Source organism: Rattus norvegicus, chromosome X (genome assembly GCF_021556685.1).
Source record: "Rattus norvegicus strain SHRSP/BbbUtx chromosome X, alternate assembly SHRSP_T2T, whole genome shotgun sequence".
Taxonomy (NCBI): domain Eukaryota; kingdom Metazoa; phylum Chordata; class Mammalia; order Rodentia; family Muridae; genus Rattus; species Rattus norvegicus.
Window position 1 is genome coordinate 67,519,242 of NC_141554.1, and position 72,089 is coordinate 67,591,330.

At 40.6% G+C, this 72,089-nt stretch overlaps 1 protein-coding gene, 1 long non-coding RNA gene and 1 pseudogene across 2 annotated transcripts in view; all 3 read left to right on the plus strand.

The window, feature by feature from the left end:
* Positions 1-206, plus strand: part of LOC147998244 (uncharacterized) — a 690-nt gene extending 484 nt beyond the window's left edge. The window contains exon 2 of the long non-coding RNA XR_015646560.1: positions 1-206. This exon is cut by the window's left edge and continues 166 nt beyond it. This is a non-coding gene — a long non-coding RNA (uncharacterized LOC147998244).
* Positions 207-18,565: 18,359 nt separating this feature from the next.
* Positions 18,566-19,883, plus strand: Qtrt2-ps1 (queuine tRNA-ribosyltransferase accessory subunit 2, pseudogene 1; annotated as a pseudogene).
* A 26,201-nt stretch (positions 19,884-46,084) lies between these two features.
* Positions 46,085-48,567, plus strand: Gspt2 (G1 to S phase transition 2). Its single transcript, NM_001109319.2, is given in 1 exon segment — positions 46,085-48,567. A coding segment is annotated over 1 exon segment (1,899 nt). The 5' UTR covers positions 46,085-46,264; the 3' UTR covers positions 48,164-48,567.
* Positions 48,568-72,089: the final 23,522 nt, after the last annotated feature.

Genomic DNA, 72,089 nt, shown 5'->3' on the forward strand with positions numbered 1-72,089 from the left:
CAGAACCAGAGCCGAGCAGTTCAGACAGCTCCACTGAGTCAAGCAGCGATGAGGAGAGCCAATAGACTCAGCCTCCTCAGCAAGCCACCAAAGACTAGAAATCCATTCACAGGTCTGGCAGCTGAACGGTGTGAAACTGTGTAGATAGACCAGTTACTACGCAGTGCTTTGACACTGGTGAAAATAAAATCAATCTGATATGAAAACTATGTGTCCCTGAGAATCTCTCCTGGAGCAAGGAAGGGAGGAATGGGAGGGAAAGGGGGCTGGGGAAGGAGGAGGGAATGGGATGGCAAAAGGAAGAAACAGGGATATACAAGAAGCAGGAAGTAGGGGTTGGGGATTTGGCTCAGTGGTAGAACGCTTACCTAGAAAGCGCAAGGTCCTGGGTTTGGTCCCCAGCCCCGGGGGGAGGGGGGGAAGAAGCAGGAAGTACTGGGTCCTCCAGGGCTGGGAGCCAGACAAGGAAGTCCAATGTCCAGCAGACAGTGGAGGATTAAGACTGAGGTACCATGGAGCACTGAAGACAGTCTTTCTCTGGATGCTTTATCTCACGGGCCAAGGATGAAAAGGGTTGGACATTTCTTGGGTGGGGAGGTTGCCCTTATGTGAATATGCAGGTGCATGTGTCCATGTCCACTCATGGATAGGTCAGAGCCAATTCAGCCAGGCAATCTCTGGGATTTGCCTGCCTCTAGTCCACAATGCTAGGTTACTGGCATGCTGCTTGAGGGTGCTGGGGACTTAAATTCAGATCCTTATGTATGTAGAGCAAACACTCTTACCCCCCAAGCCATTTTCTCAGCCCTCAGTGTTGAGTGTTTCTCTGTGTGCTTTGGCAGGAACACTGCTTCAGGATATGGACTGTAGAACCTACAGAATGAAAGACGTGGGGTCATCGGTATCATCCCCACAAATAGCATGTCACATTTAGGACACCTACCTCCTAGTGGTGTTTCTTATACCCCACCCTATATTAAGCAATTTAAGACTTTCAGAATGGCCAAACACCCTAATAACTCATAACAGTAGTGGCTGCATATGTACCTAGACTAGCATGCATGAAAGCCTAGGTTTGAACCCCAGCACTGAATAAACTGGTTGCATGTCTAGACTCCCAGAAATACACTTGGAAAGTAGAAACAACAGAACCAAAACAAGTTCCAGGCCAGCCTGGATACATGAAAACGTGTCTAAATAAATAAAGCATTCAATAGCACCCCCAAGGAAAATGATAGTGTTCAGAAGCCAAAAAAAAAAAATGTGGCCCTGCTAGCCCCAAACCTTTAAAACTTTGGACTTTGGGGGCAGAGTTAGACTATGCATTGGTCAGCCTCCAATGCTTTCAATAAAGCAAGGAGCATGATCTACTCTCTATAGGGAACTTTAAAATACTATACCTGCCCTTTCAAATGTCTTTACCCTTTATTTTTTATTTTTTTCATGACTGGAGTTTGTGTGATCTTAGGAAAGGAAACAACAATATGTTAATGCTTATAAAATGTGTAGTGTTTGATGCATTTTGTCACATGTAGATACTGAGGAAACATTACCTAAAGAATAAGAGTGACTTCCGGTTTTTAGCTGGAGCCCCAACCTCACTGATTTCGGCCCACAGTTCCCTGCTCCTGAACCCCTTGGAGAGAGAGCTCACTGCCTGGACAGGTGGGCACTCCTGAGACTGCAGAGCGGGAGAGACCACCAATACTGCCCACCCTTGCTCACATCCCTGGCCCAAGAGGAAACTGTATACGACCTCTGGGAACCAGAAGATAGGGGAACTCGTGCAGCAGGTCCCCTGAGGTCCAGACACCGCCCAGACCTGAAGGGACCAGGTGGAAAGCTCCCTGCACCCAAATCCCGTGGGAGGGAGAGCAAAACCTTCAGAGGGGCAGACATGCCTGGGAAGCCAGAAGAGACTACATTCTGTCCACATTTCTGACTCCAGAGGAAAACACCTAACGCCATCTGGGTCCCCGGTGTACATACCCGGGAAAAGATGGTGCAGGCCCTCCTGGTTGCTGCCCTCATGGAGAGCTCAAAAGCAGCCCCCCAGGAGCCACATCAGCCACGGGACCACAGGTAAGACCAACTTTTCTGCTCCAAGTGACCTACCTGGTGGACTCAGGACACACGCCCACAGGAACAGCTGAAGACCAGTAGACAGGAAGGACTACACGCCCAAAAGCAAGAACACTCTGTTCCTATAACTGACTGAAAGAAAACAGGAAAACAGGTCTACAGCACTCCTGACACACAGGCCTATAGGACGGTCTAGCCTCTGTCAGAAATAGCAGAACAAGGTAACACCAGAGACAATCTGATGGCGAGAGGCAAGCGCAGGAACCCAAGAAAGAGAAACCAAGACTACTTGGCATCATCAGAGCCCAATTCTTCCACCAAAGCAAACACTGAATATCCAAAAACATCAGAAAAGCAAGATCTAGATTTAAAATCACATTTGATAATGATGGTGGAGGACTTCAAGAAAGACATAAAGCACTCCCTTAGAGAAACATAGGAAAACATAAATAAACAATTAGAAGCCTATAGAGAGGAATCACAAAAATCCCTGAAAGAATTCCAGGAAAACACAATCAAACAGGTGAAGGAATTAAAAATGGAAATAGAAGCAATAAAGAAAGCACAAAGGGAGACAACCCTGGATATAGAAAACCAAAGGAAGAGACAAAGAGCCATAGATACAAGTATCACAAACAGAATACAAGATACCAAAATGTTACCCAAATAGAACACTTGATTTTTAATCTAACATTATTCTTTTCACTCAGTACAAGCCCTCTGAGACTCACTTAAGCTGTACATAATAGTTGTGGGGAGAGGATATGTATTTTGTTTTTGAGTAGTAGTAGTTGTACAAGGTATCCGTGTATCATAGCTTAATCACTTTTTTATTTGTTTGAGATGGAGTCCTCTTATATAGCCCAGGACAGTCATAACTACGGTCACTTGTTCTTTGACAAAGAAGCTAAAACCATCCAATGGAAGAAAGATATCATTTTCAACAAATGGTGCTGGTTCAACTGGAGGTCAGCATGGAGAAGAATGCAAATCGACTCATTCTTGTCGCCCTGTACAAAGCTTAAGTCCAAGTGGATCAAGGACCTCCACATCAAACCAGATATACTCTAACTAATAGAAGAAAAAGTGGGAAAAATGTAGGCACTGGACAAAACACCAATGGCTTAAGCTCTAAGATCAAGAATCGACAAATGGGAGCTCATAAAACTGCAAAGCTTCTGTAAGGCAAAGGACACTGTGGTTAGGACAAAATGGCAACCAACAGATTGGGAAAAGACCTTTACCAATCCCACAACTGATAGAGGTCTTATATCCAAAATATATAAAGAACTCAAGAAGTTAGACCGCAGGGAGACAAATAACCCTATTAAAAAATGGAGTTCAGAACTAAACAAAGAATTCACAGCTGAGGAATGCTGAATGGCTGAGAAACACCTAAAGAAATGTTCAACATCCTTAGCCATCAGGGAAATGCAAATCAAAACAACCCTGAGATTCCACCTCATACCAGTGAGAATGGCTAAGATCAAAAACTCAGGTGACAGAAAATGCTGGCGAGGATGTGGAGAAAGAGCAACACTCCTCCTTTGTTGGTGGGATTCAGACTGGTACAACTATTCTGGAAATCAGTCTGGAGGTTCCTCAGAAAATTGGACATTGAACTGCCTGAGGATCCAGCTATACCTCTCTTGGGCATATATCCACAAGATGTCCCAACATATAACAAAGTCACATGCTCCTCTATGTTCATAGCAGCCTTGTTTATAATAGTCAGAAGCTGGAAAGAACACAGATGCCCTTCAACAGAGGAATGGTACATCTACACAATGGAGTACTACTCAGCTATCAAAAACAATAACTTCATGAAATTCATATGCAAATGGAATCAACTAGAAAATATCATCCTGAGTGAGGTAACCCAATCACAGAAAAACACACATGGTATGCACTCATTTTAAGTGGATATTAGCCCAAATGCTCAAATTACCCAAGATGCAATGCACAGACTACATGAAACTCAAGAGGGATGACCAACATGCGGATGCTTCACTCCTTCTTTATAAGGGGAACAAAAATATCCATAGGAGGGAATAGGGAGGCAAAGTTTAGAGCAGAGGCTGAAGTAATGGCCATTCAGAGTTTGCCTCACATGTGGCCTATATATATATATATATATATATATATATATATATATATATATATATATATATATACAGCCACCAAACTAGATAAGATGGATGAAGCTAAGAAGTACATGCTGACAGGAACTGGATATAGATCTCTCTCCTGAGAGACACAGCCAGAACATGTCAAATACAGAGGCAAATGCTAGCAGCAAACCACTGAACTGAGAATGGGACCTCATTTGGAGGAATTAGAGAAAGGTCTGAAAGAGCTGAAGGGGCTTACAACCCCATAAGAACAACAGTGCTAACCAACCAGAACTTCCAGGGACTAAACCACTAACCAAAGAGTATGCATGGGCTCATCCTGGGCTCCAACTCCATAGATAGCAGTGAATAGCCTTGTTGGGGCACCAGTGGAAGGGGTAGCCCTTGGTCCTGCCAAGATTGGACTCCAGTGTAGGGGATTGTTGGGGGGCGGTAATGGGAGGTGGATAGGGAGAACACCCATATAGAAGGGGAGGAAGAGGGGTTTGGGAACTGATGGATAGGATACTGGGAAAGGGAATAACATTTGAAGTGTAAATAAAAAATACCCAATTTCATAAAATTGGGAAAAAAAAGAAATGTGGTTCAATTACACAATGGAACACTAATCAGCTATTAAGAATGAGGACATCCTGAGTTTTGCAGGCAAATGGATGGAACTAGAAAATATCATCGTGAGTGAGATAACCCAGATCCAAAAGGACATACACGGTATGTTTTCACTAAACAGTAGATATTAGCCCCCTAAAAAAAGTATAGAATACCCAAGATACAGTCCACAGAATTCCAAAAGGTCAACAAGCTGAAGGGCGCAAGTGAGGATACCTCAGTCCCACTTAGAAGGGTGAAGAAAGCAACCACAAGGGGGAATGGATGGAGGGACAGGGGAGAGAAATGGGATGGGGTGGGTGGAGAGGGGAATATTATTGATAAGGTATTGGGGGTGGGGGAGGACTGAAGTCCTGAGGGTCAGAAAAAAGAATAGAAACAGGTCACCTCGGGAGGAGGGAGGTTGGGAGGAACCTCTAGAATGTACCAGAGACTTGGGTAGTGAGAGACTCTCAGAATTCAAAGGGGGGGGGACCCTAGATGAAATGCCCTACAGTAGGGAGAGGGAACTTATTGAACTCACCTCCAGCAGAAAGAAAGGGCACCAAGTGAGGGATGGGGTTGCTATCCCACAGTCAAAACTCTGACACATAATTCTTCCTGTGTGAAAGAACTGCAGGGATGGAAATGGAGAAGAGCCTGAGGAAAAGAAGTTCCAGGGACAGGCCCAAAGTGGGATCCAGCTCAAGAGGAGGCCCCAAGGCCTGACACCTTTACTGAGGCTATGGGGCACTCACAAAAAGAGACTTATCATGGCTGTCCTCTGAGAGACCCAACAAGCAGCTGAGTCAGATGCAGATATGTACACCCAGCCTATGGACAGAAGCTGCTGACCCCTCTGGTTGAATTAGGGAAAAGCTGGAGGAAGCTGAGGAGGAGGGTGACCCTGTAGAAGGATCAGCAGTCTCAATTAACCTGGACCCCTGAGATCTCTCAGACACTGGATCACCAACCAGGCAGCATACACCAGCTGAAATGAGGCCCCTAACACATATACAGCAGAGGACTCCCACGTCTGGGTTCAGTCAGGGAAGATGCATGTAACCCTCAAGAGACTGGAGGCCCCGGGGAGGGGGAAGGTCTGGTGAGGTGGAGGTGGGGCGTGGGGGCATCTTCCTGGAGCTGGGGGAAGCTGGGGGAAGGAGGAGGTATGGGATGTGGATCAATCAGAAAGTGGACCAGGAGGGGGATAAAATCCGAACTGTCAAACAGATTATATAAAATTTAAAAAATGAAGAATTCCATATATCTTTTGGAAAACAATGACAGATGTGAGAAAACAATTTATTACTGAAATTTGATTAACAAAAATAAACAGCAGTATACTTAACTTTTGTGAAATATATTTCAACACACACACACACACACACACACACACACACACACACACACACACACACACAAATAGCACATACACACAAATAGCTGAAGGCACTCCACTCCAGTCATACCTCAGTTGCCAGCAAGGGATTGTGACTAAGCACATCTTAGGCATGACCACCGCTCACTTCTTTTGTAATTCTTTAAATCACAGACTCCTCCCCATCAGTGACCTTTTAGTTATTTTTACCCAGCATAGAGACATAGGTCAACTACCTGTGCTTTCCAGCAAAAGCCTGTAGCTACTTGCCAGAGATCATGACGTCCTCCCAGCCTATCTCCCTCTCTTTAGGACTGACCAGATCATAGACCCTTGCTACTGGAGAGCCTTTACCATGTCCATGAGGCACAGAGAGACCTAGGTAAGCTACTCACACTTCTTAGCAATTCCCTGTTCTAGCCAACCCCTGGCTACTTGCACCAGACCTGCTCTCCAGGCCACTCTGGCATGCACATCCTATACTTTAGCCCAGCCTGGTGAGCCTTCCTGATGCTGCACTCTCCCCAGTCATGATAACTAACTCTGGTCTCCGAACAGGAGCCCCAGCCAAAGTGGTGAGCCTAACCTGTGTCTTTACTAACATGCTGTTCATATGTGAAATATCAGGTACACAGCCAACAAAGATAGTCCACATACCCAGATCTCATTCCACAAAAAAAAGTATGAAGGTTCGAGCAGTATGCACCCTACAAAACAATCCAACAGTCCTATACAATTTGTGTGCAGTGGGAATTACCTAGATGAACCCTAGGACAGAGAACCTAGAAGAATAGCAATAAACTTCAATGATTTGAGGAATTTAGGAAAGACACAAATAGCACAATCAACTCAAAAAGAATAAATGGCTGAGTGAAGTCCAAGAAAACATAAGCACAAGCCTGACTGAAAGGATGAGGATAATTCAGAGGAAAGCATTATAAGTAGAATGGATCAAGTAGAAGATAGAATATCAGAACTTGAAGATAAGGTCGAGGAATAAGTCACACAAGCAATGAATGCAAACCGCACCCCCACCCTGCCGCCAAAACAAAACAAAACAAAACACCCACAGGAAAAGGACTATAGGATGCAATGAAAATACCAAACCACAGAGGTTCAACAAAGAAATCAACAGACTCATAACAAATAGATTGAAAAAGTAACCAAAAGCCTTCTGACTGAAAAATGGATGAATTCACAGAAGAATTCTATAAGACTTTCAATTTTTCTTAAGTTACTAAAAAATAAGAACAGAATAACTCTAAAGTCCAAACAATGTTCTCTCTCTCTCTCTCTCTCTCTCTCTCTCTCTCTCTCTCTCTCTCTCTCTCTCTGTACCACAACAAATAAACAACTACAGGCTAATAAGGCTATTACTGCTTATGAATATAAATTCAAAGTACCTTAAGAAAATATTTGCAAAGCACATACAAAGATACATTAAAGTTTATCCACCGTTCCTGGTTGCTGCGACCGTGGAGAGTTCATAAGCAACACCCCATGAGCAAACTTGAGCCTCAGGACCACAGGTAAGACCAACTTTTCTGCTGCAAGTGACCTGCCTGGTGAACTCCAGACACACAGAGACAAAATTCCTCTAGGACCAGACACTTCCGGTGGTTAGCGGGGGTCCCAAACCGCCGGATCCCTGCCCGCAGCAGCTCTCTGCTCCCAAACCCTGTGGGAGAGAGACCTCACCGCCTGGTCAGGTGGGCACTCCTGAGGCTGCAGATCGGAAGAGACCACCAACACTGCCCACCCCTGCCCACATCTCTGGCCCAAGAGGAAACTGTATACGGCCTCTGGGTTCCCGTAGAGGAGGGCCCAGGAGCAGCAGGTCCACTGCGTCTGAGACACTGCCGGAACCTGAAGGGACTGACCGGATAAACAGTTCTCTGCACCCAAATCCCGTGGGAGGGAGAGCTAAACCTTCAGAGAGGCAGACACGCCTGGGAAACCAGAAGAGACTGCACTCTGCACACATTACTGATTCCAGAGGAAAACACCAAACGCCATCTGGAACCCTGGTGCACGGAAGCTCCCGGAAAGGGCGGCACATATCTTCCTGGTTGCTGCTGCCACGGAGAGCTCATAAGCAACACCCCATGAGCAAACTTGAGCCTCTGGACCACAGGTAAGACCAACTTTTCTGCTGCAAGTGACCTGCCTGGTGAACTCAAGACACAGGCCCACAGGAACAGCTGAAGACCTGTAGATAGGAAAAACTACACGCCTGAAAGCAGAACACTCTGTCCCCATAACTGGCTGAAAGAAAACAGGAAAACAGGTCTACAGCACGCCTGACACACAGGCTTATAGGACAGTCTAACCACTGTCAGAAATAGCAGAACAAATTAACACTAGAGATAATCTGATGGCGAGAGGCAAGCACAGGAACCCAAGCAACAGAAACCAAGACTACATGGCATCATCGGAGCCGAATTCTCCCACCAAAGCAAACACAGAAGATCCAAACACACCAGAAAGGGGTTGGGGATTTAGCTCAGTGGTAGAGCGCTTGCCTAGGAAGCGCAAGGCCCTGGGTTCGGTCCCCAGCTCCGAAAAAAAAAAAAGAACCAAAAAAAAAAAAAGTACAATTAAATCTATACCAAACACACCAGAAAAGCAAGATCTAGTTTCAAAATCACATTTGATCATGATGCTGGAGGACTTCAAGAAAGATGTGAAAAACTCCCTTAGAGAACAAGTAGAAGCCTACAGAGAGGAATCGCAAAAATCCCTAAAAGAATTCCAGGAAAACATAAATAAACAAGGAGAAGCCCCATAGAGAGGAGTCACAAAAATCCCTGAAAGAATTCCAGGAAAACACAATCAAACAGTTGAAGGAATTAAAAATGGAAATAGAAGCAATCAAGAAAGAACACATGGAAACAACCCTGGATATAGAAAACCAAAAGAAGAGACAAGGAGCTGTAGATACGAGCTTCACCAACAGAATACAAGAGATGGAAGAGAGAATCTCAGGAGCAGAAGATTCCATAGAAATCATCAACTCAACTGTCAAAGATACTGTAAAATGGAAAAGGCTACTGGTCCAAAACATACAGGAAATCCAGGACTCAATGAGAAGATCAAACCTAAGGATAATAGGTATAGAAGAGAGTGAAGACTCCCAGCACATAGGACCATTAAATATATTCAACAAAATCATAGAAGAAAACTTCCCTAACTTAAACAAAGAGATACCCATAAGCATACAAGAAGCCTACAGAACTCCAAATAGATTGGACCAGAAAAGAAACTCCTCCCGTCACATAATAGTCAAAACGCCAAATGCACAAAACACAGAAATAATTTTAAAAGCAGTAAGGGAAAAAGGTCAAGTAACATATAAAGGCAGACCTATCAGAATTAAACCAGACTTCTCACCAAAGACTATGAAAGCCAGAAGATCCCAGACAGATGTCTTACAGACCATAAGAGAACACAAATGCCAGCACAGGTTACTGTATCCAGCAAAACTCTCAATTAACATAGATGGAGAAACCAAGATATTCCATGACAAAACCAAATTTACACAATATCTTTCTACAAATCCAGCCCTACAAAGGATAAGAAATGGTAAAGCCCAACATAAGGAGGCAACGACACCCTAGAAAAGGCAAAAAACTAATCGTCTTGGCAACAAAACAATGAGAAGAAAGGCACACAAACATAATCTCACCTCCAAATACGAAAATAACAGGAAGCAACAATCACTATTCCTTAATATCTCTCAACATCAATGGACTCAATTCCTCAATAAAAAGACACAGATTAACAAACTGGATGCGCAATGAGGACCCAGCATTTTGCTGCCTACAGGAAACACACCTCAGAGACAAAGACAGACACTACCTCAGAGTAAAAGGCTGGAAAACAACTTTCCAAGCAAATGGTCTGAAGAAACAAGCTGGAGTAGCCATTCTAATATCAAATAAAATCAATTTTAAACCAAAAGTCATCAAAAATATAAGGAAGGACATTTCATATTCATCAAAGGAAAAATCCACCAAGATGAACTCTTAATCCTAAATATCTATGGTCCAAATACAAGAGCACCTACATACACAAAAGAAACCTTACTAAAGCTCAAACAACACATTGCACCTCACACAATAATAGTAGGAGATTTCAACACCCCACTCTCATCAATGGACAGATCATAGAAACAGAAATTAAGCAGAGACATAAACAGACGAATAGAAGTTATGAACCAAATGGACTAAACAGATATTTATAGATCATTCTATCCTAAAACAAAAGGATATACCTTCTTCTCACCACCTCATGGTACATGCCCCAAAATTGACATATAATCGGGCAAAAAACAGGCCTCAATAGATACAGAAAGATAGAAATAATCCCATGTGTACTATCAGACCACAACGGGCTAAAGCTCGTCTTCAATAACAATAAGGAAAGAACGTCAACATATATGTGGAAGTTGAACAATGCTCTACTCAATGACAACTTGGTCAAGGAAGAAATAAAGAAAGAAATTAAAGACTTCTTAGAATTTAATGAAAATGAAGGTACAACATATCCAAACTTATGGGACACAATGAAAGCTGTGCTAAGAGGAAAACTCATAGTTCTGAGTGCCTGCAGAAAGAAACAGGAGAGAGCATATATCAGCAGCTTGAGAGCACGCCTAAAAGCTCTAGAACAAAAAGAAGCGAATACACCCAAGAGGAGTAGAAGGCAGCAAATAATCAAACTCAGAGCTGAAATCAACCAAGTACAAACAAGAAGGACTATACAAAGAATCAACAGAACCAAAAGCTGGTTCTTTGAGAAAATCTACAAGGTAGATAAACCCTTAGCCAGACTAACCAGAGGACACAGAGAGTGTGTCCAAATTAACAAAATCAGAAATGAAAAGGGAGACATAACAACAGAATCAAAGGAAATTCAAAAAATCATCAGATCCTACTACAAAAACCTATAATCAACAAAACCTGAAAATCTGGAGGAAATGGACAATTTCCTTGACAGATACCAGTTAGCGAAGTTAAATCAGGAACAGATAAACCAGGTAAACAACCTCATAACTCCTAAAGAAATAGAAGCAGTCATTAAAGGTCTCCCAACCAAAAAGAGCCCAGGTCCAGATGGGTTCAAGGAAGAATTCTATCAGACCTTCATAGAAGACCTCATACCAATACTGTCCAAACTATTCCACAAAATGGAAACAGACGGAGCACTACTAAAATCTTTCTATGAAGCCACAATTACTCTTATACCTAAACCACACAAAGACCCAACAAAGAAAAAGAACGTCAGACCAATTTCCCTTATGAATATCGATGCAAAAATACTCAATAAAATTCTTGAAACCGAATCCAAACAAGAACACATCAAAAAATCATCCATCGTGATCAAGTAGGCTTCATGCCAGGTACGCAGGGATGGTTTAATATACGGAAAACCATCAATGTACTCTACTATATAAACAAACTGAAAGATTAAAAACCACATGATCATTTCATTAGATGCTGAGAAAGCACTTGACAAAACTCATCACCCCTTCATGATAAAAGCCCTAGAAAGAACAGGAATTCAAGCCCATCCCTAAACATAGTAAAAGCATATAGAGCAAACCAGTTGCTAACATTAAACTAAATGGAGAGAAACTTGAAGCAATCCCAGTAAAATGAGGGACTAGCAAGGCTGTCCACTCTCTCCCTACTTATTCAATATAGTTCTCGAAGTCCTAGCCAGAGCAATCAGACAACAAAAGGAGATCAAAGGGATACAGATCAGAAAGGAAGAAGTCAAAATATCACTATTTGCAGATGCTATGATAGTATATTTAAGTGATCTCAAAAGTTCCACCAGAGAACTACTAAAGCTGATAAACAACTTAAGCAAAGTGGCTGGGTATAAAATTAACTCAAATAAATCAGTAGCCTTCCTCTACACAAAAGAGAAACAAGCCAAGAAAAAAATTAGGGAAATGACACCCTTCATATACTCACAAATAATATAAAATACCTCACTGTGACTTTAACCAAGCAAGTTAAAGATCTGTATGATAAGAACTTCAAGCCTCTGAAGAAAGAAATTGAAGAAGACCTCAGATGATGGAAAGATCTCCCATGCTCAAGGATTGGCAGGATTAATACAGTAAAAATGGCCATCTTACCAAAAGCAATCTACAGATTCGGTGCAATCCCCATCAAAATTCCAATCCAATTCTTCAGAGAGTTAGACAGAACAATGTGTAAATTCATCTGGAATAACAAAAAACCCAGGATAGCTAAAACTATCCTCAACAATAAAAGGACTTGCGGGGGAATCACTAGCCTTGAACTCAAGCAGTATTACAGAGCAATAGTGATAAAAACTGCATGGTATTGGTACAGAGACAGGCAAATTGACCAGTGGAATAGAAGTGATGAACCAGAAATAAACCCACACACTTATCTATGGTCAATTGATTTTTGACAAAGGAGCCAAAACCATCCAATGGAAAAAAGAGCATTTTCAGAAAATGGTGCTCTTTCAACTCAAATTCAGCATGTAGAAGAATGCAGATCGATCCATTCTCATCACCCTGTACAAAGTGTAAGTCCAAGTGGATCAAGGACCTCCAAATCAAACCAGATACACTCAAACTAATAGAAGAAAAAGTGGGGAAGCATCTCAAACACATGGGCACTGGAGGAAATTTCCTGAACAAAACACCAATGGCTTACGCTCTAATATCAAGAATCGACAAATGGGATCTCATAAAACTGCAAAGCTTCTGTAAGGCAAAGGACACTGTGGTTAGGACAAAATGGCAACCAACAGATTGGGAAAAGATCTTTACCAATCCTACAACTGATAGAGGGCTTATATCCAAAATAAACAAAAACTCACAAAGTTAGACTGCAGGGAGACAAATAACCCTATTTAAAAATGGAGTTCAGAGCTAAACAAAGAATTCACAGCTGAGGAATGCCGAATGGCTGAGAAGCGCCCAAAGAAATGTTCAACATCTTTAGTCATAAAGGAAATGCAAATCAAAACAACCCTGAGATTCCACCTCACACCAGTCAGAGTGGCTAAGACCAAAAAGTCAGGTGACAGCAAATGCTGGCGAGGGTGTGGAGAAAGAGGAACACTCCTCCATTGTTGGTGGGATTGCAGACTGGTACAACCATTCTGGAAATCAGTCTGGAGGTTCCTCAGAAAATTGGAGATTGCACTTCCTGAGGACCCAGCTATACCTCTCTTGGGCATATACCCAAAAGATGCCCCAACATATAACAAAGACACGTGCTCCACTATGTTCATAGCATCCTTATTTATAATAGCCAGAATCTGGAAAGAACCCAGATGCCCTTCAACAGAGGAATGGATACAGAAAATGTGATACATCTACACAATGGAGTACTACTCAGCTATCAAAAACAATGACTTTATGAAATTCATAGGCAAATGGATGGAACTGGAAAATATCATCCTGAGTGAGGTAACCCAATCACAGAAAAACACACACGGTATGCACTCATTGATAAGTGGCTATTAGCCCAAATACTTGAATTACCCTGGATGCACAGAACATATGAAACTCAAGAGGGATGACTAAAATGCAAAGGCTTCACTCCTTCTTTAAAAGGTAAACAAGAACACCCTTGGGAGGGTATAGGGAGGTAATGTTTAGAACAGAGACTGAAGGACCATCCATTCAGAGCCTGCCCCACTTGTCGCCCATACATGTATAGTCACCAAACTCGATAAGATGGATGAAGCAAAGAAGTGCAGGCAGACAGGAGCCGGATGTAGATCTCTCCTGAGATCTACATTTGCAGAATACAGCAAATACAGAGGCGAATGCCAGCAGCAAACCACTGAACTGAGAATAGAACCCCCGTTGAAGGAATCAGAGAAAGAACTGGAAGAGCTTGAAGGGGCTGGAGACCCCATATGTACTACAATGCCAAGCAACCAGAGCTTCCAGGGACTAAGCCACTACCAAAAGACTATACATGGACTGATCCTGGGTTCTGACTGAATGGGTAGCAATGAATAGCTTAGTAAGGGCACCAGTGGAAGGGAAAGCCCTTGGTCCTGCCAAGGCTGGACACCCAGTGAATGTGATTCTTGTGGGGAGGGCGATAATGGAGGGAGGATGGGGAGGGGAACACACATATATAAGGAGAGGGGTGTGGTTAGGGAGAATGTTTGCCTGGAAACCGGGAAAGGGAATAACAATCGAAACGTAAATAAAAAATACCGAATTTAACAAAGATGGAAAAAATTATAAATAAAAATTTTATAATTAAAAATAAAAGAAAAAATGACTTGCCTTTCTACATAACAGCAAAAAACACACCGAGAAAGAGACTGTGGATACATTTCTATTCACAATACCTCCTCAAAGAAAATAAAATATTGTGAGATAAATGTAACCAAGGAGGTAAAAGAATTCTACAATAAAAACTTTAAATCTCTGAAGAAAGAGATTGAGAATGCTAAAAATTGGAAAGACCTCATGTGCTTATGGATTGGCAGAATTAATACTGGGAACATTTGCCATTCTATAAAAAGCCATTAAGAAATTCAATGCAATTACAGTAAAAGAAAATCCTATCATCTAGCTATATCACATTTTGACTGTCTTAGTTAGGGTCTTATTGCTGTGAACAGACACCATGACCAATGCAAATTTTATAAAGGACAGCATTTAATTGGGACTGGCTTACAGGTTCAGAGGTTCAGTCCATTATCATCAAGGCGGGAGCATGGCAGCATCCAGGCAGGCATGGTGTAAGGAGGAGCTGAGAGTTCTACAGTGTCATCTGAAGGAAGCCAGGAACAGAATGAGCATCCTCAGGCAGCTAGAAGGAGGTTCTCCAAGCCCACCACCACAGCGACACACTTCCTCCAACAAGGCCACACCTTCTAATAGTGCCACTCCCTGGGCCAAGCATATGCAAATCATCCAATCCCACTCCCTGGCCTCCATAGGCTTGTTTAAACACATGAGTCTATGGAGGCCATACCTAAACTCAGCATAATAAAGTATATTTAGTTCAACTTCCAATGTCCCCATAGTCTTATATAGCAGTATCAACAATGTTAAATGTTCAAAGTCCAAAGTCTCTTCTGAGATCCATCCAATCACTTAACTGTAATCCCTGAATTAAGACAGGCGGCCAGCTGGGCAAACTCCAAACTCTGTCATCTCCATATCTGATGTCAAAGGGGTCTTCAGATCTTCAACTCCTTTTCCATGTTTGTTGAATACAACAAACTTCTTTCTCCTGAACTGGTTTTACTCCCTGTTAGCAGCTTTTCTCAGCAGATAGCCTGTTGCTCTGGTATCTTTAACGTCTTTGGGTCTCCAAGGCAGCTTCAATGTTACAGCTTGTTTCAGTGTCTGGGATCCACATATGATCCTCCAAAGAGCTGGCTTCACTTTTTCAGCTCTGCCCTGTGTAACACTCAGGTTGAGCCACTCCACTGCCTCAGCTGTTCTTGATGATCATCCCATAGTACTGGCATCTCCAATACACTGGGGTCTTCCACTGCAATTAGGCTTTACTAGTAGCATCTCACAGGATCTCTTCATACTGCCAAGCCTCAACTCCTTTGCATGACCCCTTCAGTCCTGGGCCATCAATTGCAGCTGAGGGTGCACCTTCACCAATGACCTTCCATGGCCTCTCAAGGTGACCAGCCTCAGCTAAACTTCATGACCCCTTCATGCCTTCAAAAACAGTACAACTTGGGTGACTCTTACACATTACCAAGTACAGCTGCAGCATGAGGTACAACCTTGACTATTTCTGGAAACACAGCTCTCAAAAAGTACCTCCCAGAAGATTTCACCTCAGTGATGCTGATCTCTTTCTTAGCTCCAGTTAACCAGCATCAATTGTCCCAGGAGTCTCTCCTCTTGAATATAAAGCCAGAGACACATGGCTGAAGCTGCTGAGTTCGGCTGCTTGCAGGAGCTGAAAAATGACCTCCTTGTTCTATTACATTATCACTAGCTTCCTCTTTTCCAACTCTTTCACTGCCTAAGCTTGGCTGTCCTGGATCTTGCTCTGCAGATTGACCTTGAATTTAGCTGGATGGGTTTTTGTCCCAAGGTCATTACCTCCTTAATTCAATTGAATATTCTTGAACACAGGATTCAGCTCCATTTCACTTCCGGGTTCCTTTAATATTCGAACCACATATTTTCTATTTTCCTTTCTCAACTTCCCTTTTTTCATTAAAATGTTCTTCATGAGACTTAAACAGAGAATAAAATCTATGATGGATGTTTCTGAGACTTCTGAAGAAATAAAGTTTCAAAGTTTCATAGATTTGAAAAACAAAGTTATAAAATCAAAGTTTTGAGAAATACATCTGGTGGGGGTTGGGGATTTAGCTCAGTGGTAGAGCGCTTGCCTAGCAAACGCAAGGCCCTGGGTTCGGTCCCCAGCTCCGAAAAAAAAAAAAAAGAAAAAAAAAGAGAAATACATCTGGTGGTCAGGATGCCTATGACAAACTTGTGACCTTTCTGAGAGACACATCTGATGTCAGGATGTGCAGTGATCTGATAAAGTTTTGGTGATCAAGATTCTGACTAAACTAATTAAGATAAAACAAAAACAACTGTTCTCAGAAAGACCCCCTACCTCTTCCTGTAGTAAATTCCGAGAACAACTGCAAGATGTCATCCTGACCCTGCCTGACCACCCAGTTCACCCTCCCACCCCCAAGAGACGTGCCAACTTAGCCCTTTCCCAGGGATTCTCCAAGGCCAGGTATAGGGCTGAATAAGGAAAGTAACCAACTGAGCCAAGAACAGCCCCTTGAGCAGGTCAGCCAATACCCGACAAGATCCTTTGTCCTGTGAGAATGGGCCAGCTAACCCTGTTGCTGAAGTCTGCCCTCTGTAACGAATGAAAGTTGTGTGCTTTTTGGGTTTTTCCGGGTTGCCTCTCCCTACGTGGATGAGCAACCCCACATATGTGGATTAAAAACCTTATACCTCTATGCTATTGCAGCGGTCACGTTGTCAGTCTGTGCTGTGAGTTTTGCTCCTGAGGTAAGGCCACTATGGGATCTTACAACACTTCCCTTGTCAAGGCAATTAATCTGAGTTTTTTCACCTTAGCCTCAGGCAGACTCTTCAGACAAGGGCAAAAAGCAGTCACATTCTTCACCAAAATACCACAAAAGCAGTCTTTACAGCACGTACTAAAATTCTTCTCTGAAACCTCTTGGGCCAGGCCAGCACAATTCAAATCATTCTCAGTAACAAAGACTTCCACATTCCTATTAAGATAGCCCATTAAGCCCCATTTAAAGCATTCCACTGCTTTCCAAATCTAAAGTCCCCAAATCCACATTCTTCCAAATAAAAGCATGGTCAGGCCTATTACAGCAATACCTCAGTCCCTGGTACCAACTTCTGTCTTAGTTAGGGTCTTCTTGCTGTGAACAGACACCATGACCAATGCAAGTTTTATAAAGGACAGCATTTAGTTGGGGCTGGCTTACAGGTTCAGAGGTTCAGTCCATTATTATCAAGGCGGGAACATGGCAGCATCCAGGCAGGCATGATGCAGGAGGAGTTGAGAGTTCTACATCTTCATCTGAAGGAAGCCAGGAACAGACTGAGCACCCTAAGGCAGCTAGGAGGAGGGTCTCCAAGCCCACCCCCACAGTGACACACTTCCTCCAACAAGGCCATACCTTTAATAGTGCCACTCCCTGGGCCAAGCATATGCAAACCATCACATTAACATACACCTAGAGGACTCTTATTATGAAGACACTTGATCATCCACATTCACTGGTGCTCCATCCATAATGGCCAGAAGAAAACAAAAACAAGCCTAGCTGCACACCAGCTGATAAATGAATAATGAAATTGTGGTCCATTTAATATTGAACTGCTAAGAAAAATTAAATTATGAAATTTGTAAGGAAATAGATGTAGCTGGAAACAGTCATCCTGAATGAGGTAATCTAGACTCAAAAATATAAATATTGTATGTTTTCTCTTATATGTGAATATTTGTTAAGCTTTAGATATGTGTTTCAATCCAAATAATCACAGAGACTAAATAACTAGTAAGGGACCAAGGGGAGGAGCAGTTCTTTCAGGGAAGAGGGAAATAGAGTACAGTGCTATAAAGACATAAAGGGAAAACAAGAGTAGATGATTAAATGGGGAAGGCAAGGAAAATGAGGGAATATGAGGTAAGACAAATGAACATTAAAGGCCTTTTGAAAAGCCATGTTGAGAATATTCTGCTAGCATCCTTCAGATGAAGCTGTAAACTCAGAGCTCTGCCTATACCATGCCTGCCTGGATGCTGCCATGTTCCTCCCTTGATGCTAATGGACTACTAAAACCTGTGAACCTAACCCAGATGAATCCCTAATGATGAAGCTGAGTCTCATCAAAGTCGGTAATGGCTGTCCTCTAAGAAAACTTCAAAACCTGGGTAAAGCAGGGGACTGCACCCTCCTAGCTGCCTTAGGGTGCTCAGTCTGTTCCTGGCTTCCTTCAGATGAAGATGTAGAACTCTCAACTCCTCCTGCGTCATGCTGTCTGCTCTACACTAGGGCTGGCTCTGCCCCACACCCGACACATCAGACACCGCATACTATTCGTGGAGTCCCACCTTACCCTGTCATCCCTGTGAGTGCTGAAGCTAATCATACAGAGCAGAGCATCATGAAGTCTTGGCAGAACATAAGAAAGGAATTGGAAGCTTTATAAGCATGCCAGAATCGCTCTTCTACTGTTTCCTGCGTGAGCCAGTCAGCCCCGGCCCAGCTGGTTACATAACTATTAAGTCTGTGTCTGTGTAGGATTTTGGAGATTGAATGGAACTGACGGTTTCCAAGTCCATGGCAATCCAGGAGGCCGTGCAGCCTGATTGGTTCCAGTGCCTCTCGGATGGGGAGGCATCTTGTGCAGAAGCAACTTCCATAAAAAGGGCCAGGAAGTCTGTGGACCAGTCGTTTCTGCTCCTGGACAGCTGTTTGCGACTACAGGAAGAGTCTGAGGTCCTTCAGAAAAGTAGGATCATTGGAGTGATTGAAGGCAGAGATGTGAAGGAAGAGAGGTTGAGGTCGGCATGAGAGACAGCCAAGAGGCCTGTGGGGGGCTTCCTTCTGGACGACTTTCAATGGAATCCAGCAGTCACAGAAATCAGGCTGCACTTGCTGTCATCAGTCACTGCGGAGCTGCCAGAGGACAAACCAAGGCTCATCTGCAGTGTCAGCCGGCCAGATGAGGTGCTTTAGTGTATTGAAAGAGGAGTAAACTTGTTTGAGAGATTTTCCCATATCAAGTGACCGAGCTGGGCTGTGCCCTGACTTTCACCTTCCATTGCCAGCTGAATCCTGAGGAGACATTTTTGCAACAAAATAGAATCCAAGAAGAAATAAAATGCTTGGATCAAATAAAGAAAATGGAAGCAGGAGAAGATAATCATTTGAAATCAGTCTGAAGGAGAAAAGGTACCAGGAAGACTTTCACCCACTTGTAAGAGGGTGCTTCTGTTACTTGCTGTAAGAACCACACTCGTGCCTACATCCACCATCTGCTGGTGATCAGCGAGCTCCTGACTGGTGTCCTGCTCATGATGCACAACTTTGAGCACTACTTCGGGTTTTTGTGCTTCGTCCGAGAGGCACTAAAGAGTGATGCTCTGGCATAGCTGAAGGAACTCATCTGCAGAGAGATATCTTGAGAACTGGAAAATACAAACCTGTCTCGTCTCTGGAAACCGTGAAGTGGCAGAGATCTGAGCTTTCAGCGGTTATGGTCGGACTGAAGAGCATCTGCCCCACAGGAGTGTGGAGGAAGGCCTTCTGCAGATTTCATGAACTGGATTGATCAGAACTGTGACTTTAAATTTTTCTAGGTTTATTCTATTAGTGGGTAAATTCCTTTAGTTGAAGACAAAAATATTAGAAAGGATTTGAGGTTCTAGGAACCACTGAGATGGATGAGGCCCAAGTAGTGATGACTGTCATAGCTGGAGGCACAACTATTTCCTGGAGAAGAAGTCTACAAGTGATTCCACAGGTTTTTGTTTGTTTCTCCTCATGCTTTCAGGGGCTTTGGGGCATACCTTTGCCTTTAGGGCTACCACAGCAGGACAGTCACTCAGAAGGGCTCTCCTGCCTTAACCATGCTCATCTCTCCGAGGACTATTGGACTCAAATCATGCTTTGGTGATCCTTTGACTTCTTTTGGCTACAAGTCTCGTGACTTGTCTTCTGAAAGCCACCATACTTGCCTGTTAGCAACCAAATATTGCCTGGCTGCTTTGTCTGGTGCAGATCCCGCATGACCTGCTCTAGGCTCATAGACTGTCTAAATGTGCAATGACTAAGTCTGTTACTTGGGGGAGATTCCTTTGCTGTGTGTTTATGTGGCTAGAATCCTGGCATGACAGCAGATCAGTTTCCAGTCCTCTCAGCTGTAAGCTCAGGCAAATCCTGACTTCTGTGCCTGTTCCCTGATGAGTAAGCAGGGACAGGCATAGCAGGTGGAAGCAAAATGTTCAGCGTCTCCATCATACTGTTCATCCTTATCTACTGTCAGCCTCACCCCTTTTCCCCTTCCGTTCCCTCCCTCCCTCCCTTCCTTCCTTCCTTCCTTCCTTCCTTCCTTCCTTTCTTTTTTTTTTCTTTTTTTGGTTGGTTGGTTGGTTGTTTTTTATGCAGCCACGGTTTGAAGTGGTTGGTGAGTGAATTGACATTCTGCAGACCCTGAGTCTGGTTGTCCGTCCTGGGTTCTCTGTAACAGTAATTTTGTTGGTGGCATAATAGGGATTTTTTTTTTTTTTGTGTGTGGATCATTCGGAATTTATTATTTTTTAAGGAGTACACAAAACATATATGTATATACATATACTTTTTATAAAAATAATACAATTTAAGACTCATTTTTGTAGGTATAAGAAATTCATTTCTTCTTTTTTTCTTTTTTTTTTTTGTTATCTTTATTAACTTGAGTATTTCTTACTTACATTTCGATTGTTATTCCCTTTCCCGGTCTCTGAGCCAATATCCCCCTCCCCCTCCCCTTCTATATTGGTGTTCCCCTCCCCATCCTCCCCCCATTACCGCCCTCCCCCCAACAGTCACGTTCACTGGGTGTTCAGTCTTGGCAGGACCAAGGGCTTCCCCTTCCACTGGTGCTCTTACTAGGATATTCATTGCTACCTATGAGGTTGGAGACCAGGGTCAGTCCATGTATAGTCTTTAGGTAGTGGCTTAGTCCCTGGAAGCTCTGGTTGCTTGGCATTGTTGTTCATATGGGGTCTCAAGCCCCTTCAAGCTCTTCCAGTTCTTTCTCTGATTCCTTCAACGCGGGTCCTATTCTCAGTTCAGTGGTTTGCTGCTGGCATTTGCCTCTGTATTTGCTGTATTCTGGCTGTGTCTCTCAGGAGAGATCTACATCCAGTTCCTGTCAGCCTGCATTTCTTTGCTTCATCCATCTTATCTAATTGGGGGGCTGTATAAGTATGGGCCACATGTGGGGCAGACTCTGAATGGGTGTTCCTTCTGTGTCTGTTTTAATCTTTGCCTCCCTATTCCCTGCCAAAGGTATTCTTATTCCCCTTTTAAAGAAGGAGTGAAGCATTCACATTTTGGTCATCCCTCTTGAGTTTCATGTGTTCTGTGCATCTAGGGCAATTCAAGCATTTGAGCTAATAGCTACTTATCAATGAATGCATACCATGTGTGTTTTTCTGTGATTGGGTTACCTCACTCAGGATGATATTTTCCAGTTCCTTCCATTTGCCTATGAATTTCATAAAGTCATTGTTTTTGATAGCTGAGTAATATTCCATTGTGTAGATGTACCACATTTTCTGTATCCATTCCTCTGTTGAAGGACATCTGGGTTCTTTCCAGCTTCTGGCTATTATAAATAAGGCTGCTATGAACATAGTGGAGCATGTGTCTTTTTTATATGTTGGGGCATCTTTTGGGTATATGCCAAGGAGAGGTAGAGCTGGGTCCTCAGGTAGTTCAATGTCCAATTTTCTGAGGATCCTCCAGACTGATTTCCAGAATGGTTGTACCAGTCTGCAATCCCACCAACAATGGAGGAATGTTCCTCTTTCTCCACATCCTCGCCAGCATTTGTTGTCACCTGAGTTTTTGAAGAAAACTTCCCTAACCTAAAAAAGGAGATACCCATAGACATACAAGAAGCCTACAGAACTCCAAATAGATTGGACCAGAAAAGAAACACCTCCCGTCACATAATTGTCAAAACACCAAACGCACAAAATAAAGAAAGAATATTAAAAGCAGTAAGGGAAAAAGGTCAAGTAACATATAAAGGGAGACCTATCAGAATCACACCAGACTTCTCGCCAGAAACTATGAAGGCCAGAAGATCCTGGACTGATGTCATACAGACCCTAAGAGAACACAAATGCCAGCCCAGGTTACTGTATCCAGCAAAACTCTCAATTAACATTGATGGAGAAACCAAGATATTCCATGACAAAACCAAATTTACACAATATCTTTCTACAAGTCCAGCACTACAAAGGATAATAAATGGTAAAGCCCAACATAAGGAGGCAAGCTATACCCTAGAAGAAGTGAGTTTTTGATCTTAGCCATTCTCACTGGTGTGAGGTGAAATCTCAGGGTTGTTTTGATTTGCATTTCCCTTATGACTAAAGATGTTGAACATTTCTTTAGGTGTTTCTCAGCCATTCGGCATTCCTCAGCTCTGAATTCTTTGTTTAGCTCTGAACTCCATTTTTTAATAGGGTTATTTGTCTCCCTGCGGTCTAACTTCTTGAGTTCTTTGTATATTTTGGATATAAGCCCTCTATCAGTTGTAGGATTGGTAAAGATCTTTTCCCAATCTGTTGGTTGTTGTTTTGTCCTAACAACAGTGTCCTTTGCCTTACAGAAGCTTTGCAGTTTTATGAGATCCCATTTGTCGATTCTTGATCTTAGAGCATAAGCCATTGGTGTTTTGTTCAGGAAATTTTCTCCAGAGCCCATGTGTTCGAGATTCTTCCCCACTTTTTCTTCTATTAATTTGAGTATATCTGCTGTGATGTGGAGGTCCTTGATCCACTTGGACTTAAGCTTTGTACAGGGTGATAAGCATGGATCGATCTGCATTCTTCTACATGTTGACCTCCAGTTGAACCAGCACCATTTTCTGAAAATGCTATCTTTTTTTCCATTGGATGGTTTTGGCTCCTTTGTCAAAAATCAAGTGACCATAGGTGTATAGGTTCATTTCTGGGTCCTCAGTTCTATCCCACTGGTCTATCTGCCTGTCTCTGTACCAATACTATGCAGCTTTTATCAAAGAAATGCATTTCTTATACTTTATTGGTTTTCAATTTATAGTGGACATTACTGAACATTGTATATAGTAATTATGTAGTAACTGTATTTTTATGTGTTGGGAATCCAACGCTGTTTTTCCTTTTTGTGGTATAACTTCTCAATGAATGCAAGGGATTCATAGAATGCAGACATAGAGACAGTTTCTGTTCTCAATGATCCATGTTGAATGTATTTTATTCTTTTTTATATGTTTTATTCTTGGTCAAGACAAAACCTATTATTGAAGGATTGTTAGTAATTATCTAAAAATCTATATAAATTTATGAGTTTTATTTATGTCTAAAAGTTTAGGAAAGTGGCAGAAGTATGTTCTCATCTAAGAACATTTGTTTTGATTTCTATTTCTTGTCCCCCCCCCCATTTTTGAGAGAAAGAGAAAAAAACATGAAGTTTGGTGGGTAGGGAGGTGGGAAGAATCTGGGAAGAGTTGTGAGAGAGGAAAGAATATAAAATATGTTGTATGAAATACATTTTAATAAAATAAAAGGATTTTTAAAACCAGCAACATTCTCCACAGAAATAGAAAAAATCTAAAATATACATGGAACCCCAAAGGAATTCAGATAGTCAAAGAAATTCTGAGCAAAACCTCCAAACCCTTTCCCCCAAACCCAAACCTAAACTAACCAACCAAACTTAAAAAGTGATGGGCAGATTACAAAACCAGATTTTTAAGAAATATTGCATACCTAGAGTTATAAAAAGCCCTGCATTGTACAGGCACATAGATATGTAGACCAACGGAACAAAATAGAAGTCTCAAAACATGAGTACATATAATAGTAGGCATTTTATATTTGACAAAGATTTCAACAACATATATCAGAAAAAAAAGATAGCATCTTCGACAAATCGAGTTGGAAGACTGGGTGTCCATATGTAGAAAAGTTAAATTAGACTCCTACCTATCAGACCCCCACCCCACCAAATCAAGTTCAAATGGATCGGGATTAAGTAACTTGGTGTGAAACCTAAAATGCTGAACGTACTAGAAGAAAACATGGGCAGCATCCTACAATGTTCAGGTGAATGATGTAATGAGAATTTTGGTTTCTTTAATATCATAGACATGTTATGGGGATATATATATGTTTTTGTTTTAATCCTAGGTGTGGAATATGCGGCTGCTTCAGCGTGTCTACTGCACCAGATGATGATTTGCCTTGTGCTCTGGCAGGGGTGTGATTTTGCCAGCTGCATATAGGTTCTGCACGTGTATGACATTGGGATTCTAGGGACATTTGAGAGGGTATAAAAAAATACTAGAGTCCTGAGAGGCTGTGGTCACTCCTCCTCCTCCTCCTCCTCCTCCTCCTCCTCCTCCTCCTCCTCCTCCTCCTCCTCCTTCTCCTCCTCCTCCTGCTGCTGCTCCTCCTCCTGCTGCTGTTGCTGCTGCTCCTCCTCCTGCTCTGCTCCTCCTCCTTCTGCTGCTGCTGCTGCTGCTGTTGCTGCTGCTCCTCCTCCTGCTCTGCTCCTCCTCCTTCTGCTGCTGCTCCTCCTCCTTCTGCTGCTGCTGCTCCTCCTTCTGCTGCTGCTGCTGCTCCTCCTCCTGCTGCTCCTCCTCCTCCTGCTGCTGCTCCTCCTGCTGCTGCTCCTCCTGCTGCTGCTCCTCTTGCTGCTGCTGCTGCTTTTCTTCTTGATGCTTCTGCTTGCTGTTTGTTATTTGCTGGTTGGAGATATCCTGATGATGAAGCTCAAAATTTCCCCAAAGAACTTGATTCCCCTAATCAGCAGGAAGTAGTCTAATGATATTGACTCCTCCTTTTCCCTCTAGCCTTCTTCCTCTCCTACCTAGTGTTGGGGGAATTAGAAAGGATAAGGGTGGAGAAGGGTGGTAGAAATAAGAACCTATAAAGTAGCCAACAGTCCGGCTACAATAGGAAAGTGCTTTCTGAAAAGAACTTCATTTGCCCAATTGTTGTCAAGTCCAACAATTGACAAGTAAAAGCCTATAAAGCTGGAAATTTCCTGTACAGCTAAGGCAACAGTCAATTGAGTGATGAGGAACCCCACTCTGTGGGGAGGGAATTTTTGACAGCTTTACCCAATTAAAAATAGCGTATGGATTTGAACAGAGAGTTCTCAAAAGAAATATGGCTAAGAAATAACTTTAAAATTGTTCGTCAACATTAGCAATTAGGGAAATGCAAATTAAAACAACTTGGAGACTCTATCTTACTCCAGTCAGAAATGTTAAGATTAAGAACTCACCAGCTTGCAATCCCACTAACAATGGAGGAGTGTTCCTCTTTCTCCACGTCCCTGCCAGCATCTGCTGTCACCTGAGTTTTTGATCTTAGCCATTCTCACTGGTGTGAGGTGGATTCTCAGGGTTGTTTTGATTTGCATTTCCCTTATGACTAAAGATGTTGAACATTTCTTTAGGTGCTTCTCAGCCATTCGGCATTCCTCAGCTGTGAATTCTTTGTTTAGCTCTGAACCCCATTTTTTAATAGGGTTATTTGGTTCTCTGGAGTCTCACCTCTTGAGTTCTTTGTATATATTAGATAATTGGGTGAGGCGTTGGGAAGGAGTAGGTGGGTGTGTGGGTGAGTATCCTCATAGAAGAAGGGGGAGGGAGGGTGGGATGGAGGGTTTCAGAGGGAAGACCCGGAAAGGGGATAACATTTGAAATGTAAATAAATAAACTATCCAATAAAAAAAGAAAAGAACTTACAACAAATGCTGGTGAGGATGATGGGAAAGGGGAACCCTCATTCATTGCTAGTGGGATTGTAAATTGGTACTGGCCCTCTGGAATTCAGTGAAGAGAATTCTCTAAAAGCTAAAATAAATGTATTATATGACCCAGCTATACCATTCCTTGGCATATGCCTAAAGGACTTCCCACTCTACAGATACTTGCTCGGCTGTTTGTTGTTGCTGTGCACTCACAAGAACTAGTAAATGGAAGTAGTTTAAATGTTCTTCAAGCAATGAATGGGAAATGAAAATGTGGCCCATGTATACTACAGAATACTACTAAGCTTCAAGGAAAAACAATAAATAAAAATTTGCAGGTATGTGGATATTAATAGAAATTATTAAATTGAATGAGGTACCCTAGAAACAGAAAAGAAAACCACCACACATATTTCTCTGTTTCTTCACTCCAAACCTTCAGATATGAGCAAATACTTTGGAGTAAATGCAGAAACCAGGAAAGTAAAAAGAAACCAAGAGTGTGGAGAGAGCTCTAGAGAGAGGAATTACAGGGAACGGGTTGTATGAAGGGACAAATGAGAAAAAAATTTAATTTGGATTGGGGAGGACAATACAGAAGGAGAGGGGACAGCGGGACATGAATAACACTGTCTGCAATAATAATAATAATAGTGAATTTTATTATTTCATATACACCTAAAATTACATAAATACACATGAGTGTATATTTAATTATACATACATGGAAGTACAGATACACACATGTATGCATATATATGCACCATAAACTATAAAAAGAATCCCCAGAGCCAGACATGGAAAGCCTCCTTTTGAGTTGTTGGTCATAAGAGTCCAGGATACTCTAAAATCAACATAAGCTATTGCTGTTTCCCTTGGTTGCTTCCTAGGAGTTGAAGATGGAATCTTATTGCTGAGGACACCACAGACTGTAGACACAGGCCTCAATGGATTTGAGCTGGATTTGACCCGGAGGCCTACTCCTTCGGGATTATAGGACCGTGCTGTGCAAGTTGCTAAGGGATGAAGGCTGTAACTTTAATTTTTTAAAAACCTTATTTTAAATGATGTTTCTTAAACACTTTAGCCTCCCTTGTAGCCTGCCACCCACAGAGGTAGTGGAGAAAAAAACGATATGGGGGAAGTGGGCCTGTTTAGAAAGGTTCTTTGGAGCGATTCTCATCTGTGCTGTCTGGAATTTAGCAGTTCAGTTCACAGGTCGGCAATGGCAGCTCGATCCACTCAGAAACACTTCCTGGACACACCAGCAGTCCAGTCCGGTAGAATCAACAGGAGGGACAAGGAGAAGTTCTCAGCTGTTCTTCAGCTGTTCTCTCAGGGAAGTGAAGATCAGTGAAAATGCGAGACCCACAAGCATTGCACAGCTAGCTGTACCAGTGAGCTAAGCTCTGTCTTTGTCACTTCTTTGAGTCCTATTTATACCCTCGAAACATCACGTGCCCTCCATGTGCCTTGCCTCTGCATGACTCTCACCTTAGCACCTGCATCCAATCAGCTTGAGTCTGAGAGTCCTGGCAAATGCAGCTCAAGTGCGTAATGTTAGGTGGACCAATACATGTGTGCTTAAATTTAGTAAAGAATCTTTCATCAAATGTCCTTTCACGTGATTGCTTTAGCAAAACCTCCTCTCTCCTGTGTCTGCTTCAGTGAAACATTCCTTCACGAGTCTGCCTTAGCCTTTCACCTGAGCCCACTTCAGGAAAGCATTCCTTCATGTGTTTGTCCCAGCAAAACACCATCCAACAGGAATGACTTTCCAAAGAACCCTTAAGTTTCCACTTCAGAAGGCATTTAATAGTTCCACTCAGTTTTGATGCCTATGAGTCACAGCAATGACAAACACTGCACGATATCACTAAGGGCACCACGATGTATCCAAGTGATATCCAACAGCTGTCTCCTGGAATTTAAGGAAGGCCTGCTCAACAGGAAGGAAATCATTCCTGGTTCTGGAAACCCAGTCACTCTTCGCTAGTGAGATTGTTCGTAGATGAGAACATACTTCTGCCAATTTCCTAAACTTAAATGCATTCTAAATGCTTATCCTTCTATCCTCACATGGGTGTGACTCTCACCTTATTAAAAAAGCTTGTTTTTGTAAGAAATGAAGAACATTTGAGAGGACCACAAAGGATCATATTTCAGAGAACAACTGACCTTGGTATGCTAAGCCTCAGTTGACAAGTATGTACAAGCCCTGTGTGCGGTCTGGGGAGCATTGTGGAGTGTGTGTGGGTGTGGTGTGGGGGAGGTGGCTGCACTGTAGGAGGCAGAGGGACAGGAAGTCTTCTGCCAGATTATGTCCTCTAGACACGACAGGAAATATTCTCTCATGAAATCTCAACAAGGTGGTTGCTTCACAAAGGCTTGGACAATGATAACACCATTTAAATTCTACTGTGCAAGGGTGAAAGCTCATGGGGACTCACACTTCAAGAAAAAGCTATAGGCAATTAGTGCCTGCTGACAGAGGGATAATTAGCTTTCCCCAGGGATGAGACCTCTAAATTGTTATCCAAACCCAAGTGGTCAGTACTGAAATCACACTCAGGCACAGGCACAGGCACAGGCACAGACAGACAGACAGACAGACACACACACACACACACACACACACACACAGAGGGAGGAGAGTCATTCTATAGTACTAATGAGTTGGTATGTCTAGGAAACAAATGAGCATTACAAAAGTTTGTTGTTGCTGTTGTTTGTATTCTTCCTTTTAACTCTTTTTAGTTTTTTAAGAGGGCATCATAATTACGTCATTTTGCCTTCCAGTTCCTCTTTATAAACCCTCCTATGTAACCTTCCATCTTGTTCTCTTTCAAATTCATGGCCTCTTTTTCTTTAATTATATACATATAATTATGTATATATGTTAAATGCAATGAATATTCCCAAATACATACTATTTGGGAACCTGCTCTGTCTGTGTAATGTTACTTGTATGTATGTATGTATGTACGTATGTATGTATGTATGCTTTCAGAGCTGACCATTTGGTATTGGATAACCAACTGGTGTGACCTTCCCTAGGGAAGGCTATTTCCCTCTCTATTAGTACTCTTTAGTTACCTGTAAATATTGTGAGAGCCAGATGGTTCAGTGGTTAAAAGCACTGACTGCTCTTCCAGAGGTCCTGAGTTCAATTCCCAGTAGCCACATGGTGGCTCACAACCATCTGTAGTGGGATCTTGGAGCTGTCTTCTGGCAGATAGACATATATACAGGCAGAACACTGTATATGATAAATTTTATAAAAGCATTTGTAAGAGCGAGAGGAATACAGAGTTTGCTATGAGAATGTGTATCTTAGAAACGTCAGAATGTAGCCACAAAATCTTACTAATGAAGCTGCCTATAAATAACCTGAAAGGGATGACAGCAGTAGACATGTTAATGTGGACAGGGGAACGATTATGAGGACTTAGCCATAGAAAACGGGGTTTTGTAAGAAAAGAATATTGAGGAAAAAGAATCAATGGCAATAAGTTATCTTTGTCTGTATGCTGAATGAATAAAGGTACTATAAAAAGACATCTTAAAGATAGTCATGAGTAGAGTCATGAGTTATGAGTAGAGACTGTTAGATGACATAAGAAAATGTTCTGAATCATCTTTACAGTTATTTTAGTTTTTGAGAGTATAATATAATCACAATTTTCTCCCTTTCCTTTCCTCCCTCCAAACCTTCCTATATACCACATTTTATTCTCTTTCTAATTGGTGGTCTGTTTTTTATTATAAATTGTTTACACACACACACACACATACACACACACACACACACACACACTTTGGAGTATAACCAGTTCAATATTCATGATGTTACTTTTATGTGTGTTTTCAGGGACAACAACACAACACCAGACATGCTAACATGGACAGACAAAGCCCATGAGGCTATAACCCTGCAAAAAGAACTAAAAGCAACTGAGGAAAACTGAGTGGGGAATAGTCTTCCCTAAAACAACACACAAATTGGTTGTCTAAGACCCAGTGATCAACCCTGAAAACACACACAGAAGTAGCCACAAAATCTTACTAATGAAGCTGCCTATAAATAACCTGAAAGGGATGATAGCAGTAGACATGTTAATGTGGACAGGGGAACGATTATGAGGACTTAGCCATAGAAAATGGGGATTTGAAGAAAAAGAACCAATGGCAATAAATTATCTCTGTCTGTATGCTGAATGAATAAAGGTACTATAAAAAGACATCTTAAAGACAGTCATGGGATTATGAGTAGAGACTGTTAGATGACATAAGAAAATGTTCTGAATCATCTTGTTTACAGTTATTTTAGTTTTTGAGAGTATAATATAATCACAATTTGTGTGTGTGTGTGAGTGTGTGTGTGATAATTAATGAAAAAAAGAAGCAGATTCTACAATATATGTGGAAATTGAAAATCCCAAGAATAATCAAAGCATTACTGAAGAAAAATAACAAAACTGCATGACTTTTATGACCATATATAATGTATATTACAAAGCTATATCAATTAAGGCAGCTATATTCATGTAAGAACAGACGAAACAAATAGAAAAATGTAGGACCAACACATGTATCGATAATTTTATTTATGACAAACATTATACCACAAAAAGGAAAATTATATTTACAGTAAACACTTTGGAGTTGATTAAATGTCTGTTTAAATACAAACAAACAAACCTAGACCTTTCCCCCATACCAGTACAGATAACATACACGAAAAGCGGTTCTAGATGAGGTATAAATATACATGAGAGATGAAACAACAGTATAACATTAGGAAAATATTTCTATGATCATGGTAAAATAAAGATTTCTTAATCAAGCCAAAGGAATATTAACATAAAGAGAGAAAAACTGAATGTTATTAATATTGAGGCAGCCTGTTCATAAAGCCTCATTAAGAGTCACTGTGATTTCCAGCTGAGAGATTCTCATATATTTTATACAGAAAAGGCTCTTCCAGATAGTAGAAACAAATTTAAGAGAAAAAGAAGACAATGACCTTTAAGAGACTCTATAAACTATATACAAACAGGTAAGAAGCACACAGAGAAGTGCATACTAATTATCTAAAGATACATCTAAAGAAGAATCTAAAGCAAACACACAGTGAGCTAACACTCATGATCACTAGAGTGGCCATTCTTTTTATTAAGACATGATGACTGATAACAAATTCTAAAATAGTTTGACCTCTTAAAAATATTGTTAGAAGTTCATTTTCATTGTTTGTGTGTACATGGTTTTTGTATTATTATTGACTATATTGGATAACAAATTTGGTGTTCATCACTGGAAGAAGTTTTATGTATATAATAATAATATAACAATAATAAAGAAAAAGGGCCATAAATTGGAGTGGTTGGGGGAAACATGAGAGGTGTTAGAGAAAGGGATGGTGAGGAGAAAGGGAAATGGGAAATATATAATTATATTTTAATCAAAAATATTTGAAAATTATTAGGAGTTTTTCGGTACATTGTCTGTACATAGCTGTAGTGTCTAATAAACATAATGAGATATGTATGGTATGGTTCGACAATTTTATTCTTACATGTGTATCAAAAAGAAATTTGAACATACTGCACAAAAAGACATGTACTAGATAGAATCTTCATAGTACAATTTGCACTTCAAATATAGAGACAAAATAATGCCCAAAAGATATAATTCTAGTGTAGTCTCTTCATATAATGAAATTCTCCACAACAATGAAAACAAAGGACTCACTATTACAGTCAATAACATAGACGAATTGCAAAAGGAACTATTTTTTCTCATTCAAATTATTTTTATTTTTTGAAAAATTAAAAAAATTAAAGTATATTATGCCATTTTCCCTTCCTTCCATCTCTAGCCCCTCACTTATCCCTTGTTAATTTGCTCTCAAACTCATGGTCTCTTTCTTTTAAGTGTGTGTGTGTATGTGTGTGTGTGTGTGTGTGTGTGTGTGTGTGTGTGTGTATGTGTGCATAAATATATAAACAGAACCTGTTGAGTCTATGTGCTGTTGGTGTTTATGTATATTACTTCCGTGTTGACTACTTGGTATTGAATAACTGATTGGGGACACCTAGCTACTGGGGAAGACTGAGTCCCCCTCTCTCAGCAGTCCTTAGCTGTCCACAGTTATTTGTCTAGGGGTTGGTTCATGAGCATCCTCCCCCCATCTTAGCATGTTCATATCTGTTGGCATTCTCCAGCTCCTCATAAGCTCACCATTCTTTTATTTTTTAAGACATGCAAATTTATTATTTTCAAACTATTTTTCAATGGGCATTGAATTGAAAACTAATGTGTTTGATGGAAAACAATTAAAACAGTAAGTTTGCATTATATAATTACAATTATCTTTGCATAGTCTATTACTAGGACCAGAAATTGAAGGAATATTGGAAGTATCCTTAATATTATGAGGATCATTTTGCAAAAAATCTACCAATTTTTGAATGGATTTTATGATCAAATGTTTTCTTGGCTATATTTTGTGGCATCTCTTTTAGTGTGATATGGAATCTTTGAAACTCAGGAAGGTGTGGCATCACCAAAGTTAGGAAGTTAGTCCAAACTGTCTTTTCTGGTAGGTAATTTAATTCAGCACTGTGCCTTCCAGCCACCCACTTAAGACAGCTTCCTCTCTTATCTCACCTTTTGGTCTTTTGTTTGGTTGGAACAACCTTTTTCTTTATCACAACAATTTAACCAAACCTTGTCACTACCCAGCTTGGTTTCTAACTCTGCACCTTTCTCAAGAATTTCTCTATAATCCCCATCTTATAACCCTCAAAGATCACAGACAGCTTCCTTTTTGGCCAGTTAAAAGTTTCACTTCTCCCATTGTAGATTTTCATTTTGGAAATTCCCTTTTATCTTTTATTCTGTTCATCCTCACTTTCTCCCCAAACCACGAAACTCTTCAAGTTGTTCCCATCCATTACGTTGTCGGCTGCTCACGATCACACCTTGTTCCATTGGCTGCATCAAAATTGAAGTATTGGGGGTAAAGAAGATACATCTTCTTTAACAGTCCTCACTGGTTAAGGGTCCGGCAGAAGGGTGAACTGGAGAATTATCCAGAATTAATGCTGCCATGATGTTCTCCCCCTTCAGGAAATCTTAGATCACTAAGTTGAAAACTCTGGTTCCCAGAAACAAAATTTTGAAAGAGTCATTCCGAAAACCATTCTCTTATGAACTAAACATCTTTACTAGGTTAATGTATTATAGATAATGGACTTGTGTTCTCTTACACGCAAAGGTTCTGGGTACCTTTGCTTTTCCAATAATGACTGATGTTAATTTGTGAATTCCGTCTGCATTTGCACACAGAAGGGTAGACAACCATTCTTGGTTGATTTTTCCTCCCTGGTAGGTAGGTATCTTTTCCACTTGCTTGAGTGTTTTCTGGTATTGATGTCCAAAATAAGTCAGTCTCATTCCCATTGTATATTTGGGCTAAATGTAGTTTTTCCTCTCTAGTTATCATAGACTTTTTTTTTTCAAAATGGCTCAACGTGTTCTAAAACTGAACCCCAGACATGTTTCGGGCATGCTTTTGGGTTCCCAAAATTGCACATCTATTTCAAAATATAAAAAGTCGACCAGTTCTGGCCTTAAAATCTGTTCAGCCAAAACATTGTGTAAATCTTTCTGCAGCAGCCTGAAGGTCCAGGCCTTTAACAAGGACACCAGTTGAGCATTTCTGTTGGTACCACATATAAACTGCATCATCTACATTACTAAATTTGGATCCTGTCAGGCCTTTTCTCTTTGCAGCCCCTTCTAGTGGGAGATCCTGTTTCAGCAGAAAATTCCATCGATTATTTTTTGTTGCCGTTTTTTTTCCCCCAAATGTTGTTCCCCTTTCTGGTTCCTCCTTTACCTAGTCCCTTCCTCCCATCTACCCTCCCCTTCTCCTCTGAGAGAGTGGTACCCCTCTGTGTATCCCTCGACTCTGGCACAGAAAGTCTCTGCCAGATAAGACACATCCTCTCCCATTGAGGCCAGACAGGGTAGCCATGAAGATTGAGCTGATTGTCTGCCTCATATGTGCCTGGGGACATCATTTCAGCCTGTGTATGTTCTTCGGTTGCTGGTTCAGATTCTGAGAGTTCCCAGAGCTCCAGGTAGGTTGACTCTGTTGATTCTCTTGTGTAGTTCCCATCTATTTCTGTGCCTTTGATCCTGCCCCTAACTCTTCCATAGTTGTCCTACCCCCATCTAATATTTGGCTATGTGTGTCTGCTTCTGTTTCTGTCTAATCCTGGGTATAGAGCTATTCAGAAGAGAGTTATGCTAGGCTCCTGTCTGCAAGCATAACGAGTATTTTTTTTCAGAGCTGGGGACCAAACCCAGGGCCTTGCGCTTGCTAGGCAAGCGCTCTACCACTGAGCTAAATCCCCAACCCCTTAACAGAGTATTATTAATATCAGGGATTGGTGCTTGCCCATGGGATAGCTCTAGAGTTGGGCCAGTTAATGGTTGGTCTTTCTTTCAGTCTCTGCTCTATTCCTGCAATTCTTTTAAACAGGAAAAATTCTGGGTTGGAAGTTTAGTGGATGTGTTGGTGTCCCTATCTTTCCACTGGGGTCCTGCCTGTCTATAGGAGGTTGCCTTTATAGGTTCTGTGTTCCCACTCTTAGGTATCTCAGCTAAGGTTGTTTGCATTGACTCCTGGGAGCCTCCCCCACCTCAGGTCTCTGGAACTTCCTAGAGATTCTCTCCTTCGGCCCCTGCCACCCCAGGGAGCTGCAGATTTCAACCTATTTTCCTGGTCCTCTGGCCCTCTCTCCCATCTTTCCCTGCACCTGATCCTGCCTACCCATTCCCTTCCCCATCCATCCCCCCAAGTTCCCTCCGTTCCTCTACCTCCTGTGACTATTTTGTTTTCCCTTTAAGTGTGATTCAAGCATCCTTGCTTGTGTCTTCCTTCTTATTTAACTTCTGTAGGTATGTGGGGTATATCATGTAGTCTGTACTTTTTTGGCTAATATCCACTTATCAGTGAATCTATACCATGCATGTCCTTTTGGGTTTTGGTTACCACCGATATTTTCTAGCTCTATCCATTTTGCCTGCAAAGTTCATGATGTCCTCTTTCTTAATAGCTGAATAGTATTCCGTTATATAAATGAACCATAGTATTCTGTTATATAAATGAACCATATTTCCTGAGTCCATTCTTTGGTTGAGGGACATCTGGGGTGTTTCTAGTCTCTGGCTATCATAGAAAGGCTGCTATGATCATAGTTGAGCAAGTGTCCTTGTGGTATGCTGGAGTATCTTTTGGGTATATGCCCAGGTAGATGTACAGCTAGGTCTTCAGGTAGAACCATTTCCAATTTTCTGAGAAACTGCCAGATTGATTTCCAGAGTGGTTGTACACGTTTTCATTTCTACCAGCTAATGTTGATTTATAGATACCAAATTCATCCATAACCCCTTTAAGAGACCTTCCGTTCTACTTAGGACTTTCATTTTCTTTTTCAAACTCAAGTGTAGTATACTTCCCTCTCTTCTTTCAAGACAACCAATAGGGAAAAGAAAGCCTTAGTAAACTGGGGAAAAGGGCTTGATTTTGTTGTTTATTTTTAACAAAACCCCCAAAACTAGCCAAAGACCTTCGAAGGCCACAAGCTTTTGTAGTAGAAAGTAAAGGACTGGAAAGGCTGAGGCTTCCTGACTGAGTTAGAGTGGTAAGGACTTACTCAAAGCTGCTATTGTCTGTCCATGTCAATACGTTCTCTGGTTCCTATTGCAGGGAAGATGACGCCAGTTGTCACAAGTTTCGGCTTATTCTCTCAGTCAGGACGACAGGGATGTTTACCTGTTTTCCCTAACTGTGCGGAACAAGGGACAAAGTAAAGCACGAAGCACCTAAGAGATGCTCCTACAAGAACAGATCTGGATAGGATGTCCATCAAAAGCAATGCTTGAAAATACTCTGAAAATTTCAAAGATAACCATAGACTGTGTGCAGCAGAGGTGCAGTGTGGCTTCTCCCTCTCCAAAGCAACCTGATTTTACCTCACTGTTAGAATAGAAAATGGTATTCTTGTTGCTCTAACTACAGCACTGGGCAAGTTCAAATATTTGTTGAGACAACGAGCTTCAAGGACCCTGACATTGAACATCTGGATAGCAACAACTGGGAAACAGTTGTGTAGAATTGTTAAATGAATTAGAGTTAGTAGGCTGTACACCTGAATATGATCTAAATTTTATTTCGATCAATGTGACAGTGAGTTTTGAGCTGCACTAAGTTCCCAAAATACTCTGTAAATATGGAAATAGTCGTCACAGCACTTTTCCATTCTCCAATCTTCTTCTTTGAGCATTGTAGATATATGTTACTGAGTGTTATTTTTCAGTGAAATAATTTCAAATTTGGCCTCTTGCCAAGTCTCCGGACCATGGCAGTTCTTACGTAAAAGTCTAGAAAGTTTGCAAAATGTTTTACCGGAGTTTAAAATAAAAATGTGTTCTTTCATTTGTTTTCCTAAATTTACATTAGGATGTTAAAAGTGTATTTTGTATGTCAGAATTGAATTTTTTATTAGATCTATTTCTTTATTTACATTTCTAATGTTATTCCCTTTCCCAGTTTCCAGTCCATAAGCCCCCTATCCCCTCCCCCCCACATAGGGTGTTCCCCCCTCCATCAATCCCCCTTACTGCCCTCCCCGACATTTCCCTGCACTTGGGCAGGACCAAGGGCTTCCCCTTCACTTATTCACTATAGCTTTTACTTAATTTGAACCAAGATTCAACTGTCTGAGGATTTGAATGTTAGTGTTTCTGATAAACCGTTTCCCAAAAGTTCTTCAAATGGCAAATTCTTTACAGTTCTGTGCCCTCACCATTCCTTTCCAGCTATCTCTGATGTCATCCCAGGTCTTTTGAAATGCCTCACTCTAGATATTTTATGGTTTTCATTCCAGATATGCAGCCTCACAGGAATAATAAAAAATACCTCGGCGATCCATTCCATGTGCTTCGGGGAAGTATAATGATGGAGAAAAACAGATCTTATGACAACAATAAGCCCACATACTGGTTTAGCACCTGCCACTGAAAAAAATGCGTGACAGTAAGCAAATGACGTCTTAGGTCTTAATTTCTTTGTCAAGGAATATACAAACAACCTATTCCACAATTTAAAGCATATTGTACAAAAATACACCTCTCCTTGAAAAAAAAACCCCTAATGGTTGCCAGGTAAACATCATGAGACCCTCCTCATCCTAGAAGGAAGCTTCGGAGGGCTCTGCAAGCTCAGCCTGGAATGCGAGGGGCGGGGCCCAGGCATCAAGCATAGCTCACAGAGGAGCAGCTGCAGACACCAGCGGCCACCAGTGGTCACCAGCAACTGCAAAAGTAGGCAGGGACAGCCAGCAGCAAGGCTGTGATGCTCTTCCTGTCAGTGCGCAGGGCTACAATGAGCAAAGATGGCCATTCTTAAAGCACAGAATCCACACGAAAAAAATTGCAAAATCAAAATGATGGCATTTTTAATAAAGTTCAAAACCAGTAGAATTATTATACAGGGATAGGAGCCAGGGTTGGGATTTATTTGGAATTAAGGTGTAACAGGAAGTTGGTATATTTATGATCTTGTCGATGCTGATCATAATTATGTAGGTGTGTTCGTTCTGAGAAAGTTGTTTGAGCTATATACTTAGAACACACGACACTTTTCTGCAAGCATTTATGTTTTCTTAAAAATAACGCCTGTAAGCCTCAAAGTGGATCAGAAAATGGAGGAGAGAAGAACATAAACTGATACGGCTAAGGTTAATAATTGCTTTTCTTCTATGTTCTGACTATAAAAGCGTCAATTATAATCTTTCAATTCCTGCTATAATTTTGTTTAAATTTTATGTTGAAAAATATCCGGATAAAAATAGTCATTTGAGATGGGCTCATAATTCCAACACTTGGGCAGCAGAGGCAGGAGGACTGGGAGTTCAAGAACTAGTCCCCAAAAAAGGAAAGCAAGAAAAGATCGAGTGTGTTTTTTAGCTAGGAAATTAATCAACTGCCTGTAAATAGGAAACTAAGAAAATATCAGCACCTAGATTAAAGGGGGTGGGAAAGATCAGTGGGGAGACTAGGAAGAAAATATAGTGACGCACATGTATGAAAATACCATTCCACCCATTGCTGTATGTACTGACCAAAAATGTAATTAAAAAAGAATACATTATTCTGCAATTATAAGTAGTATGATTTATCAAAATTGATTTTTAAAAGTAAATTTGAGCTTTCTAATTCTCTGATTTGCCCTATAAATGCTAAGATCAACATTTTTACAGCCATTTAAAAATTCCCAGTGTGGGGGTTGGGGATTTAGCTCAGTGGTAGAGCACTTGCCTAGCAAGCGCAAGGCCCTGGGTTCGGGCCCCAGCTCTGAAAAAAAAAGAAAGAAAGAAAGAAAGAAAGAAAAACTCCCAGTGTGATAATTTTTTGAAACGGTGTTAAATTTATAGATTAATTTGAAGGTGGCTGTCACACTGTACAGAAACTATAAGCCAATAGCACTACATACCTCTCTACTTTTTAAAAATTATTTTTGTTTATTGAGATTAGGCTTTCTTTGCTGCACAGGCTGGCTTTCAAATCCTGGGTTCATGTAAGTTCCCTGCTTCTACATCTTCAGTAGCGGGAATGTAGAGACGCACCCCAGCACTCTGTTTATCTATCTTTCAAATTTTCCATCATTAGTGTTTAGTACTTTTCAAATGTATGGTCCATATATTTTGTTTGTAAATTCATAGCTATTTTTGAGCTATCATAAATTGTATCAGTCCAATTGTAATTGTTGCCTTTATAAAGTTTGAAAATTTCATTACTAGTTTATAGTATATATGGTTTTTTCCCCCCGGAGCTGAGGACCGAACCCAGGGCCTTGTGCTTGCTAGGCAAGCGCTCTACCACTGAGCTAAATCCCCAACCCCTATAGTATATATGTTTGGTTGTATGTTTTGACTTATTCTTTTTTCTCTTAAACTCACTGGATAGGTCTAGGACTGGTAGTATTTTTATAGATTTCTTAGTTATTATCTTCTAGAAAGTATGAATTTTATTTCTTTTTCATGAGAAATTAGTTTGTCTCTAGCAAATTGGTGGTGTTTGTTTATTTGGGGCTAAGAAATTAATTCAAGTCTCCATAGGTTTTAGACACTTTCTCTAATCCCATGATACAGCTTTGTTTACTACTTCTAAAATGATGTTAAGTAGAGGTGATGAGAAAAACTTCTTTGCTTTGTTGTAGATTAGAGAGAAAACATCCAATTTTCTACAATTAAGGATGATGTTATCTGTGGGTTTGCAGTAGAAGCTCTTATTACTAGCTGGAGGGAAGATTCCTAATTGGTCTAATGTGTAGAGTGATGACTTTCTAAACCTTCTGAGACAATGATCTTATTTTTGCTGCCAGAGGACTGTTAATAGGGGTAGCGTACACTGACATTTTAACTGTTGACTAACTTTAAAAAAACAAAACAAAACAAGGATAGACCCAATATGGTCATAATATGTTATATTTTGTAAATTGAAATTCTCACAAGGTCAGATAACTGAACCTAAAGATTATGGAGTCAAAAAGATGTTAGATTAGACACATCACTTCAGTGATCAGTGAGAGGATTTTCTGGGGAATAAAAGTCGATCAAGATATGTTGACTTTTGAAATCTTCAAAAAGCAAAACATTAGCTTCCACTAATCTGAAAGCTAAGGAAGTTATCAGATAGCACATGAAAATGTATATCAGCATTTCCCCTGGTTTGCTGTAACCTGTTACCTGTGGTCTCCTCTAATGTATTTGGTAAATACTGTTATGATTTTTAAATTCTGTCTAATAAAATCTTATGTAATTTCTATACTGAATATGAATGAGAAGTATTGAATAAAAATGGTCCTCATGGGCTCGTGTGTACGAAAGCTTGTAACCCTGTTGGTACAACTGTTTGGGAGGGATTAGGAGTGTGGCCTAGTTGGAGGAAGTCTATCACTGTGGATGTGCTTTGACCTTTTAAAAGACCATGCACCTTTCATAATCTTCTGGCTAAGTTGGTACTAAACTATCTATCCTTTTACTATATATTGCTATTCCAGAGTGAAACCAACCTTCAAAATTTTAAGTAAAGCTTCTATTTCAAATGAATATGCATTTTTTACCTCAACCTAAATCATGATGGTTTTGCAAATCTGCCAGCATTTAGTGGATCCTAAGAGCAAGGAATGATAGCAACAAAGTCAGATATCATAAATGAGAATTATCACAAAAAAGAACCCATTGTTCAAAAATTACTGGCCATACCATAAAACAGGCACATGTTACTCATGCAGGATGTAACAGAAAATAAACAAAATTAAAAGGGTGTAACAGAAATTGCTAAGACAATGTTTTAGATACTGAATTATTTAAATATGTTTTTATTTTTAATTAAAATATTTTATATTTGTATTACTATCATTACTTTTTATTTTTTCTCTCATACATTACATCTCAATCATAGTTTCCCCTCTCTCCATTTCTCCTAGTTTCCACCTCCACCCCTCTCCTCCAGATCCTTTCCTCCTCCATTTCCCTCCAAAAAAGAGCAGGCCTCCCAGGGATATGGCATATCCAGTTACAATAGGACTAGACACAAACCCTCACAACCAAAGCTGGAGGAAGCAACCCAGCAGGAAGAAGAGGGTTCCAAGAGTAGGCAAAAGAGTTTGAGATACCTCCAGCTCCCACAGGAGTACCAAGCTATACAACCATATGTATGTATGTGTCTTTGAGCCCCTAAGAGCCCAGGTTAGTTCATTCTGCAGGCTGTGTTCTCATGGTGTCTGATCCCTCTGGCTCCTACAATTCTTCCTTCTCCTCTTCTGCAGTGTTTCCCAAGCTCTGTCTAATGCTTGGCTGTGGGTCTCTGTATCCACTCTGATCAGTTACCTAAGGAAGCCTCTCTGGCAATTACTGGGATCTGTGAGTATAGCAGTATATCATTAGGAATCATTTCATGGACATTTTTGCCAGTCATGTTTGGTCTTATTCTAGGTCTCTGAGCTACCCAGCCTCTGATTTCTGGCCATGTCAGTGTCAGGCATAGACTCCCTCTCTGTGTTGTGGGCCTCAAGTTGGACCAGCCATTGGTTGGCCACTCCTACAAGTTCTGTGCCACTATTGCCCAACACATCTGCAGGCAGGAAAATTATAGGTCAAAGGTTTTGTCGCACCACTGGAAGCCTTGCCTGATTAGACAAGATGACTGGTGCAGACCCCTTATCCCTCATCACTAGGAGTCTTCACTAGGGTCACTAGGGTCATCTCTGTAGACTCTAGGATATTTCCACTGTAGTAGGCTTCCACATCACCTCCCAAATGTGCCCCCACACATTTCCAGTTATCTCTCCCAGTACTCTCTCCCTTTACCCCACCTCACTCCACCCCTGTCCCATCTGATTCCTCCTGTCCTCATACTCATTCGTCCCCAGTCTACCCACAAAAATTTATTCTATTTCCCCCTCCCAGGGAGGTCCAAGAAGCCCCCACCCCCACTCCCAAGTTCCCCCTTATTACTTAGCCTTTCTGGGTTTGTGGATTATAGCATGATCATCCTTTAATTAATAGCTAATATCAACTTATGAGTTCCTTTCCTCCCTCTAACCCCTCTCATGTATCTCCCATTTGTTCTCTCTCAAATTCATGATCTCTAATTGTTCTAAATACACACATATACACAATATATATGTATATATATGTATATGAACACAATAATATATTAATACAACCTACTTAGTCCACATAATGCTACTCGTATGTATAGAATTTCAGTGCCTATTACTCGGTTTTGGGTAACCAATTGAGGGCTCTTCTCTGGAGAAGCCTGCTCTATTGATCACAGCATTCCTTAGTTGCTGAAAGTTCCACACATATAGTCAGGGCTCCATGGGATTTCCTCCTTTCATGTTAACATGGGTCCATTTTCATTATTCCACATGTTGACATCTTTGTTTTTTAACCACCCACTGTTGACTTTGTTGTCTTTTCTCAACTGTATGCTTTTGGTATAAGATACCAGATTTAGTGGACAAAATTTTAAGGTCAACATAAATAAAATATAAATCAATCAACCATGGAAATTCTCAAGACTTATTGAAGGTGTGTTGTTAATAGTAAGTCACCTAGAGACCATGAATAAAGTGTGCAAGTGATGAAACAAAAAAGTATGAACTTTGGAGTTGAAAACTAGAGTAAGCCAAGTGAAATTTCATGAAAGGAACTCAACAATAATAATCTTTAATTGAATAGTCAAAGTTGGAACAAACCAATTCTAAATTAAATAAATGTAATTCTCCAATTATAGAACGAGAAATGATTGTTGAGAAAAGAATAGACCCAGAGAAAACTGAGATCCCCATTAATACCATAATAGAATGATGCACAGTAAGGAAAAGAGAAAAGTATTCAAGCAAATTTCAATTTTGCATTGAAGAATGTATACCAAGCTGAATGGGCTCCAAGCAAGAACAGTGCTGAAAGACAAAGAACATATTGAATGCAAGAAGAGACCAGTGTTTTAGAAGGATACTAGTAATATTGTCAACTGGCTTCTTACTGAAATAATGGATAATACAGTGAGATGATATATTTTAAGTGCTAAGACAAAAATGCCAGAAAAAATTATAAGTATTTTGAATGCAACTAAGTTATAAACTACTTAACTGAAAGGACCACATCTCAGATACTTTATGTCTATCAAGTGTTTTTCATTCAGTTGGCTCAGTGCTAAAAGAAATAGTGAATATGGTTAATTTATTTAACAGGGTTGAATACTGAATCTAGTTTCATACATGCTAAGCAAGCATTCTACTACTGAGCTGTATCCCTAGCCCATAGAAAATGGATGCAAATTGAGATCATCCTGGGTGTGTGTGCATTTCATATATACATCAGAAAAATACTGTCTAAAAAGGGGAAAGAGGACACTAATGAAAAATGGGAAAAGGCACACCAGTTCACATTATAATTAATCACTGCTTAATGCCAATGAAAAAGAAAAGAATGGTAAAAATACCAAGGGATAAAAGGTACCTTAGGTACAGAGAAACAACAGTAACAATATTTCATTTTTCAATGAGAATAGTTTGAGTAAGAAAGTATTAGACACCATTGACATTCTAAAATAAAGTCCTGAAAAAATCTGTTTCTGGAAAGAATATCTTTCATACCAAGGCAAAATAAAGCAGACAAAAAGGCAAGTGTGTTATTTACAAGAATTGCACTTGTTAAACTTGCTTTTGTTGACATAGTGCTCTCTCTCGCTCTCTCTCTCTCTCTCTCTCTCTCTCTCTCTCTCTCTGTGTGTGTGTGTGTGTGTGTGTGTGTGTGTGTGTGTGTGTGTTACTAGGATTCATGTGTAGGGTCTAATCTGTATTGAAGCGCTATCAGAAAGTCCACAGGAAAATAAAGACACCTATTTCTTTTTTTTTTCGGAGCTGGGGACCGAACCCAGGGCCTTGCGCTTCCTAGGCAAGTGCTCTACCACTGAGCTAAATCCACAACCCCAAGACACCTATTTCTAAAGATGCAAATAACATAAAAAATGTTTTGATAAAGATAGTCCATGTTAACCCTTACAGTTACTGTAGTAGTTAGAAAACTAGGAAGATTATGGTAAAAAAAAGAATGTTTAATAGTGATAAAGCAATCCATTTAATGAGAAGATATGATCCCTCAGGATAGCTTAGGGTTCTAGCTGGATAATCTGGATAGTTCTAGGTTAGCCTGGAGTAAAGATCTTGTCTAAATAAATAAGAGAGCACATCAATCATAAAAGTTTACATACCTGGTAAAAGTGTATCAAAATCCTTTGAGTAAACCTGATAGGATTGAAAAGGAAAATAATAAAATTAGTAATTGTAGTCAGAAATTTCAATGACTCTCTGTCAATATAAGTAGAAAATTATTAGAGATATAGAAACTTGAATAACAATACAATTAGCCATCTAGACTTAATAGACATATACCAAATATCCCCAAATAAGATGATACACATTTTCTCAAATACACATGGAGTGTTTACTGATATAAACCATATTACAAGGAGTGAAATTTCAAGGCCTGAAATTGAATGCATATTTTCTCAGGCAACAATGCATTTCAATCAGAAATCCATATAGAATGATTATATAAAATCCCTAAAAAATTGGAAACTAAATAAAATCCTGTAACTTATCCATGTAAGATAAATTAATAAGGAAACTAAACTTTTCCTAAATAAAACAGCAGCTAAGTCTCTTTCTTTGTCCTGTCTCTTGCCTCTTTCTGGATCCTACGAATGACAGACTGTAAGGACACCAATCCACCATTTCTCCTTTCCATTTTAAAGCAAAACTCTCTGCTCTCTGAAAGAGACACCCGGAGCAGCAAACATGATAATATTTTTATGGCTAATTCAGTTGACTTAAAAGAAGGAAAAGATCTAAATCTGTCCTATTTATTTGAATAAATTACTTTATGATACAGCAGCCCCTTAAACCTTGACAGATTCTACTAAACCCATTTAAAGAAACCTGTCCCGTGTTCACAAAATGTGCAAGTGCATGTGTGGGGTGCAGCCCAGAAGTCTACCTTTACATTTTACCTCTCGGTTTTTCCTATCATTTCCCCTTTATTGCACAATAAAATAAATAAATAAGCCATTACCAAGGAAAAAGAACAAGGTGCTATGTAAAGGCTAGGGTATAAGCAGCACATGGCTGTGGCAGCTCCAAGTGGAGCACTACCAAGGGCCCCGATAGTCTCAGAAGGTATGGAGAGCACAGCAATCTACTTACCAGTCATTCACTTGGTTTTATACTGTTTTACTTTGCTATTGGGTTGATTTAAAATAAATGTCTACAACTCCACTTGGGAAAAGTAAATTGGATTATCCCTAGATTCCCCCTCTCTGATTGCTATAGGATAATTTACAAACAAGGTCGTCCAGGATTTAGATAAAACATCAACCTTTTCTGAGGGTGACAGTCTATTGATTAGAACTGTAAAGGATTTTCTCCACTTTAGAGGTCATAGTGGCTTTAATTGAGCTTACGATCAGTTTCTTCTTACTACGATCATTGATTCTCATTGCAACCCCAGTTCTGGTTTCAGGCTCTCAGAATGAAGCTGAAAGGTCATGGCCTGGGATTCTTGGAGAAGGCCTGGCATATAGGGCAGGTACACTCAGAATACAGAGGGTTGGAAAAGTACAAGTGGCCTTAGTCCAGAGAATGGCCTGCCTGCTACGGTCCAGGTACTTGCATATAAAATGATTAGAACAATGTTGAAAATTTTCTTTCCTTGGAAATCTACAAAGATAATTAACCCCATCCTTAAAATGGGAGCTGATGGAGCTCCAATGGGAACAAAAAGCCTCTGGATTTCAAATTAATAAGTGATTTAAAGTTGTAATTACTATCTTTATACATTTTATAAATCCCCGTCTAAGGGTTATTGACACCGCCACCCCCATGTTGCTCATTTTGTCTCCATTTGTTGAATAGGAGTTTTCATTTGATGTGAAGATTTTAGAATTTTAAGTCAGGTGTATCTAAGGCTTAATCATTGGGACGTGGTCAAATTATTCTCCCAGATCGTGTAAACCAAAATAAATAGAAAATCTCGTTTTTAAAAAATGTACTTCGAGACTCAGCCTCTGACTGAGAACTAACGAGGACAAACCTACGGGTGGCAATGAGGGGTCAATTCACCACAGGCGTTGGGTCAGGGGTGGAGGAGTCGGAAGTGATTGGGATTTGGGGGTGGAGATTCGCTCACACACTGGAGCTGAGCCTTGAGCGGCCATATCTGCCGCCGCCGCAGCTGTGAATGCAGCATCTGCGCTTAGCTGCCTTCGCGCTGCTAAGGTTCGCGTCGCTCGCCCGTGGTCCGTGGCCGTTCCTGCCTTACTACCACCGGTAGAACCCTCTCCTTCTGACCTGCCTACCTCGCTCCTTCTCCGCCGCACCCCGGCTGCTCACACCATGGATCTCGGCAGCAGCAGCGACTCGGCTCCCGACTGCTGGGATCAGGTGGACATGGAAGCCCCGGGTTCGGCTCCGAGCGGGGATGAAATCGCCCCCGCAGCCACGGCAGCGGCTGAGGCCGCGGAAGCCGAGGCCCAGCGCAGGCATCTCAGCTTGGCCTTCAGCAGTCAGCTCAACATCAACGCCAAACCTTTCGTGCCTAGCGTAAGCGCAGCGGAGTTCGTGCCGTCCTTCCTGCCCGGATCGGCCCAGCTGCCCGCCCCCACAGCCTCCAGCTGCGACGAAACCTGCATCGGTGGCGCCGCGGAGCCTCAAGGTAAAAGGATGGAATGGGGAGCACCTGTGGAACCTTCCAAAGATGGACCTTTAGTGTCGTGGGAGGGTTCCAATTCAGCTGTTACCATGGAACTTTCAGAACCTGTTGTAGAAAATGGAGAGGTGGAGATGGCCCTGGAAGAATCGTGGGAGCTTAAAGAAGTAAGTGAAGCAGCGCCTGAGGGTTCTTTGGGAGATGTAGGGCCCCCAGAAGAGAGTGGCAAGGAAGTGATGGAGGAGAAAGAGGAAATAAGGAAATCAAAATCTGTGGTCAGACCATCAGGTGCTCCTAAGAAAGAACACGTAAATGTGGTGTTCATTGGGCATGTAGATGCCGGCAAGTCAACCATTGGAGGACAGATAATGTTTTTGACAGGAATGGTTGACAGAAGGACACTTGAGAAATACGAACGAGAAGCTAAGGAGAAGAATAGAGAGACCTGGTACTTGTCCTGGGCCTTAGATACAAACCAGGAAGAACGAGACAAGGGTAAAACAGTGGAAGTGGGCCGTGCATATTTTGAAACAGAAAAGAAACATTTCACAATCTTAGATGCCCCTGGCCACAAGAGTTTTGTCCCAAATATGATTGGTGGTGCTTCTCAAGCTGATTTAGCCGTGCTGGTCATCTCTGCCAGGAAAGGAGAATTTGAAACTGGGTTTGAAAAAGGTGGACAGACAAGAGAGCATGCAATGTTGGCCAAAACAGCAGGGGTGAAATACTTAATAGTGCTGATTAATAAGATGGATGATCCCACAGTAGATTGGAGCAGTGAGCGATACGAAGAATGTAAAGAGAAACTGGTGCCCTTTTTGAAAAAAGTTGGATTCAGTCCAAAAAAGGACATTCACTTTATGCCCTGCTCAGGACTGACTGGAGCAAATATTAAAGAGCAATCCGATTTCTGTCCCTGGTACACTGGGTTACCATTTATTCCATATTTGGATAGTTTGCCAAACTTCAACAGATCAATTGATGGGCCAATTAGGTTGCCCATTGTGGATAAGTACAAGGATATGGGCACTGTGGTCCTGGGAAAGCTGGAATCAGGGTCCATTTTTAAAGGCCAGCAGCTTGTAATGATGCCGAACAAGCACAGTGTGGAAGTTCTAGGAATAGTTTCCGATGATGCTGAGACTGATTTTGTAGCTCCAGGTGAAAACCTCAAAATCAGACTGAAAGGAATCGAAGAAGAAGAGATTCTTCCGGGCTTCATACTTTGTGAACCCAATAATCTCTGCCATTCTGGACGCACATTTGATGTTCAGATAGTGATCATTGAGCACAAGTCTATCATCTGCCCAGGTTACAATGCGGTGCTTCACATTCATACGTGTATAGAGGAGGTCGAGATAACAGCCTTGATCTCCTTGGTAGACAAAAAGTCAGGAGAAAAAAGCAAGACACGGCCCCGCTTTGTGAAGCAAGATCAAGTGTGCATTGCCCGGTTAAGGACAGCAGGAACTATCTGCCTGGAGACGTTTAAAGATTTTCCTCAGATGGGTCGTTTTACTTTAAGAGATGAGGGAAAGACCATCGCGATTGGAAAAGTTCTGAAGCTGGTCCCAGAGAAGGACTAAGCAATCCCATTTGATGCCTCTGCACACCGTAATGTGCGAAAGAAAGATTGTCTGCAATCTACTGCCCATTCACAGAACTGTGCCCATGTTTTGCAGAGAAATTTCACAGCGAAAATCCACGTTTTGTCAGCTTTCTCATGTTGAGATCTCAGTCGTGTCACTCCTGAATGCATACTCCAGTTTCCTCCCTCTATACCACTCTGCTTCCTTGGACAAATCAGTAATAGCTTTGTAAGTGATGTGTATGTAATTGCCTACAATACTAAAAATAATATATTTTAAATTTTCCATTTCCCTTGGGGATCGATCTTTAGACATCCTTTGTTCTGTGCAGAACAATCAGTATGTGTATATGTTGATGAAGACCACTGACGTGTAAATAAAACGTTCTGGTTGAAACTGCACCATTTGAAATGTGTTTGAATAATGCTTAAATTTGGATAGATTATTTTCTCAAGTAATTAAATACATTTATTACTTGGGCTTAGAAAAAGATCCATTCACAGTTTAGAATGAGGAATTTGTCAAAACCACACAGATTTGTACTAAAGGAAAATTACAGGGGTGGGGTGGGGTGGGGTGGGGTGGGGTGGGGTGGGGTGAGGGTGAGGTGGAACCTATCTTACTGCCCTTCCCAGGTAACTGTTTTCTGTGTCTAAGTTCAATTAGTAAGGGAGTTTTTCCTACTTATTTGAAAATGTTTTATTTGTCTTTCATTAGGTCCTATAACATTAAGCACAGCCAAATCACATACATACTTAAGGTTTCAGAGTACATATGTCAAATAGACTCTTACCTGCACACTGTCATTTTCAACATGCTTTGCTGTTTTTCACTGAAATTTGGAGAGCAAGACACGATGGGTACAATTACCAAAAAGGTAAATTGTTGCACCATATATCTTTTACGAAACAAAGGACTTGTCATGGGGAATGAGGAATCTGTTTCTCAGGGTTTAGGGTTCATTACAATCTATTCTCCACACATTCTTGAGGAAAACACCAATTATCAGTTCTAAGGTAGTTAGATTTATTGCCAGAAAAATGACTTTATGACCCTCAGAACTATCAACAGCTGGAGAATTTTCTGTCTTGGTAAGTGGGTAGTGATTTAGTGTAAGTGGTTGCCTGGTGGCATGCAGAACCAGTTTCTCTTAGGCATAGCTCTGTACTTGGTATAAGAGACTCCTTTCCTAATCACCATGGGCAAGCCGGTAGATGTAGACACGGCCTACCACAACACCTGAACCTGTGCTCAGGTAATGGCAGTGTCTTTCCATGGTTTCTTTCTTTGTGTAAAGGCAATGTCCCCTTCTCCGTGGTCTTTTCCTTTGTGCGCTCATGGAACTCTTGACTTCATGTATCAGGTCGTTACTAACTGATCTTGTTAGAGTACCAACAGTATCGCTGTTCTGTGCGTCATCCACCACAGGTCAGCAGAGCACTCATCCATCAGCTAACCTAATCCTGTGATGGGCACAGTCCTTTAATGAGGAATGTGGGTGGCAGGAGTTTTGTTTAGTCTTTCATCTTTAAAGAGTTCCTCCTTTCGCTTGTGTGCTAAACTTTATACAGCCACCAGACCAGGCTAGTACTTGATAAAATTTTGTCTTTTTTTTCCCCAGAGCTGAGGACCGAACCCAGGGCCTTGCACTTGCTAGGCAAGCACTCTACCACTGAGCTAAATCCCCAACCCCAATAAAATTTAACCTTAACAGTCACTCATTGAGGATTTCCCAATAGCCCACATTGGCTCTACTGTACTGAGCTTGTGATTGTCCTTCAGCATCCTGAGAGTTGAAATTATGGATGTAAGCCACTACATTGAGCTCTTGGCAGTCACTAAAATTTTGTTTTTAATGCTACATTAATGTCATAGTAATTTTAGTAATTTGCCAATAGTTATATATGTGTGTGTAAGTCACACATACAACACACACATACACACCTATCAGTTGACTAAAAGAAAAGCCAAGACAGAACTGTTTCCATTCAATCTGGGCAATTTTCAAAAACTGGTTTCTAAATGTTTGTGAGAGACACATAAATTTCAGAGAAAATGTCAGAATCTTTAGAAGTTATTTTAGAAATTAGTTCTTTGCAATTCAGTGAGAATCATATCATTCAAGTTGGGGATACCAGAGTCTAGCTTTTTTAAGGTTGTAGATATGAGCAAGGCATTGTAACACACTGGCTTGCAATCTAAGTATTTGGAAAGCTGAGGCAAGAAGATGATGTGTTCAGGGCCACCCTTGGCTACACCATGAATTTGAGAACAGCTTGGACTACATAGTGACAGCCTGTCACAGAGATACACCAGTAGATCTAAATATACAGTAACATTTCTTTTTAACTTCTAGGTACTGGCCTTTATAATTATTAACATTTAATATTTTTCAACATTTCAAATTAGGACCATTTACCAGCACAGCACTAGTTTGTCTAGTATGGTAAACTAATAAAGTCATAACCAGGGGCGTGCCCTTTGACAGAGTTTCTGCTTCTCCAATTCATATTAAATTAACTTTTAACTCTTTGATGGTTTAAAGAATATCCCTCATAGACTCATGTATTTGAACACTTGGTTCTCGGTTGGTGGTATGGTTTTGGGGAGGTTTAGGAGGCGGGGCCTTGCTGGACGTAGTATACAACAAGGCAGGGCTCAGACTCTTTATAGTCTCACCCCACCTCCAGGTGCTCTCTCTGCTTCCTGCTTGCAGTTGAGGATGTGAGCTCTCAGCTTCCTGTTCCAGTTGCCATGCCTGCTATTTGCTGCCATGCTTCCCTGCCGTGATGATCGGTTATCTCTCTGGAACCGTGAGCCTAAATAAGCCCTTCATTCTGTAAGTTGCTTCTGGTCATGGTGTTTTATCACAGCAACAGAAAAGTAACTGATGAAGTTGGAAACCAGAGAGTAGTAGTGGAGAGTAGGCTGTTGCTATGTAAACCATGACCATATTTTTAGAGGAATATGGAAGACTGAAACTTTGGTTTAGAAAAGTGTTTGGAAGTTTTAAGCAGACTTTAGCAGGAGCATGGAAAACTAGTGCAGAGAGTAATTCAGAACGTAGCTGTCTGGCTCACAAGGTTTCAGAAGGGAACAACATTAGCAATTGGACTAGAGCCCATTTCTGTGCTATTTTGGCAAAGAAACTGGGTGTCTTCTGCCCTTTTCCTAAGAATTCACCTAAGGCTAAATTTTAAAAAGTAGAGCGGAAGTTCTATCCAGGAAACTGTTGCATGTGTCTAGACATTGACCTCCTTCTGACATGTTTTCCTTAAGCAGTTTCAGATCTTCCATTAAGACACTGGATCCATTTATGTTGACTCTGCTACAGAGAGAAGGCATCATGCTTCGTTCTACATCATGTGAGTTGATACCGTGTTTTCCTGCCATCTTTTTAAGGGTCAGTTGGTTATAGATACATAGTTATTTCTATATGACACTGCTCTGTGTTTTTATATGCCAATACCATGCTTTATAGTTACTTCTATTTTGAATATGCAATGCATACTTCCAAACTTTGTTCTTTTTTTTCCCCTCAAGATTACTCGGCTATTCTGGAACATTTACATCTTTCTAGTTCTGTGGACAATGCCACTAGCATTTTGACAGGAATTGCCTTAAATCTATAAATTATTTTGGATAATATGAATATTTTAACAATAATTTTTCTAGTTCATGAAAACTGTGGATTAATTTCTTTAGCAGACGAAATTACAGTGCTGCATAATGCTGTGTTTGTGGCAGGATTATTGATAATGCTTTTGCAAGTCTATGTAAAGAAAATGGGAAAAAAGAAATGTAACATGTACAGTTTGGAGAGATGAAGATTGCGATTGTTAAGAAGGAGGTTAACACCATTAAGGAGAGGCCTGCTCTGCACTTGAATAAATGGAGAGCAAGACTCCACCCAGCTAAGCTTATGATTCTTCACTGTTCACAGAGAGCCAATGAGGCTAAGCAGTGTGTGTCAAGGTCATCCCTGCATGAAGGCCCTGAGAGGCCATTGCATCAAGTTGTGAAAATGAAGCCTGACCCCCAAGTTGTTAGTGATGTCAGAGTTGTTAGATTATCTGCCAAGAGAGCCGCATAAATGAAGTAAATCCAGACTAGTTAGAGTTATGTTTCAGGTAGCAAACCTGAAAGGGCAGAGCCATCTAGGTCCTTTGACATGGGACATAGAGCTACAGGATTTAGTGTTTGCCATTCTGGGTTGCCTTCCTTTGACCAATTTTTCCTTTCTATGTCCCATTTCGTCCATTTTGGAATGTTATCATTTGCCATTGTATGTTGGAAATATGCAATTTGCTTTCTTTTTAATTTACACGGAGCTACAATTTACAGATTGCCCTGAATCTTCAGAAGAGACTTTGGATGTTGGAATTTTGAGCAGTGTTGAAGCCATTAAAGACTGGGGACATGTTTATGCTTGACTGGATTCAGTTAGAATTATGATATGACCATGGGCCTGTGGAGGCCATGGAGTGGAATGTGTTGGCACGAATAAAAATATCACTCATGTATTGGAACACTTGATTCCCCAGTTGGTGGTGCTGTTTTGGGATGATTAGGAGGTGGCCTTTCTGGAGGAAATGTGCCACTGGGAGCTGGTGTTGGGTGTATCACCTACTGTCAAGTTTACTCTCTCTGCTTCATATTTGTAGTAGCGTATGTGAGCTCTCAGCTTCTGGATCCAGTAGCCCTGCTTGCCTCTTGCTGCTGTGCTTCCCTGTCATGATTTCATGATGGACTTTCATCCCTCTGGAACCATGAGCCAAAATAAATCCATTTGTTTCTGTAAGTTATGTTGGTCATAATTTTTATCACCACAACATATAAATAACTGATATATTCTTTAAGAGCTTTATCTCAATATTCTGTCAATTAAGATTATGTATGATTTTCCCATGATTTATTGCTTGCTAAATATACAACACACTCTGCATTTCAGGATTTGTTAGTATCTACCCATTGGCTTTAGCAACTTTATAAAATATTTTTATTCTCTGGAAATTTCATAAGTATGTAGAATATATTTTGATCATATTTATCCGACCCCACCTCCCACCAAATCCCCTAATGCCGTCCTCCCCTTCTCCCTCCCAAATTCTTCTAGCAACTTCCAACCCGCTTCTCTGGATTTTATGGGAATCTGAGGAAATGTTACATGAAGAAAGGGGCAAACCTATATTCCACTGCAGCAAAGACTAGGAAGGTTAGCAGAGGAAACCTTTTAGCTGGAGACCAGCACACTGCATTTCTCGCAGAAACATTTTTCTTTGACACCTAGGAACAGTTTTCCCAGTGCTTTCCTTAACTGCTAAAGTCACTGTTCCTATTCTCAAAAGATACATCTCTCAAGTAAACCCTCTTTTCAAAGTATCCTGATTATGCTTCGCTACAGTGTAATGCATTATAATAAGAATCCCAGATTTTTTTGTTTCTTTAAAAGACACAAAAATTAGAAGAATATGGGTTTTTTTTGTCTTAATCCCAGGTGTGGGATATGGGGCTGTTTCAGAGTGTCCACAGCAGCTGACTATGATTTGCTTCGTGCTCTGGCAGGGGCATGATTTTCCCAGCTGCATGCTTTCTGCAATGGTATGATATTTGGAATTCTGTGGACTTTTTAGCTGGTATAAAACTGTTAGAGCCCCAATAGGTGTGTTGTTGGGAGGTGGTTGTTCGGTTGTTGTTGGTTATTGTTGGTCGTGGTTTGTTAAGTAGCTGTGTACAAAGAAGAAACAAGAAGTTAGATATCCTGATGGTAAAGGTCAAACTTGCCCAGAGGAACTTGATGCTCCTAATCAGCAGGAAGTCTAACAATAATGCCATCCTTTTTGACCCCTGATTTTATTCAGGGATCTCTTTCCTTTCCTCTGTATCCTTTTTTGTCTCTTATCGAGTGTTAGGGGGTTGAAAGGGTGAGAGAAAGAACCCACAAAGTAATCAAAGTCCAGCTACAAAAATCTTTTCTTGTTAAAGTTTACATATAAACACTTGACAGTACAAATAACACATATTTTACTTTTAATTGAACTATAAAATAGTGGGGATGATTAGCTTTCATGTCATATCCATGAAAAAGAAACTAACAACCACAGACTCAAGAGCAGCTGACAGAGATAGAAGCAAATACTTACACCTAACCACTGGACTGAAGTCATGGTCCCCTGTGGTTGAATTAGGGGAAGGATTGAAGAAGCGGAAAGGGAGGGCTACCTTATAGGAGGACCAGCAGTCTCAACTAACCCAGACCCCGGGGAGCTCCCAGAGACTGAGCCACCAACCAGGAGCATACAGGGGCTGGGCCGAGGCCCCTGATGCATATATAGCAGAGGAACGCCTTGTCTGGCCTCAGTCGGAGAAGATCAGCCTAATCCTTGAGACTTGAGGCCCCAGGAAGTGGGAAGTCCTGGGGGGGTAAGGGACAGCACCCTCTTAGAGGCAAGAGGAAGTAAGGAATGGATTGAGGGAGGGGAGACAGGGACACAACAACTGGAATGTAAATAAAATAATTTAAATTTTAAAAAGGCTTTAACAAATGAAAAATTATTATAAATGTTGGTTTCACTTAGAAATGTTTTCTTTAAGTCCAGACACCAGGAATGGGAGAAGCTCCCAGGACCCAATGGGGATCATTAGCCAAAGTACCCAACACCAGGGAAGCACCTGAAGAGACCACCACCAGTAGTAGATAGACATGGCACCTCAGTTGAGGAAAGTGTCACTCACCCACCCCAAAATCTTTAACCCAGAATTGTTCCTGTCTAAAGGAAACACAGGAACAAAAATGGAGCACAGACTGAAGGAAAGACCATCCAGAGAATACCTGACCTTAGGATCCATCCTATCTGCAAAAACCCAAACACTATTGCTGATGCTAAGAAGTGCTTGCTGATAGGAGCTTAGTATGACTGTCCTCTGAAAGGCTCTGCCAGCATCTGACTAGGACAGCCAACCATTGGACTGATCCCGGGGACCAGTTAGGGAAAGGGCTCAAGGAGCTGAAGGGGCTTGCAACCCCATAGGAAGAACAACAATATCAACCAACCAGACCCCACCAGAGCTCCCAGGGACTAAACCACCAACTAAAGAGTAGACATGGGGGTTGGGGATTTAGCTCAGTGGTAGAGCACTTGCCTAGCAAGCGCAAGGCCCTGGGTTCAGTCCCCAGCTCCGGAAAAAAAAAAAGAAGAAAAAGAAAAAATAAGAGTAGACATGGAGGGACCCATGGCTCCAGCCGCATATGTAGCAGAGGATTGCATTGTCTGGCATCAATGGGAGGGGAGACCCTTGGTCTGTGGAGGCTCAATGCCCCAGAGAAGGGGGATGCTAGAGGGGTGAAGGGGAGTGGGTGAGTGGGTGGGAAAGCAGCCTCTTAGAGGCAAAGGGGAGGGGATGAGGTGTGGAGTTTGTGGAGGGGAGACTGACAGGAAAGGGGGATAGCACTTGAAATGTAAACAAATAAAATGATTAATTAAAAAAGAATCCACACAGCTGCTACTACCTGCACAGGGATGCCTGGCAGAGAAGACTAGTGTGAGCAGGAATGAGGGGCAGATAAGAGCAGTAATGGGAGTGGATGTGCTTATAAATCAGTGTACTCACAAGGAACTGTCAAAAGATTTTATATAATAATTTCACTTAGAAGTTTTATGTCATGTATAGTTTATTATGAATATTATAAATTATAAATATTATATATAAATATAGTTTATTATAAATTAAAAAAGTAATTCATGGTTTATTTACATTAATTAATTAACTACTTATAGTTGGACATTGACAGGAAGAAAAATTTGACTCAAGGCTACTCCTTAAAAAAGTGAACTTGTCTTAGAGTTTAGAAGATGCTTCATCAAACATTTAGTGTGTGGTAATGTTCCAACACCATTGAAATCAGAGAAATGAAAAGAGAATAAAGACCTCTGAATGAGTGTGCCATGTGATAGAAAAGGGGAGGGAGCTTTACTTGTATCCCAGAGAGAGCAGCAGCATGTAGAATATTTAATAACCACTTCCCACACAGTTCTGTCCCACACTCTCTACTATGACAGATTGTTTATAGGAAATCTGTCTTAACTTTTTTTTTTTTTTTTTTTTTTTCAGAGCTGGGGACCGAACCCAGGGCCTTGCGCTTGCTAGGCAAGTGCTCTACCACTGAGCCAAATCCTCAACCCTCTTAACTTCTTTTTTATTGCATATTTTAATGTATTTACATTTTAAATGTTATCCCTCCCTCCCCTACCCTGTCCCATCCCCTTCCCCTCCCCCTGCTTCTATGAGGGTGCTCTCCCTCCCACCTATGCACTCCCATCTCACCACTCTAACCTCCCATTCGGGTGGGGCATTGAGCCTTGGCAGGACCAAGGGCTTCTCCTCCCATTGGTGTCTAACAAGGCCACCCTTTGCTACATATGCAGCTGGAGCCATGGGTCCCTCCATGTGTGCTCTTTAGTTGGTGATTTAGTCCGTGGGAGCTGGGGGGTTCTGGTTGATTGATATTGTTCTTATGGGGTTGCAAACCCCTTCAGCTCCTTCAGTTCTTTGTCTAACTCCTCCATTGGGGTCCCTGTGCTGAGTCCAATGGTTAGCTGCAAGCATCTGCCTCTGTATTTGTCAGGTTCTGTCAGAACCTCTCAGGAGACATGCATATCAGGCTCCTGTCAGTAAGTACTTCTTGGCACCAGCAATAGTGACTGGGTTTGATGGCTGCGTGTGGGATGAGATTTTTCTTTTCTCACATTTACCTTTAAACTCATATGATTTCTTTTTTAGAGTCAATGTTTATATAATGTTCATATGCTAAATTGGGTTTCAGCAAGATCCTTTTATACTCAATATTAAATAGAATTTGCAAATGGTATTTTACATGTACCTCTTTTTGCATATGTATGTGTGCATATATGTAGGTATAATGTATGTGGAGTGTGGAGTGTGTGAGGGGTGTATATAATCGCATGTGCACGGGAAGGCCCAAATCTGTTACAGAGCATTGCGAAGTTGCTCTTCAGTTTACTGAAGCACTGTCTCACTGAACAGAGCTTAGTGCTTCTGGCTTCCAGCTCAGCCCAGGAATCCCCTCCCTGCCTTTCAAGTTCTAAGATTATAGGCAACCAAAGTGACTGCTCAGGTTTCAACTAGGTCGTGGGAATTCCAACTCTGTACTACATGCTTGCTGAGCAAATGCTTCATTCTACTAACTTACCACCACAACCCTAATTTTACATGCATTTTCAGTCTCCAATAAGGATACTTTCCCCCTCTCTATTCTGAATATCTTCAAAAGTTTAGGCAGTCAGGATTGAAATCTTACTCCAGTTTTTGTATGAGGAGTTTAAAAAAAAATCTATTCGCAGTCAGACTGTTCTGTCCAGTCATGGCACTGCTCTGTCACTTGATATACCATATACAGTACATGCATAATTACAGATATTCTTTCTCACTTGTCACCGAGTCAGGAGTTCACTTTATTCCCTAGTGCAGGCTCAGCCCATTCCTACTTGCTATACTGGAGTCTAACTGAACCTTTCCACATCAGTACATTTACATGGTAAGTGACCAATAATGGCCCCCAAGAGCTTTTGCTAGCTTAATTGGCAATTCCTGAATTAAATTTTAATGTTTTGAGTTTATTCTTATATTTATTTTTTCACTTTCCCTAATTCGTGGTCTTATGACATGCTAGTTTTCTTTCCTTTTCTTTCTTTTTTTTTTTTTTGGAGCTGAGGACTGAACTCCTCAGGGCCTTGTGCTTGCTAGGCAAGTGCTCTACCACTGAGCTAAATCCCCAACCCAACATGCTAGTTTTCTAAACTGCGTTTTAAACGGTTTTTGAAAGTAGTATATAAGGGAATGAGTGGAATGAAATCCATTTTTTAAATTTTCAAGTACTTCCATCCCAAGTAGTGCTAATGTCCAAATGGTTCATCCTTGTCCCTGGTGTTCAAGGCACGCTAAAAGCAAAGAAGCAAACAACCCCTGTTTGAATGGGCAGATGAAGTGCAAACATATATATTTTTCAGTTTTGTATTAATTGCGTGTGCGCCCATATGTGTGCATATGTAGACAGGAGGTCAGAGGACAACTTTTGGGGATCCATTCTAACATTCACCATTGTTAAAGCAGAGTCTGGTTTCTGATGTGCAACATACTCCAGGATAGGTGGCCTGGGAGCTGCTAAATTCTCAGGCCTCTGAATCCCATGTTGCTATACAAAGGATTACAGATACCCGTTTCCACATCTGACTTTTTACACGTGTTCTGTGAATCAAACTCAGGTTGTTGGCTTCCACTACAAGCCCTTTTACCAGTCAAGCCATCCCCCTAGCCTGAAAACTTAAAAATCTCACATTCAAGGAGAAAATACAGAGGTTCTGAGCAGCAAGAGACATATTAAAGAGTCCCCTGTAGCACTGTGATTGAATGTAGGTAAGACATAATATCATAATATCATGGTAGTGAGTAAAATCAATGGTTAACAGGTATTAATTCAATAATCCTTTGAAATTAAATCTAGTGTTTGTAAGTGTTCCCTGAAGGGAAGTGTTCACTCTAGAGATTTATTGGAAAAGCCCAGGAGGGTGGCTGCCTCTGCTTCAGTAAGAAGCAACAGACAACTGAGTAGAACACAAGGCTTATCTAGCATTTCTTGGTAGGGGTGGGGTGTGTTTCTTGGCTTTCCAGGGTGGCCTGGAATTGGAGGGATGATGTGGCCTGATCTTTGGGGCAAGTTCAGGGATTGGTGGCATATTTTTTTATAGGATGGTGCCTGACGACTGTCCTGTCTTAAGTCTGAGAACTGCCATTCAGCTGTTAGAAAATGACCTTAGGGAAGTCTAGGACGTGGGGCCTGGTCACTTTCCCACTTTTAGGTGCTAGAATGGCAGCTCCAGCTGTTTTAGCTTTTAGGGCCTTTATGGAAGTCTGGGCCTGGTAGCTGAAGCCCCTCAGGAGGGGACCTGGCCACTTGAGTGGCTGAAGGGTTTAGCATGGCTGTCCTCAGAGATCTCCAGCTGCCAGGCACCTCCCCCAGACTAGCCAGGCATGACCCTCAACTTGAGAAGCTCCAATGGCTAGGCCCTGCCTCCAAGTGTCTCTAACAGCCAGGCCCCACTCTATAGAAGAAAACAAAAACCAAACCACCAATCCCAGATCTTGTCCCTAAATGTGTCCACCATGAAAAGCTCTGTACACCACCTGCCACAACCAAGAAACCCTATATAAATCGTATGTTCTGCTCAGTTCTCTGCTACTTCTTGCCTGAACAGAGGCAACCACCCTCCTAGGTTTTTGCCTCCCAAGAAATCTCTTGTGTGAGGTTTGTTGAGTAGTGTGACTTTGTGGTAGTTCTTATCTTGGACTGCCAGGATATCTTTCACATCTGAGTGGTAACACACCAAGAGTGAAATCGAAGTTCAGAACAAAAATACAATAGGAATTTCCTGACAGAATATGAGCTGTACTCCAAGGGCTAGAGATAAATGCACATCAGAATTATTTCTGTAAGACAGAAGAGAAAGCTGTGGGGAACACAGGCAACATTAAGCTAACCCTGAGAACAGAGAGATTTACAAGCATTTCAAATTCTAAAGGATAACTGTGACGTCCCACACTGTCTATGAATATCTGGTTTAGTGGACCACAAGATACCATGTATAATTAGAGTGTGCAGGCTTGTAACCGTTACTATGAAAGGCAAGTTCTGCTCTACAATACCCCAGACTCTGCCAGTAGCTTCTATCAGAAGAGTGGCTAGAATTAGAATGTGCTCTCTTCATGACATAACATACTTGTTCTGTGTTGAGTATGCAATGACTTCTTTTTCTTTCTTTGCTAATGTTTCCCACAGTGATCTTGGCACAGGAAGAAAGTAAGACCTTAGGGGACTGCTTATCAGCACCTTGAATAAAGCACCTACTTTGTGAACTGGTTCCTCGAGTGTAACATGGAGATCAGGTAAGTCAATTGCTTTGTAGGATACTCCTTAGGACTGAATAAGACTCAAGCACAAAGAGTCCTTTGTTATAGAGTGTGGGGTAGACACGTGGCAAGTTATGCCTAATCACCATGCAGGAGTTATATGCTGGAGGTTGTATGAAAGCAGCAATTTCTTTAAAGAACACATAAAAGAGAAAAGGATGGTAGATTATAGTAGAAGATCAAAGCTGCTGCTGCAATGCAGAGGTAAATAAGCACTTCAGAGTAAATTTGGTAGCATGCTGCAGCCAAGGGTACACTGGTGTCTATGGCTCAAGCTTCAGCGGAGGGCTGTGTTGATGTCTGTGTGATGTACTGTCACCAGAGACCGAGAGGAGCTTTTTGGTATGTGCTGATGCTGCAGCCCACGCCGATGGTCATAGTCCATGCTTTCACCAGAAACCACTTAGGAACCCATGAGCCATGCTCCTGCTGACTGTAAAGGGCAAGGAAGAACTTTTGCTGTGCTATTGATGATTGCAGAACCACAGTTGAGAACAGAGCGACATAGAAGGCATCTGTGACAACCCCATCCTCCCCCAAAGTAACAGCCTAGACAGGAAACTATCAAAGAGAACTCTTAAAAATTGTAGTAAAGATGCTGGAGTGTAGCTTTCCACAATTGAGGGCTTCTGGTGGGGGTAGGGGTAGGGGTGAGGGAGGGGGTAGGGGTGGACGTGGGAAAGGACTCAGTTTTCTTTAAGGGGCTGGCCACTGAGTTTGACCATGCTCCAGTGAGTATATGGGCAAAACAAACTGGACTTGTTTCTTTCTTTCTTCTCTTTTTGGGTGGTGGGGAGAGATCACAAGGATAGAAGAGCAGATATAGAAAGACTGGGAAGTGAGTGTGATTGGGGTGCATGGTTTGAAATTCCCAAATAGTCAATAAAATGTGTTGGAAAATGGTCCAGCAGGAATATAGTATCTTGAGATACTTTTGAACAGATGCACCAATGCAAATACACATCCTGACTTCTTACCAAGGGGAAGAAAAAAAAACCCTCAAAGTTCTGTTTATTTTTTGGCTATATACTCAACTCATTTATTTGAAGATAACCTTGAAAATGCTACTGTGGCCAAGTCTAATAGCTCATCACTCTATCCCATCTACATGGGAGGTTGGGGTAGAAAAATCACAAGTTCAAGTCCTGGGCTTCAGAGTGAGTTCAAAGCCAACCTAGGTAACTAAGACTTCTGTTTGAAAATAAGTGTGTATTGTGGCTTTAGAGAAATTGAAGAAAAAAAACTAAATGTAGATATTATAAAATGATATTGTAAAATATAATGTTATAAAGACAACATGCAATCTCATAGTTTATCAACTTATTAAATTAATATACTTGATGACTTCTGCTTCTCCAATACTAACATTTGCCCACAAGTTATTTTGCAAATAATTCTAAACACTTAAATGGAAAACTATTTTATTGTATGTCTGTAAAATATGTGGACACTTAAAAATAAGCATAACACTATGAAAAGCAAAAATATAAATTATAAATATAAGCTCTAGGTTGTGTGCTCAATATTGTGATAGATGCTTAAATTGTCCCATCTTCAACTTTGCTTTATACATTTTCTAAAATAAATTATGCATCATATAAATCATATAGGCTTTTAATATAAAATGCTTCTTAGTGAAATCATAGTACTTGGCTGTGTACTATTTTGATTCATCATATTTTCTGATGCTTCTTAGAAGACAAAGCTAATAAATATGGGTACATCTTTGAAGAATGCATCATGATTTCATACCGATAATTTCGATTCAAATTCAGGACTCTAGGATACATACTTTAGGTCATTGAGCGTAACTTCAACATAAGCCCTTTCTGATTTTCCAAGTCCTTATTCCTGAGATACTGACAAAGTAATAAGTCGGGATGTAGCTTAAGTAGGAAATTTGTCTAGTTTTCATAAAGCTTTGGTTTCTTCCAGCATCTTCCATATATGTGCTCATTAGTATTATCTTTCAATTTATACTCAAAATTATTTTTTAGAACCCCACAAGAACAGTATTAGTTAATATACCAATTCTTGCTGAATGTGATGGTATGCACCTACAGTCTTAGAACTTGGGGCAGTGAGGTAGAATGATCCCAAGTTGAAATCTTGTGCTACTCAACCCGACCTTATCCCAAATTCCCCACACCTAGAATGGCAATTTTAAAAATAGTTTAAACTCTTGCATGGTTCTTTTGATGCTTAAGTTGTATCCCACCAGAAAGATATAGAAGAAAGATCTGTATTTTAAAATAATTTAAGATAGTTTCTCTCTGATAATGTGACAAGTCAAATGCTCAATGAAATATAGTAAAATTCATTTTGGTATTCATCCATAGGCATTTTTTAACCCTTTAAAAAACAAATATATAGAATGGAGTTTTTTGCATTTTTCTTGGATATTATATGTATTTACATTTCAAATGTTATCCCCTTTCCCCCTTTCCTATACCACCTCCCCTTCCCCATGCTTCTATGAGGATGCTCCCACTCCTTCCTACATACTCCAACCTCAACCCTGGCATTCCCTACTACCTTAGGGAAACGAGCCTTCACAGGACCAAGGGCTTTTCCTCCCGCTGATGCCCATTGAGGCCCATCCTCTGCTGCATATATGGCTGGAGCCATGGGTCCCTCCACGTGTACTCATTGGTTGGTGGTTTAGTCCCTGGGTGCTCTGGTGGGGTCTGGTTGGTTGATATTGTTGTTCTTCTTATAGGGTTGCAAACCCCTTCAGCTTCCTCAGTCTTTTCTCTAACTCCTCCATTGGGGTCCCCATACACTCTGGAAATCAGTCTGGCAGTTCCTCAGAAAATTGGACATAATCCTACCTGAGGACCCAGCTATACCATTCCTGGGCATCTACCCAAAAGATGCTCCAATATATAACAAGGGCACATGCTCCACTATGTTCATAGCAGCCTCATTTATAATATCCAGAATGTTTATATTGTATCAAACTGAGAAATACAAAACAAAAATCAAAACAGTGATTTCCTTAATCATTTGTTCTTTTAATTTGTGCCTTATTCTCTCCCATAGGTTGGTTTGTTTCTTTCTTTCCTTTGCTAGTTTGGTATGATTTGATTCCTTCCATACATGTATTCATGCAATTTTTTCCAACTTGATATTTTTCATTTATTAACACAGTGCTCCCAATAAATACATAGAAATCGTTATTTTTAGAAACTGCATAAAATTATCTTATTTTATATGCCTTCTATCCATAGATATTTAATCATTCTATTTTTGCTGTGATATGTATTGCTGAAATAAACATTATGTTCACATTTTTCCCATCATTTGTTTTGTTCTGAGGCTTGAGTATCAAGGACTAGAAGGTATAGGCTAGGCACTTTTTAATACATCTTTATAAGAATTTGCCATTTTGTAAATAGTGACCTTGTATTTTTAAACTTCTCAAATAATTCTGTGGATTTGCCAAGGTTGAGACTCACAGGCTTATGTAACTGTTTTTTAAGTTTGTTTGTTTTGTTATTGGAGCATAGCAACATAAAGTAAAACTAATAATTGGATATTTTGTACTGAGAGATTACAGTGTCCTAAACTTGACTTTATAATCACAGTTGCTAGCAGAGGGGTTTAGAACAAAAGAAGTATTTATTAAATATATACTGAGAATTGAAGTACATTAATATCATAGATTATTGTTTTCTTATAAAATATATTAATACAATTGCCTTTAAGTCTGACATTACATTCTCTGAAATGTGCTGTAGTGATACATTAATACAGCAGAAATTTATTTAATGTACCAGGTGATGGCAGTATTTTAAATGCTATAGAGAAAATAGAAAAAAACAAAAAGGCAAAAAAGTGTCTCTGGAGTTTATATCTTAGTGGAAAGAAAATAAGAGTAAAATTAAATTTCCTCTTCCCAAGTGATCCAAGCTTGTATCAAGTTGACAAAAACAAACCAGCACCATAACAACAAAAATCCACCACAACTGGCCTATTGTCAATCTGACACACAAACATTTCACTATTAGACTAATAATCTTTCCTTTTTCTTTCTTGTTTATCCCAAGATCCCATGTTAATGTCACAATGTAAAACACACTATAACTTGTAAAGTTAAAGAATCCTAACACGTTGCTCCCAGAGTTGTCAACATCACATTTAGTTTTACTAGATGTAAAGTCATACCATAATTAGAAATACCATCTTAATAATTAATATTAATATTAATATTTAATTAATATTTTATCTGAAGAAGTTGAAGAATAAGTTTGAAGTTATATACAGCATTTTGACATATTTGTGTTATTAATCCTATCCATCCATCATATTTTCTTTCATAAACTAAATATTTTATTTAAAGTAAGTGCAGTAGGAAGTCTCTCATGGAAGTCAGGATATTTTTCTTTATAAACATGATTTAAAAAGCAATACACTCATATACTAAAGTTAGAAGCACAGAAGTTTAGTTAGTTTTGATGGTAGTGTTTTGCAGGTTTCCACAATATTTATCTTTTTTTTTTTTGGTTCTTTTTTTTTCGGAGCTGGGGATCGAACCCAGGGCCTTGCGCTTCCTAGGCAAGTGCTCTACCACTGAGCTAAATCCCCAGCCCAATATTTATCTTAAAAAGAAGAATTCTAATTTTGGGTTTAAGTTTTTTTCCCTTTAAAAGCCTAACATGATATTTTTCTTCTAGCTTTAATGATATAGGGAATGTGTGTGTGTGTGTGTGTGTGTGTGTGTGTGTGTGTGTGTGTGTGTGTGTACACACACACACACACACACACACACACACACACACACACATATATATATATATATATATATATATATATATATATATATATAAAGACTGGAGAGATGGCTCAGCAGCTAAGCCAAATGATGCTCTTCCAAAGGATATAGGTTCAAGTCTCAGCACCCACGTGGCTGCTCACAACCATCTGTGACTCCAGTTCCGGGAGATTCAGTGCCCTGTTCTGGTCTCTACAGGTACTGTATGCACACAGTACACAGGCACATGCAGACCATACATAGAAAATAAAAATAACCAAAAAAAATAAAAAGTGAAAAAAATTCAGCAGTTTAAAATTTGAAGTTTTCTTTTAAAAACCCAATGTATCTTTAAAAGTCCTAAGTGTCTCAGCTGTGGGTATCTCAGAAAAGAAAGTTAAATTCTTTTTCTTGAAATGGGAAGAAATAGTGCATAGTCGGCAATAAAATAAAAAAAAAATCAAGTTTCAAATCTGCTCCATTTTCATTCCTGCATTCTTTTAGACAGGGAAAAGTTTAGGTCAAAAGTTTTGTGGGTGGGTTGGTGTCCTTGGTTGGGAGTCCTGCCTGGCTATAGGAGGTAGCCTTTACAGGTCCCATGTTTCCACTATTAGGTATCTCAGCTAAGGTCACCCACATTGACTCTGGGAGCCTTTCCCATCTCAGGTCTCTGGGACTTCTGAAAGATTCCCCCTACTTGCCAACCCCCTCACCCCTGGTAGCTGTAGCTTTCCATTCATTCTCCTGACCTTCTGGGTCTCTCTCCTGTCTGTCAGAATGTCTGATCCTGCCTGCCCGAACCCCTCCACTCTCCTACCCACTTTGTCTCTTAATAACAATTCCTCACTCCAGCTAACCAACGTAAATTGTTCCTGCAAAGCAAAAGTTTCACTTCAGTGGTTCTGGTCTCTTAATGACAACTGAAACAGAAATACTCCCATGTTTCTGACATAAAACTAGCCAGCATGGAAACTGTTAGGTCCAAAGTGGGCCCCCCCAAATGGCAGTGCTACTGACAGTGTTCTAAATGATAGTCTTGGCCCAGCTCGAAAACAGAAGGATTGCTACCTAAACTCAAGAGTTCTCAGAAATCATGTGATGCAGGTTTCTGTTAGTCAGGAAAAGCCATTACTTCCCTTATAGGCTCCCGAGAGCCAACAACTTTTGGCCAGGTCATCTAATGTCTGGTGAACGAAAACAAGCCTGTAACACATCAAAGTAACCATGCTAGTTTCTAGGCTGGTCTGGCTCACATGCTTCCCCCTGCCATAACCTTAAACCCCTTAAAACAGGCAAGGGTTTTCCTGCCTTTCATTGTTCTCTCTGTCTCCTGAGAGACAGTACCAGCAGTTTGAATTCCCTAATAAACCTTTCTTTTTATGGCCTTGGGTGATGTAGTTCATTGATTCAATTATATCTTCACTTCACTTCACTTCACTAACTCCTTGACCACAGTCACTTAAACTCTAGCATAGGACTGAATCAGACCACCAAGACCAAATCTGATCTGGCTACTATGGAGAGTGGAGAATGAACCACCAAACCACTAATAATGACATCTAGAGAGCTGTTGTCTGGATAGAAGTGTGTTAGTGGTCAGAATTGAAATGAAGTCATGTTGAACATGTTAAAACTTGCCTGTAATCCTAGCACTTGGGAAGCTGAAGCAGGAGTATCATAAATCTGAGGCTAGCCCAGGTATCATAGACAGACCCTGTTTTGAACAAACAAGATAGAGTTCCTTGTGGAGCACTTCCAGAAATAGCTAAAAGCCAACAGCTTATATAGAAATGGTTCTTATGCATGGTAACCAGGCACTCTCTGGAAGTAGGACTCTTGGTTCCTACTTGTATTCTGCTTATAGACATTTATTTCAAACACAGGCATTGAGACAGAGTAATATATCCAGACTGCCTAGGAGGGATATTCTAAAGAGACATTTGTGCTCCCTCCATTGGTTATCAGACTATTGAAAGACTGGAGCCCCCAAATTAGAATCTTCCCCCAAAATCTCCTGCTTGGAAAGGAAATGGATGAAGTCCTGGAATTATCCAGATGAGGAGTTTGTCCTTCAGAGACAATGTCAATTGACCTTGCAGCAGACTGACTTTGCAAGAGAGACTTGAAGTGGTCAGCAGGAGATCACAGCCTGCCAGACTGCTTAGTTATGCACATCTTTTGCTTTTGCTTTAAATTCTACCCTATGTCATGGTCCAAGAAGACAGATTTGTGAGAGTCACTGCATTTCTTTGTCCCTATTCATAATTTTGCCACACTGAATCTTTTTCTGCTTCTCATTACTTTTTTTTTAACGGAAAGGGTATTGAAAGCTGGAAGAGAAAAGGTCCAAAAACAGACCCACCAGAATAAAAGCTAGTTTCTCCATGGAAACTTTAAAAGATAGAAATGGCTTACAACAATGTACTTCAGGCCCTAGAATAGCACAGATGTCAACAGGAGACTACTATATCAACAAATCTATTCACCCTAATGAAAGGAGAGAGAAAATCTTTCCATGACAAGATCATTCTAAAGCACTGTCAGCTCCAAAAAGGATACTGGAGGAAAAATTTGAAACAGAAGAGAATGATAAAAAAAAAATCGGTGACATCACAGAAAATAAAAAAAGATGCTAATGCACTAGTAAGCAAATGATAACTTAGACAACATCAAACAGTACATAATCAACAGAATGACAGGAATTAACACATTTCTCAATAACTCTGCGTATCAAGGATTGCCACTCCCCAATAAAAGGCACAGACTGAAAGATTCCAATCAGAAAACAGGACTCCTCCTTTTGCTGCCTGTAAGGAACACAATCATTACTAAAGATAGACACCACTTTAGAATAAAAGCATGGCCAATGGAACTATAATGAAACAGAACTAAGGAGCAAGCAAAAACCAATATCAAAACATGGGACGAAAAAAGACCAAGCCAACACAAGTTAGAAAAGATAAAGAAGGTAACTTATCAAGATGGCATTACAATTAGATATATCCCTGAATATAGCAGTACACCCAATTTCTTAAAACTAATACTTATTTAAAGTCACAGATTAACCTCAATACAGTAATAGCTGGTGACTCCAATACCCACCCTTATCAAATAGACAGGTCATTCAGGGGGTGGGGGGAGAGAAACACTGGAGCTAAATGACAGCGTAGATCAAATGGACTTAACATATCTATAGAACACTGTTAAAAAGTCCAAAGTTTCTTCTGAGACTCTGGGCAATCTCTTCTTTCTAACTCCTTGTAAAATACAAATGCAAATTAAATACTTCAGTCCAAAATTAGTCATGCTAACTTTATTGCAGTCACAAAATGGGAAATGGTTACTAAGGGTTTCATCTGAGACAAAATGCATCCCATGTCTAAGAGCACTCTGACCCTTGGCACACAGAGGACAGAAGGAAATAGTCCATACAGCAGGCTTTACAGCTCAAGGAAGCTGGGATGTGCTCATTCTATTTTTTTTTAAATTTACTTTACCTCCCAGTTGCAGCCCCCTCCCTTTTTTCTTTCCAGTCTCACTCTTACTAATTCCCCATTACCACCATCCTTTCTCCTTAGAGAAGGAGAGCTCCTCTTGAGTACTTCCCCACCCTGGGGCATCTAGTCCCAGCAGGTCTAGGCATGGATGTACTAATTTTTAGGATGTATGGGCTTCTTATGCAGCACCATCTAAGAAAGAAATACATTCTATGACTAGGAGCTTCTGGACTTGGCGCACTAAAGACAGTGGAAATAATCAGTACAATAGATGTTTTACCTCAAGTATACAGGAATGTACTATTCCTTAAGATGTATGGGATTGCTGTGTTCCCATATATTGTGTATCTGCACTTCCTTGTCTTTGTTCTCCCTGGGTATACATTAAGAAAGATGTTCTATTTCTTGTAAATATGGTTTAATGGCTGTATACTATCTTTACATGTAGTCTGTGTTAATAAGATCTCAATACTTGGGGATCCCCTCTGTCCTTAAAGTGACTCAAATGCTGTTTGGATTCCCAGCTGCCTCTAATGAAAATTCACATTGCTGACTCCAAGTCTTGTTTCATGAATTGAGCTCTGCCATTCACAGTATGTAGAACCCAAACAAAGACAGTGATTGGTGAATAACCCAGGTCTCCCAATGCTGCCAGATTGGGAAGTTTTGAAGGTTGGGTATCAATGGGGCTGAATTAATCTTCACATTATTGTTCTATTTATTTTTGAGACAGGGTTTCTTAGTGTCCTGGAACTCACTCAGAGCAGGCTGGCCTTGAACTCAGATCTGCTTGCCTCTGCCTCCAAAGTGCTGGGATTAAAGGCATGCAGCAGTACCACCCAGCTTAATTTTCATTTTGTTATTTGCCTCGTTTTCATTGTCTGCTTAAACAAGTATGGCATATAGTTAGTTCTTCGGCTTTACAAGAACCATTACAGTGGGTAATGCAGGTATAGCCATGGTTTACAAAAGAAAGATTTAATGGAAGTAGAAGCATTTAACAGGACCAGATTAGTGAAGTACTTAAGAAAGAAGAAAGAAAAGCAAATATGGACAGACAAACACATGGGAACATAGCAAGCCCATAGTCTCAAGAATAGCCCATTCTAGTCTCCTTGATCATTTCCCCTGTCTTTAGTATGCCAAGGCCAGAGGCTCCAGGATGCAGATTGTGTTTCTTACATGGCCTGCATAACAAGCCCATATGTCATAAGAATGAGCACATCCCAGCTTCCTTGATCTGGAAAGCCTGCTCTATGGACTATTTCTTTCTGTCCATAGTGTGCCAAGGGTCAGAGTGCTCTTAGATATGGAGTACAATTCTTTCTCAGACAAGGTAGCCACAATAAAAGTGCAAGAAAAAAGTTACAGATCAATCTTCATGACAAACATAGGTGCAACATACTTGCAAACAGAATTCAAGGACATATCAAAAAGGTCATCATGACCAAGTTTTGAATTTATTTCAGTGAAAAGGGAATGTTTCATACATTTAATGCATAATATGTGTTATAAATTATATCAATTGACTCAAGAACATGTCAATTGACACACAAACCTGTTTGACAAAGTCCATTATACCTTCATGCTAGAAACTCAGAGTGGAAGGAATCTATCTCAAGATAATAAGCACGACATATGACAAGCCAACATTATATTAAATGGAGAAGACTGTGGTATTTTTATCTTGGGGGGACTGAACATCTTTCTCATTGGGCTTACTGCCACTTAGTGGTAGGGAATTCATGGCTGCTACCGTAAATTTATGCAACTATCTATGGTTGGAGTGATCATAGGCCCTAAAAGAAAACCTACTACTGTTGTTTTCCGTAACCAAAACAATTTCTGACTTTATTTTAAATGCTTATTCTTATACTCACAGATAAGTGTGCCATTTATTCTTCATAAAAGAAGCTTCATTTCATTGTAGATGAAAATTATTACAGAGATCCAAAGCTGGTAAAAATGCTGACAAAATATGACCATGGAGTTCCTAGCAACCCCACCATATAATGCTCAGGCAAAATCATAGTAGAGGTGGTAAAATAATTGTAGAATCCAGCAGACCAGGATACCTGCTGCTAGGGTGTGTCGCCTTCTAGGTATGAGAGGGATGCTGTACTGATGAATTCACAACACTTTGTCTAAACCAGACCTCCACAAAATGAAAAAAACTAGTCTATACACATTAAAGAGTGGAAGAATTTCACAAGCTCAACCTTTCCCCTAGATGAAGAACTACAGACAATCAATGGCTGCAAAGAAAAGAAGAGTCTGTTTTCTTTAGGGATGACCCTAAGCTTATCCAATCCCAAGTGCTTAGCCCAAAACACAATCACATTCAAGTAACACTAAATAACTTCAGTGGTGTGTGTGTGTGTGTGTGTGTGTGTGTGTGTACATGCGTGCGTGCATGTGTATTACATTGACAAAGTTAGTTGTATCTGTCTTCGGTTAACTCTTGAGGAATGTGTAAGGCTGTCTTTGTTGGTTTGTCTTGATTATCTTTAGTTCTCCAAGGCGGTTATGTAAAGAGTGGGTTCTTCAGAGTCATTGTTTTACCTGAAGAAGGCACAACAAGAGTTGCGTCTCTGTGTGTGGTCTAAGGTCCCTCTATTGTTGAGAGCTCTTGGGGTAATATAGTTATTTGAGATATCATGTTTAGGAAGGTTTTGTATGTCAATATCAATTTTAGGTATAGGAATATTTGGGGGCAGTAAAAAAAATAAAAGAGTAGTGAGCCTGGCTTCAAGAAGTAGTTTTACCCATTGAGGAAGGGGACAAGAAGGCACAAGCCTGTAATTATATAAGGGCATAGAATTGGGGATTTTATAAGTCCCCAGAAGATAAGATAAAACCAAGATTAGTGACAGATTTATATTTTTATTTATATTTTCCAGCATGTAGTAGTTATCCAGGGGTGTTTTGGAGCATCCTCAAGAAGCCAAGAAGCCTTTCTTGTATTGTTAATGCTCTATGACTAAAAGAAATGTGGATTCTAATTGTTCCAGAGGGTTTAAATATTTTCCTTTAGGGGGAGTACTATAGATATAGGAGTGGCACAGATGATCCGAAGTTTTATTTCTAGTGTGCCCTGATGGGCTTACTTCTATTCCTTTGTCATTTTTCTTTTGTGGGCTCCTATGCTGGTAGGCACCCACAGAAGCCTACAGATTAAGGCTTTTTAGATCTTTTCCCTTGGTTCTTATAAAGTGGGCCCAGCTATAGAATAGTATTAAAGTTTAAGTTTCCATCTTTTGGCAAGTTTCATCCATAGCAAACTTGTATTGGGGCCAGATGACATAAAATATTAATCTCTATTTCTTTAAATTCTCAATATCTACCTTATTTTAGTACTCGAGGATGCATTGGAGCATTTATGTTGAGGGGGACTAAATGGAAACACAAGTATTAGTGGAGATTAGCATCTCTGTCATCCATTCTCCTCATCCTTAAAGCACAATCCTCCCCTAATATGCTCCATCCAATTTTCCTTGGGGTGTCTGAGTGTACCCACAAAAGGATCAGAAACACTGATTTGTATAGGTTCCAGATGCTTTAAGTCTTATCTTTACCCCAATCAGAGTTTTGCCTACATGTCATACACATTGTCTCTTCTCCAGGATTATTAACTCATAAAAATATGTAAGTGATATTACTTCCTATGAGAACCCTTGAAGTATCTAAG